The 67,456-nt window shown below is 45.4% G+C and overlaps 1 long non-coding RNA gene across 2 annotated transcripts; it reads right to left on the bottom strand.

The window, feature by feature from the left end:
• Positions 1-15,211: 15,211 nt before the first annotated feature.
• Positions 15,212-65,706, bottom strand: LOC114011842 (uncharacterized). 2 transcript variants are annotated; one of them, XR_003553949.2, is made up of 6 exons: positions 65,483-65,706; positions 50,478-50,720; positions 44,746-45,149; positions 43,361-43,475; positions 32,033-32,229; positions 15,212-18,005 (listed from the first exon to the last, which is right to left on the bottom strand). It is a non-coding gene; the product is annotated as an uncharacterized LOC114011842 (long non-coding RNA). The 2 variants fall into 2 exon arrangements; XR_003553959.2 differs by lacking the exon at positions 50,478-50,720.
• Between the last annotated feature and the right edge of the window lie 1,750 nt (positions 65,707-67,456).

Here is a 67,456-nt window from a genome sequence, read left to right as displayed (position 1 = left end):
TCCCCAAATTATTTTCCACTATTGCCCACAAGGTTGACTTTTCTCCTAATATGTTTCACTGTCAGTAAACCTTTCTGAGGCAGCAGGAACAAAAATAGACCAAAACAGGGGTAAGGTGGCAGGGATATCATAGGACACAGTGGTCTTTGTGCAAGCCATGACCCTGTCTCTATCACAAGGCGACTTCATAGCCAGGCAGATAAAGCAGCTGGATGCTCCTGGGCTGGGATCTCTTCATGTGCCTGTTTTTCCCCTCTCACCAAACATTGACTCACATTATTATTTTCCAGGCACCATTTTACCTCTTCTGTCTTTCCCAGCCCTTCTGACAAGGACTATTAATCCCATCCCCAATCCAATGGAGGTACCGTCAGGGCTGGTTTAGGGAGAGGTGGTCCTGCCTTGGGGTGCATTGGCCATTTTGCACATCCTTTTGTAATCCCTTCCAGGCTAGTTCCTGGTGTTTGATCCACACAGCCCAAAGGTGGCAGGCAGGACCTCCTGGCCAGCACAACACGTGTTTGTTTGCTGTCTGGGGAGAAATGAGCCTCCAAGAAACACCCTGAAGTCAACACACCTCTGAAGAGTTTTCTTCAACTTGTTCCTACTGTTCCACTTGGTCCCTGCTGCGACAAATAACACAACCCAGCCCTGAAACAAGCTGGTAACATCCCATTGCAACGAAGACCAATCAAGGATGCTTGTTTAGACATTTCAGATAGGGCAAGAGAGATGGTTCAGGGACACTGACTGTAAACAGCAAGCACAGAGCCGGGTCATAGCTCTTTGAGCAGAATAGGACAAGTTTTCTGCCCTTCACACTAGTGAGCCATGAAAACCAAATGCTTCCCGTTTCCAAGTTAGTCTGCCCTGTACAACTACTGTCATAGGGTGCAGGCAATTCACCTTTTAACTCATCCCCTCTTGTCATGTTTCCCAGGTGAGGATGTGCCCCTCCAGGCGAGAGGGACTAAACTCCCAGGGCCAGGGCACATTGGAAATATGAGCCAGAAACTGCCACCATGAGGCTGTCCTCCTTCAGGCACCAAGAACTGAGGTGTCCCTTCAGCTGTAGAAGCTAGCCTAGGAACAGATCTACAAGCATAAAACCCATGAAAGCTCTTAGGAGAAATTAAGATAAATGCTCTAAGAAAGAAGACTAGTTATTCATAAAGCCTCATACCCACAAGGAGGCCTTTTGCAGAAGGTCTCAGCTTTGCTGCTCATGCCCTCTCGTGGCTGTGTACAACAGACACCCTCCCCTTGCATTTCTGCAGAGTTCAGGCAGTTTTACTCTGCCTCCTACTCTGCAGTTCAGCTGATGCAGCTGGTACAGCCCTGGCCACCGCAAGTTCCAGGGCAGCAGCTTTGTCAGTGCAAACCTTTGTCACAGGAAGACATCCTGTAATTTTATGCAGTTCATATGAGCTCGCTAAGGGCTAAAACATGCCGCATTCTCAAGAAAGAGATGGGGATGGATCCCAAACTGGTCCAGCCAGGGATCCTGTCTTGTACCCATGCTGGAACACCTTTGTGCAGGTCAGCTGGGGTTACAACAGCTGTCTGTCAGCAAATCATCATGCTAAGGACCCTCACTGTCAGCTCACACTGATGACTGGGTATGCGCCTATCACGTGCCCCGTGCACCAGCTTTCCCAGCATAACATCTGCTGTAAGATGGAGGCACACATGCACACCCTTTGTCCCACAGGGAAAGGGCTCGGTACAGAGAAAATCTGCAAAATGGCAGGTTTGCGTGCATGCTTTGGGGTCAGATGAGCTGGGCCACTCTGCAGCAGCCTCAAGAGCAGACAACGCCTCATGCAGCAGAAGGGGTGGAGATAGAAGCTGCAGGTACACAGAAGAACGAACCAGCACCAAAGGGTGTGTGGTCCTCTCCACTGGGAAAGGCAAGGGGAAAGCCCAGGAGAGCTGCAAGCCAGGGTGAAAAAGGAGCTTTCGTTTTGGCTGCAATATTTTTCCTCATGCTTATGCCGAACAATAAAACTGTCTCCAGAAGGGCTTAGGCACAGCAACAAGTGTCTCCAGGGCTGGAGGAAGCAGCCTTTTCCAGCATTATCACCTTCTGAGCACCACAGAACCACAGCAGATCTTGTCCTTGCATCACCCCTGAAAGGTGGAGCTGCTGCTTTCTGTGCAGATAGTCGGGGCCCCAGGGAAAATAAGTGTATCACCTGAGCTCATGCATGAGACCTTTGGCAAACACCTGGTCTGGTGCTCTCTCAAACAGGACCAGGTGTCCTGGTATTGCTTGCCAAGGAACTAGACCCAGCTAGTGGTTCTGTAGTTGCTGAGGTTAAGAAAGATATTCTTGAATTGAGAGCGAAGTTAGAACAGAGCTTCTTCTCCATAGATGGAGATTTAAAATGGTCCCAGAACTTTTAATTCATGAGTGTAAGCCAGGATCCAGCTCTTCTTCTGCATGTTCACCTTGCCCAAGGGACAGAAACCAGGAACATAATGCATTTTGAAATCCCTGTTCTGCCAAGCAGCGAGGCAGCAGCAGTCCTCTGGAGACCAGAGAGAGGGGTTCTCAGTCAGCAGATCTGCGCAGTCTGAGGACTTTTCTGGGAGCTGTTCAAAAGCTCTTGCTGTGACCCAGCCCCACTGCACTGCTCAGGGAAATCCAATTTTCACGGAACAGCCTCCTGTGCAACTGCCAGCTCTCCCACTGCAGCTTGTTTTCAAATGGGAAACATTTCCAAGGCAAGCCAAATACTTTCCCATACATTAAAACAGTATCTGAAAAACTCCAGGAATACGATCATGAAATATATTATCTTGGATTAAATGGCAGCAGCATGTTCCCACATTCAGTCTGAGCTGCTCCCCATACATCACCCACATCTTTGCTGCCAGCTAGCAAACAGCATGCATTTCTGCACTTGAAACCAAGGGAATGCCATGAGGAATTATCTTTCCCTCAGAAAGAAGCTTTTCAGAAATTCAATTCCTTTCAGAGACAATAGGAGAAGCTGCACTTTGACCTGTCTTTGATTAGTATATGGGATTGTTTAGGGATCTTTTGAGGTCTCCTTCAATTAGTAGCCAGTTCATTTGGAGAGATTAGTTTTTTTTCTGGAAGCAGAGACACTACTCAAAGCAGTGGAACAGCTTGGCTAATGTAACATCATGTACCCAGTGGGGTATCTTTTTTACAGAAATTACTAAACAGGGGCCACACACATGCTATTTTCCACTCTGTCACACTTGGACATGTGCTTTCTCACCTGACTCATGACCAAAAGGTGCTGGATCCAGCTCAGAACTGGTTTAACAAACATAACTAATCACTTTCCAAAGGCCTATTCTCCATCCCTCATTATGGCACCCGAAGAAATAAAAAAATCAGATGTAGGTGTCAGCCAAGTTGCTTTGTACCATTCCAGCAGGATTCAAAGGGGCCTCGATGATTTCCTGTGAGGTTTTATACCAGCTTTCACACTGCAAGGGAAAGGGATCCCTGGGATCCCCGGCACGTGCGGCTGAGGATTGGCCTGGGGCAGCATTGCTGGTTTCATGCTAACAAAGTCAATATTTAGGCTAAAAAGTTAGGGGAAAGCAAAAATGCTGCCCTCTAGAGAACCATGTCCATGCTCTTCCATCCTTGCAGCTGGCCTCACCTCCACATCAGAACACGGACGCAAACAGCTCCAAATCTGCTTAGAAATTTCAGCATTTTCTGTCATGAGGAGTTCTGGGCTTGATTACGTTAATTCTCTACCAGAAGTTTGGAAAGGCTTATTCTGCTGAGTTAAAGTTAGGATATTTACTGAATCCATTTAATTACTGGTTCAACATGATTGAGGAGAAATGTCTCCTGAATAAAGACTTTCCAAATTTCTTTCAATTATTCTCACACATGTGGTTGGAAACCATAGCTGTACTTTTGTGGTGAGATGCCGAAGCATGAAATAATACATCCCCATAAAGACAGATATACTGATAAGCAGAACAATAATAAGCATGTATCATTGAAAAATTAAGGCAGGTACAACTTACAATTTAAGTTAATGGCTTCCTTGAGGAGCCAGAACGATGCTGATATTCTCAAAGAGCAAACGTGGCTTGAGGCGAATCCAGCTTCTCAAAGTAAAGGATCATAGCAAAGCATAGAAAAAATCATGCATCAAGACCAGAAAAGAGCATAAGTTAGATTTTCTGCTGCAAATTCCCCGGAAGTCACAGATGACTAAGTGCTTCAAAACCAAGCTGAAGGTCTTAAATTTAAAATGGCTTTAGACATTTACTAGAAACCAAGTGTGAAACCCAAGCAGAGATCTGTCTATTCTCAACTTCAAGAGTCCAGCCATTTATCTTAAAATATAACACACCCTTGCTCAGAATAAGAAAGATTCAAGAAGGTCAGTATAGGTACCTTTCAATTGTTAGACACCAGTTCTCCCTATTAGTCTGCCTCTTCCTAAAACATGCATAAGCTATTCAGCATCTCTATTGTGCAAGTCTGTTGGAACAGAAATGCTGGGCTCGGGGCATGTATATTGCCCAAAGTTAGATATAAATCAATTAGAGATTAAGCATCTTTGCGGAACCTTGGCCAGTTTCCCAATTGTCAGCATAAAATTCCAATAGATAGAAGTTTGTAATGGGAATTTTTTTTCCCCTTTCTTCCTTTCCTTCCTTGTTTCTTTCTTCCTTACAGCCCTCAAGTTGGTAATGGGATGAAGAATGGATGCAGCAGAGCTCACTATAGCCCCAGAAAAGCTTGGGCAACTCCTAGAGAAACACAGCCCAGCAGTAAGGTCTACAAAATGCTTAGAAGTTGAGTGCAATAGCAGCAGAAGTAGCACAATTGGTTGATGCCAAATAGCCAAAAGTTGCCAAGAGAAAACAAATAAGAGGAATTCCCAACTGTGGCTGGAAAAGTCCATTCCTTGCTTGCTGCAGGTCTCTGAGGAAAAGCTTGAATGCAAGCTGCCCAGGCCCTTTGCTGAAACATGGCTCATTTGTAGGGCTGGGTGGTTTGGTAACACTTCCAGTCATCACCCCGCAGCCCTCTGTGGGGACTCAGCCTCCCTTAGCAAACCAGCCAGTAAAGGTGGAAAACTGTCACAGCACTCTCCAAACTAGCCAGATGCAGCAAGGTCTTTTACCATCTCATACCAGCACACTCTTCACAACAGTCCCTCTGCTGCCTTCTCCTCAGTTCACCTCATCCAGAGCATGTGTTCTGTCTTCTCTTGCTTCTTCCTCTCTCTTCTCTTGCTTCTTCCTCTCTCTTCTCTTGCTTCTTCCTCTCTCTTCTCTTGCTTCTTCCTCTCTCTTCTCTTGCTTCTTCCTCTCTCCTCTTCTTCCTCTCTCTTCTCTTGCTTCTTCCTCTCTCCTCTTCTTCCTCGGCTGCTCCCTCTTCATTGGCTCTCAACCACTTAACAGCACCAACCACAGCTGCACCTTATCTACAACAGCCAACCCACCCCCCCTGAAGCCAGCCCACAGTTGTATATTATCAATGCTAATTAACCCAGCTTCATCCCTCTACAGAAAACATCCTCTTAGGATGCAAATGTTAAAGGAGAAGCACTGTTTCTGGTGCATGACAATTTGTATGCCGGTATTGATAGTAATAAACAGTAATAAACCATACCAAAGTGGGTAGGGCTTTTGTTTAGCAGCCAGGGTGCATTTCAGCTACGCTTCTGGGAAATTAAAAGCATGATTAGAAATTTCTCTATGGAGTCTTGCTTTGGCACACAGTTTTTTTCAGTTAATATGGTTCATGGGCAAAAGAAATGAATGACAACATCATGCTAAAAACCCCAAAGCTCTCACAGATGCCAAAAAGCAGGAGAGTTACAGAAATGTCACTCCACTTGTAGGGCCATCCATTATACATGGTGACAGCATGGCAAGGAGAGATGGCACAGAGAAGGACAGGCAGAGCACTCTTCCCTATGGAATTATGGATAGCAGCTCGGTTTGGGGGTCAGCAGTGTAAGACAGTCTGCATTGTAGGTGAATCCCCCTTATGAACATCAGTGATGCTCCAGCTGTCCATCAGCTGAGACAGTAAGTCCATTTTCCATCATCTGAAAGCCTAATTGAGTTCTCCATGACTTTTAAAATTGGTCAGATGAAAGTTTGTCTTGTATTGAGACCTACCTTATCCAAGTTTGGGCCCTTGTCTACTGCCCACGTCACGAGCAGATGTCATTAACAGAGGGAATGAGAGCAAACGTGCTAAATGCTACCCAGATCAGCAACAGGATTTCAGCAGATATATCCAGTTAGGCATGCCCCAGGGTCAAATCACCCTAACACAGCAGGATAGCCAAAAGGTGCTGTTTACAAAATACACTCATGAAGATAGTGAAAAGTAATGCAGAATTAACTGTGCACATACACTGCCACGGCATAGCCTCCAGATGTCAGCATCAACCCAAGCAAGAGAGAGACACAGCACTAGCGGTGCAGAAAAAAAGCACTTGCAGGCTTTAACTTCCAGGAACACCCTCCTGCAGTCCCTGCTCTCCTGCCTGAGACAGACGGGAGGGTTTCCAGTTCACCTGGAAAAAGCGCTCAGTTTGCAGACAAAACCAAGGATGTGGTTTGTAGTCATGCATGCAAGTGTTTGACGTGCCCATTATACTGATGTAGACCACATGTGCTTCTGTGTATGTTTGTGCTCATGACCTACATATACATATAAAACCTATATATATGCACACACATACACACATGTATATATAACTTTTGGTTTTAAGAATAACAGGCTCTTTGCAGATAACTTTACATGAAGGTAAAAGGCATGTCCTCCAGTAGCTCTCCTAACCATACGCATATTCATCTCTTCTGGTACACGTTCCTGTGTGCCGTGGAACTGATGAGCTGCGAAACACAGCAATCAACCCTGGAGAAAGGATCTAAGAGTATAAGCATGGGTCGGATCCCCCGGTGGTGTAAGGCAGCGTGCTTTCAGGTCTGTGTGGTAAGGTTGATGTTAACTGATTAAGAAATTGGTTGTGTCCTCTGTTCCCTTTGGCCTGTTAACTTTGTTTTATGCCTCTCTGTTAGCGATGTGAATTTGCCTATTACAAAAAAAAAGAAAAAAAAAAGGTTTACAAAAATCTCATCTCTTCCTCTTCCCCTTAACTCTGACCTCTCTTTACAGCCTCAAAAATTTATTGGGAAGAAAAAGGCCCCAAGTTCTTCTCAAAGCAGACATTTACATTGTCCCTGTCACAGTGTGGAGCTGTGATGCAGAATAAAGTCACAAGTACAGCAGTATGGCCCCTGATGCCAAGCATTGTGGCAGCAGAGGTGTGAGATGCAATGGAGACTGCTGATCACCCTTCCACAGGCTTCAGAGGGGTGCACAGAGTGGCAGAAAGCATCCTCCAGCCCAGCCTCGCACCTGCAGATAATAGGGGGGGAGATTCAGAGATTGTTTATTTAAACACATACTCCCTCTTAACACCAGGTCAAAAAAAAAAAATTGATGAAGGAGGTACCAGATTCCTCTTGTGGGGCAAAGAGTGTTGGCTTTACATGAAAAGACCCTCAAGGTCCTCCTGCACCAAAGCGTTCATCCTCAGAGCAGAGCTGCACATAACAAATTTTGATCAGGGCCGGGGGTACATGGAGGGATTGTGACACAGAAGATTAATGGATGTCTTCCAGCCATAGGTTGTCAGTTAAGTCAAGCACTGTTAATGCGGGATGTTGTCCCAAGACCTCTGTTAGCACAATGACGAAGCTTTTTTGTACTCCTCTGTGTAAAAGGCATAATCCTTGTATGCCAATGGATCATATCCTTGAGATCCCTAGAGAGCAGGGCAAATGTGGAAAGAAAGGGAAAGGAAATCCCTTATTTCATAATGGTGCAAACAGACATGTCAGGAGAATTACATCAACATGCAGCACATGTGAAATTTAATACTACTCCTAATGCATTTAGATGAGGCAAAATGCAAAGTCTATACTGCCTCTGGGAATAATTCTGGTAGGAAGCTTTCACCACTAGGAACCAAGGACTTTCTACTTAGTCTGGAATTTGAGCCTTTGTTTTCAAAGCCTTCCTGAGAGACTTCAAAATCAAGTTTGTAAAGTGTACATTGCTCTTTGAAAATCTGTCTTCCAGAATGAAACTCCAGTGTTCTTCCCAGAAATGCTGGGAAGCATTGTAGCTATCATTGTACCTATATTAAAGCTATCAAGACTAGCATGCTTGAAAATTTATAAACATTCGTGGGGCCACAGACAATCTGCAAAAGAGGAGAGCTTGATTCTTTGCATTGCAGAAAGCCAAGATATTCAAACACATGCAGCCCATATCCTTTGCCTAATGTCAGCTGGCATTGCTGCAAGGGTGCATCAGACTTGCATGGATTTCCACTGGCTTTGACTGTGGCCCATAAGACTCTCAAAGGCTTATAAAAGCAAGCAATATTTGCTTTGGTGTTCTTGCAGACAGGAGGAGCTTGAGATCTTCTGGCTGGTTTCCCTCCCCCCACTATATCAGACTGTAGATATAGGATTCAGCAAAGGATACAGCTCAGATGTGGCTTGAATTCAGACAAGTGACTTGAAGTGATGATTTCTCCCCCACCAGGCTGCAGATGATCGATGTATTATGCATGAAAATAGCACCAGGCACAGATGGGGTGGGAGTAGAAGGTGTGAGCTGATAATGACAGCAGCCAAGCACTGCTAGAAAAGACTCTACAACACACTTGCAATATTGGGCAGAAAAAGGATGCAACATGCATCAGAGGCTAGCCACGGTTTAAAGGGCCAAACAGTTTAATTACTGCCAAAACTGAGATTTATGCAAGGATTTAAGTGGCATGGATGCCAGAGGGAGCAGTGAGTTGGCCATGATGATTCAAGGAAGTGTCTTTCCATCTTGCATTCTTGAATAACCATAGGAAAATGAGTGAAATACTTATTCTGGGTTATAAAGCTGAAGACAGGGAATCCAAAGTGGTGACATAGTGCTGCATCAGATATTGCCTCCAGCAGGATCCTGGCTCATACTCAGCACAGTGCTGAGAACTTGGCACCAGGTCCAAAGCTGAAACAAACAGGAATTTCTCCATGGGCACTTCTAGAGTTTGGACCCAAGCCCCTGAAGACCAGCACACATGGCCTGATCCTGAAGAAACAGTGGCAGTTTGGATGGGCAACATGTCACTGACTTGGAGTCAGCTGGGTACAGACTTTAGTGGGAAGATGAGTCAAAAGACCTCCAACACCATCTGTAAAAGGACCTGGCACTGTGAGGAAGAACTTAGCAAGTGCCAATGAGGTGAGGTGTGCTGCTGGACCTTGTACTAACAAAGAAGGACCGGTTGGGGATGTAAATGTTGGGGGCAGACTTGGCTGCAGTGACCATGAGATGGTGAAGTTCAGGATCCTGCATGGAGGAAGCAGGGTGATAAGTAGGACTGCAACCCTGGACTTCAGGAGAGCTAACTTTGGCCTCTTCAAGGACCTACTTGGAGGAATGCTGTGGTTAGGGCTCTAGAAGGCGGTGGCATCCAAGAGAGCTGGTTAATATTCAAGCATCACTTCCTCCAAGCTTGAGACCGATGCATCCTTATGAGTAATAGATGAAGCAAAGGGGGCAGGAGGCCTGCATGGATGGGCAAGGGGCTTCTGGCAAAACTCAAACGGAAGAAGGAAGTTTACAGAATGTGGAAAAAGGGACAGGCCACTTGGGAGAAATATAGGAATGTTGTCAGAGCATGCAGGGATGTGATGAGGAAGGCTAAGGTCCGTTTGGAATTAAATCTGGCAAGGGATGTGACGTACAACAAGAAGGGCTTTTTAAGTGCATCCGTAGCTGTTTTTCCTGGCTAGGGAAAATGTGGTTGCCCTGCTGCTGAAGGATACACAAAAGGCTGAATTACTGAATGCCTTCTTTGCTTCAGTCTTTACTGCTAAGACCAGCCCTCAGGAATCCAAGGCCCCAGGCAAAAGAGGAAGTCTGTAGAAAGGCAGACCTTCCCTTGGTCTAGGAGGATCAGGTTAGAGATCATTTAGGCAAAACTGACACCCACAAATCTATGGGCCCCAATGGGATGCAACCCTGAGTGCTGAGGGAGCTGACAGATGTTATTGCTAAGCCCCTTTATCATCTCTGAAAGGTCATGGAGGACAGGAGAGGTGCCTGGGGACTGGAGGAAAGCCAATGTCACTCCAGTCTTCAAAAAAGGCAGGTAGGAGGAACCAGGAAACTACATGCTGGTCAGAGTCACCACCATCCCTGGAAAGGTGATGGAACAGCTCATCCTGGATGTCATCTCTAAGCATGTGGAGGAAAAGAAGGTTATCAGGGGTAGTCAACACGGATTCGCCAAGGGGAAGTCATGCCTTCTATGATGGAATGATTGGCTGGCTAGACGAGGGGAAAGCAGTGGATGTTGTCTACCTTGACTTCAGCAAGACTCTTGACACTGTCTCCCATAACATCCCCATAGAGCTGTTATCAGTGGTGCAGAGCCCAGCTGGAGGCCTGCAGCTCATGGTCAGTACTGGGTCCAGTCCTGTTCAACATCACCAACAACCTGGATGAAAGGACAGAGTGTACCCTCAGCAAGTCTGCTGATGATATGAAACTGGGAGCAGCTGATACCCCAGCGGGCTGCGCTGCCATTCAGCAAGACCTGGACAGGGTGGAGAGGAATCTAATGAAGTTTAACAAAAGCCAGTGTAGAGTCCTGCACCTAGGGAGGAATAATTCCATGCACCAGTGCAGGCTGGGGCTGACGTGCTAGGAGGCAGCTCTGTGGAGAAGGACTTGGGAGTCCTGGTGGAGAGTAGGTTGCCCATGAGCCCTTGGGGACAAGGAAGCCAATGGGATCGTGGGGTGCATTAGGAAGACCGTGGCCAGCAGGTCGAGGGAGGTTGTCCTCCCCCTCCGCTCTGACCTGGTGAAGCCACATCTGGAGTGCTGTGTTCAGTTCTGGGCTCCCCAGTTCAAGAGAGACAGAGAACTACTGGAGAGGTTCCAGCTGAGGGCTATGAAGATGATGAGGGCACTGGAGCATCTGCCTTCTGAGGAAAGGCTGAGAGAGCTGGGGCTGTTTGGCCTGGAGAAGAGATGACTGACAGGGGACCTTAGCAATGTATGCAAATATTTTAAGGATTCATGTCAAGAGGATGGGGCCAGACTCTTTCCAGCGGTGCCCAGCGACAGGACAAGGGGCAATGGGCACAAACTGCAACACAAGAAGTTCCATCTGAATATGAGGAAGAACTTCTTTACCTTGAGGGTGACCGAGCACTGGCACAGGCTGCCCAGAGAGGCTGTGGGGTCTCCTCTGGAGACATTCAAAACCTGATTGGATATGATCCTTTGCAACCTGATATAGGAGAACCTGCTTTAGCAGGGACGTTGGACTAGATGATCTCCAGACATCCCTTCCAACCCCAACCATTCTGTAATTCCGTGATTCCGCAATTCTGTGAAGTGTGCTATCCATAAAGACCCACAAGGAAGCAGTGGTGGTCCAAAGAAAAGCCCATGACTTCCCTGGTCAGCCTTGGAGCACTCTGGAGATCACTGCAAGACCAGATATTTAAAGTAAGCTGTTGCCCTTCTACAATCGAACTGTGAGAAGGGGATAATCTGTTCCTTACACATCTCTGAAGAAGCTCCAGCCTTGGAGTATGCATCTGACAGCTGGCAAGACATCATTGTTTTTGTCAAATCTGACCATAGCTGATCCCTGATGCAGTAAAAAGTTGACCTTGAAACACCAGAGGCTAAGAATGCACTTGCCTGGAGGATCATCAGGGAAAGGCAGTGAAGACTTGGTGGTAACTTGCAATTCTTTTGTCAGTTCAAGTCTCCGTGGAAGCCTGACCCTGCACAAAAAGATCCTTGCCTGAATCCACTCTTTGCTACCAGCCCTGCTCATGCTACCAGTGACGTAACAGCCAGAGGAAATTTGTGTCTGAGGGATCTAAGCTGTGCATTCAGAGCCATGCAATAATCCTTGCAATGCTGGGACATAACAATGTTCAGGTCAGCAGGCATTGCACAGAAATTAATACTTTACACCACCTAAGGGCTAGGGTCCTGTGAAATGTAGCTGTTTCACTGCTCAGAAAGAGATCTGGCCAATTTCCTCCAAACAGGGCTCAGATGCTCAAATTTGTCCATGGGAATAAGCATTTCTGATAACACTTCCCAACTTAAGCTTGCAAAGAAACCTCCCATGGATAGACCGCCACAAGGGATAAGGTTTCAACTCTCATATTTCCCATAGCCCAAGGGATTGCAACCCACTTATGGGTGTGGTAACTCAACTAAAACGAAGAGCAAATGTGTGATAGAAACGATGCATTAGGAGACTGGAGGAGTGAGGATTCCAGCACTCCTGGTGGTTCATGATGGGACATGTTGCATCATGCTCTGCTGTTGGTCTGCATTGTCTCTGCTTCCCCTCCATCTACCAGCTTGGCAAGCCATCTCCACAAGGCTTACTGCACACATCCTGAGAGACTTTCAGGCAGGCTTCCTGTTACTGCAGCCCAACACAGTCTCCTTAAACTGTAGGAGGACCTGAAGGGCCTGAGTAGGGCTGGTTTCATTAGCTTTATACCCAGCCAAGACTCACCACAGATTAGAATAAGCCCCTTCATTCCCACTCAGGTTGGCTTTAAGGTCACATTTTGTGGTGCTAGCACCATCAAGACCTGTGCATCAGTCTGGATCTGGCCCCAGTCTATCCTGAATGGCTGTCTTTATCTCATGCATTTTCAAGGAGCTCAGCAGCAATTTATGGTTCAAAGCTAATCAATAATACCAGAGCCCTTTCACCATATTGCTTTCACTAAATTACTGCATCCTTTAAAAAAAGAAATCTTAGCAGACCGCAGTACAATGCCAGACAGACTGTCACTACCAAATTATGTTTATTTATTCTCTCTCTGGCTCTTGGCTGGCCCCATTACCAGCATATCTTAGTGTCTCTCAGTCATCAGCATATTTGCCTTCTCTCCCTTCCCCCTACCTCGAGGTACGTGTCTCCTCTCAAGTACAAAGCAGACTGACACGGCAAGTTTTTGAGCCTATTTAACACCAGCTTTATCTGAGGAGAACTAGATTCAGTGACAGAGCCTCGGAATTAATTACATGAAGGTGAATCTCATCACAGAGCCTGGCACTGTGTCACCGCAAACATTTTAACAGCCAGACTCTGGCCCTTGGCTGTCTTTGTGCAGCATAAAGCAATTATTTGTACCTGCTTGCTGAAACGTGTCAGCCCCCTCAGAGGTGCTGCAATACAGCAAACACAGTTCACCCTTGTTATTCGCAAACAGGGCAAAAAAAGAGGGTGTGTGGTGGCTCTCGGCTGTGCACCCAGTCCCTGGTGCTGCTGTGCTCAAGCCCTCCAGGGCTGTGAATGCAGTTTTATTTGTGTACAACCCATGCATGCTCTCTTGCAGATGGGATGCAGCCAAGTGCAGTGATTTGGCCAACAGCAGAAATGGAACTCGAGGCCAAGGAAGCAAAGTTTCAAGCGCAGATCTCAAACTCCAGCCCTTCATTGCTGAGCCCCACCAACAGGGAGCAAATGGGAGACTGAGCCCCCTCTCCCATCTTGCTTTTGTCAAGTGTCCTCAGCCCTTTTCTCTCCCTCTGCACCTTCCCTGCATCCCAGGGTATTGCTGGTGGAAACTCATTTTATCCTTCACACCCCAGCTCCAACTGCTTTCTCTTCCCCTTGCTGCAGCTGTTGCAGCTGACACATTCCTACTAGTCTTTTTTTTTTTTTTTTTTTAACAAAATGAGGCATTTTTTAGAGTTTTCATTACATACCTGTTACAAGTTTACACAGAGCTGAGTTGACACTGGGGTTAACCTGTAAGGTTCAAGGGAGGTGATCATAGAGCAGAGGGTGGACGTGAGCATTTCAGCATGGAGCAAGGAAGGGAAACCATATTTATGCCTTCTGTTGCAACATGCAGTTTTCCCTCATCTTCCTCAACAGCCACCAGCTTCAGGGCAAGAAAAGAGACGAGTGGAGGTTGGGTACAATGGAAACCAAGGGGAATTGGCTGTATAAAGGGAGGATTAGGGCACAGGGCAGGGACCAAGCTGTAGAGGAGACATCTCTGACTTTCCTGGAGGAAAAGACCTGTCCACACATCCCAAACTCTCCCTCCACTGGGACTAGCTGAGGCTGTGAGGCATTTTTAAGAAATATTAGAGGCAGATCATATTTATCCAAGGGCTTTGGGGTTTAGTCAGAGCTCCTGGACCTCCCCAAACTGACTGGCAGCTGTGGAGGACCTTGGGGTCATCCGGGGAAGAAGTGCTGAAGAGACCAAGCCACTCCTGGGCAGAAAGTCCAATAGGCTGGTCTGTGGTGGGCTCCCTGCACACACAGTGGAACGGGATGAGCTGCCGGCCAGAGGACCCCACACAACCCCAAGAGAGGAAGTTTTCCAGCTGATAGGCAGGAAAATGGGGCTATTCGCGGTGAACTGAGCTGCGGCGCAAAAAAAAAAAGTTCTTCCTCATTAGGGAGGAATTCGATGGGCCTCTCTGGGAACCAGTGCTGCAGCACGCGAAAGGTCAGGTCTCATTCTAGAAGCCTTTCCTCTCCTTCTGCCAGCAGGAAAAATAATTTAAAATATCCCCTAAAGAACTCTGTCTGCCCCCATCCCCCCCTTCCAAAAACAAAAAGGAGGAAATCAACTCAATCGGGGGAACAGCCTGCAGTGGGGATGGCCAATCTCCCTGCCCAGCCCATGGGACCCAGATCCCTTTCCATCCCACAACCTCATTATTAAAAGGCCACATCTACTCAAGGGGGGAAGGAACAATAGGTACATTCTAGTCCTGCAGCATGGCACGTTGCAGAGATCACTGTGTCTGTGGAGACCCATATCACAATCTGGCTGGTTGCATATGAGACTTTCTCAACGGAAATTCAGTCTGTTTAGTTGTCCCAGTTACACCTTTGGTGCTGTGGGTCTTGCCTGCACCAGCCACTGTGGAAGTCTCCCAGTGCTCCACTAGCTTACAGAAATGTGCGTCACAGTCTCATCTTGGGGTAAAGACAAAAGGAGTCAACTCTGGCAATCAGACCCATGTCAACACAAAGGTTTCACACCTTCATGACCAGCTACCATTACCAGCTTTTGATTCATGCAGTTTCAAAAGAATCAGATTCATCCAAACCCATGGAGGACCATCTTCATGTCCCATAGCACATCCAAACCTTTATTGAACCCATCTTGTGTCCATGCTACATGGGAAAATTGATAACTCTCAGTTGTCTGTTGTCATCTTTCTGTACCAGTTCCATTTGATTCTCAAATTGTTTGCGAATATGAAATTCCACTTTTGCGACTGAGGCTAATTAATTTGCTTAGGATAGTTTATTGTTACTCTGAACTCAGCATCTTGACTTGCTAGTTATATGGATTTTCAAACAGACTTGTAGAGAATAGCAGTTACACATTGGCCAAACCCTGGAACCTGAACTGAAGAAGTTTTGTTTCAGCTCTCATCAGCTACAAAGGACACAGTTAAGTAAAATCAGCTTAAGCTGGGATTGGAAAACTGTGTCTGCCACATTAGCAGAGAGATCAGATGACAGATTTGGTCTGGCCTCATTATCTAGCCATAAAAATGTAAGGACTTGAAGTATTTGGGGAGTAGGAATGCAGAGAGCAGGAGAGATTTCTGGAGGATCTCTATGCAGTAATTTCTGTCTGAGAAAAAGAGACCAAAGGAACCCCCACCCAAGCTGTCTGATGTGAGCTCTTATCTCCTACGACAAACTGAATTCAGGAGAATCAGTCTCTTCCTTTTGCAAACAGTTGGGGGAACAGGGGCTCCTGTGTGTCTACAACATCTCACATATATTTTTAGCTTCATCTATTTGGTTAGTGAGGTCACTGGAGCCCAGGCTTAAACATGTTTTAAGCAAATGTTACCCTGACCTGCCAAAGCTCTGAATTGCCTGTAGCTATACATACCCCAGCGAAACAGAGGTAATGGTGAAAGAGAATGTTATGCTAGTATTTTATGATAGAGTTCAAATAACTATGTATCCTCATTTATTGCAGCACTTTTTCTTTGGATATGGAAAGTGTAAAATACAGAGTTTTGGTCCAAAAAACATTTGATGAAGCTATTTCCTGGCTGAAGTAGCCCCTGTGCCTTTTCCAGTAATTCTGCATTTAGGATTTTATTTACACAGTTTAAGGATTAAATCACAATTTCCAGTCCTCAGTATAAAAACAAAAAAATCCAGCCCTTCTTCCCTCAGGGTTGGGTAGCATTATCGAAACCACTGCAAGGAAACAAAAGTCACCAGCTCGCATCATTTCCAGCCTCATCCAAACTAGAAAACAAGTTTGTGGGAGAAAACCTTCTCATGGAGCTGCAGAGATATTAGCAGATAATGCTTTTTGTACTGATAGCTTGTTTGGCAAATGTAATAAGCTCCTGACAGAGTCCCCAAGCTGAGTGCTGGCAGCACGCCAGGACAGAGTTGCAGGGCAGCAGGCAATATTCATAACTGTTCCAGATGTGAGGTGAAGCTGAGGAGCCTGCAGGAAGCTCACTGGGTTACAGGTAAGGTAGCATGGCCCTGGATCTTGCAGGATAAATGCCTGTCCTAATAGTCATTTTGACTGCTCTTCTGGGAATCATGAGCACACTAGCATAAACCTGGCCTCTGCACATGCTATAGATGTCTCCCAAGAAGAAAAAACCAAAACACCTTCAGAAGTATGGCACCTATCCTTATATTTAGTCTTTAAGATGAGTCATTCTGGAAAAAGCCCTTTTTAAAATGCTGATATAACCACCTCTTTCCTAAGGGTATATTCATGTAGCTGCAGGTGACCAAATGAGTGAAGCTCAGCAAAAGTTACTACTAACAAAGTAAGCTAAGGTTACTACCCATGTGCAGACCTTTAGCCTCCTGCAAATGCCAAAAAGAAATGTCCCTGCAGGGTGACTGGAGCTAATACACTTTACATTTGCATTTGGCTCAGAGTTACACAAGGCATCTTGCTGGGGCAAAAGTAATAAAGAATTAAGCTCATGTAACCCAATTGGTTGCAAGTACCTGATATATCTCTGGTGGAAAAATGTTGCAGAAAAAGCACAGTTCTTGCTCCTGTGGAACCAGAAAACATTGAAGATTTGGTTCAGCTCTCCTCGTGGCTGGTCAGTGTGTCTGAAGTTCACACACCAAGACCAAATTCCTTTTTTTCTCTTACCAGAATACCAAACATTTCTGCAAGCAATGTTATTCATCTAGAGAAGCCGTGGTCACTGCAATAGCAGACTACATACATCAAGATACTTAAGTCTAGAAAGTTATCGTTTGTGGACATTCATTCAGGCCTTCTGTTGTTCTTTCATTATTTGTATGTCTCCTTTCCTAAATTGGTAAGAAAGATCCTCTCCTTCCCAGAATGCCAAGACAGTGGCTGCCTATGCCTTATTGGGGTGCAGATATGGATGTCCCCATGGATCTGCTACCTATTTGCTAATCACTGGCCAAAACTGCAAATAATTCATGATTTATTTGATTATTGACAAGTTTTGATAATCAAATTAGCCACTGGGTGACACCATAAATGGCACATACATGATGAGCAGTTAGTTGTTCAGGAAAGCTCACTGTAAACTGTTTAGAGACCTGTGCTATGGAAAAGGAGACATTTAAGCTGTCTAGATATACAGAGCTACCTACCAGGGCTCGTGCTGAGTAGTTTGAGAATGAGCAGAAAAATATAAAAGAAAATCCCCTGATAATTCATCGGTGGAGTGTAATTTACTGGATCTAATCAGAGCAAACATCTCTATGGCTGGAATGTTGAAATAAATTAAATATAAAGCCTTCAAGGTCACAGCCTACTAAGCTATTAATGCAGCATTGCTGAAGTCAGGTGGATACACTCCAGGCGAACGCACTGTGCTCCACTGTGAAAAATCTTGATCAATTTGATGTAATGGGAATATTTCAAGCAGTGATCAGGCCTGCCTGAAAGAAAACGGAGTAAACAGAAGATATAGAGGATGCAACCTTCAAATGAAGAAAATTTAGCAGAATAGTCAAAGAAGTTTAGATGCTCAGATTGGAAGCAAAATAGACATAAAAAGACATTTGTGTTTGCGGGGGGAGTGAGAAGAGTTTGGAGAGTGTTGCTAGCAAGATGTAAGCTGTGAGAAGCAAATCCTGCTGTCCTAACTGCCTCCGAAGCCCGATGCAGGAGCAATTAAATATTGCAGGAGTCACCACATTACATTTCCCAGCTCCTGTAGTGACCGTTCCTTCTGGTCAGAGGTGTAGAGCCCTCTCTTGGCCCCAGCTGCCCCATTCAGCTGGCCAGAGGTTACCATCCTACCAGCTGTGCAGCACAGCCATTCCTCTGCCTTTCAAATCCCAGTCCTGAGGAGATCTGGCTGCAGAAACAAATACCACCTCAGCATCGAGCAGGTCCCAGCTAAAGGGCAGCCCTGGACCAGGCAGGGGCAGATGCAAGCAGGAAGCAGTGGAGACCCCAGCCACGGGCACACAGCAGTGCAGAGCCAGCACAGGAGGGTCTCCTGGTCCAGCCAAATGGGTGGACACTCTGGAAGGACCTTGGTGCCTGGTAAGGTCCTAAGCCTTTGAGGACTGCCTTAGCAGCCCTGGTTATTGTCATACTGAGGTGCCTGGAGGTCTGCCCTGCACCGCAATGTGATGCCCTAAGATTTCATTGGTACCATGGGTTATTTTTTTCCTGCTCTGATGGCTTGCATGGCAGCAGAGGATCTTTCTATCACAGGATTAGAAAATTCCTTTATCTTATTTTACTTATTTATTTTTGATAAATTTTATAGTCACCTTCAGTTTCACACTCCTTCCTGTGAATCGCACCATTAAAAATGACTGCTTCACCCTAGCTGTTAATTTAAGATTAGATCCTGTATGCGCGTGCACACACATAATGCCATCCATTTTGTTTCAGTCCTCTCTGCATATGTTGTAATGTGATCTAGAAAGGCATGATTATATTCCTATTCCTCTGCCCTCCATCAGACCCTGCTTTGCTCTGTACATGACGATCCCCATCTCCAAAGGTGGCGGTGGTTGTGTGTTTCTCTCCCCATTCATCACACAGTCTCTCATCCTCGTTCACTTGCATATCTTTCATATCCTGGCCTGAGCTTTCCTATGAAGTGCTCTCTCTTTGAGACTGACAACCTCACTAGCAATAATGGAGGTATCTTCAGAGAGCCCTGTGCCACAAAATAATACTATTATCCCCATTTTGGGGGACAGGGAATGGAATTGTGGTGATAGGAAGGTCAACATTGTTAAAAGCATCTACTAATTTGAGAAAGCATAAGGCTTGATTTTTCAGAGTACATATTTCCACAGCATTTTGCTTGATCACAGTACAGGTCCCCTTTGACCGCATCTGCAATCATGAGAGTTTCACCCTTGTGTCTGGCAGAAGGGGGTCACAAACTGGGGCCTGAAGCAATTAGCAGCATGTAATTAGTGCCCAACTCTGAGGAGTCTGACCTGACCAGAGATACACAGCAAAATTCCCATCTGAAACAGGCTGGAAAAGCTCTAAAAAAATGAATGCTGGGTCATATGATGAAAAATATCACATCTAGCTATCAGCTGCAGTCTAATAGTTCTAAACCTGTGGCCTGTTTCTCTAAGGATTCAAGCCTATTAGGAAGGTGCTTAGATTGCTGTAAAGGCATTCATGCTTATACTAGAAAAAAATTGAGTGTGAAAATCAAAGCTGTGAAAAAAACCCAAATTTTGCACAGATGTCATGATGACAATAAATAAAGAGCACCCCAGAGGCTTTTTGATGAGCTGATAGTCTCATCAGCTGAGTTGTCAGCTGGAAAAGAGATAGTTACCTTCCCTTTTTTCCAAAATAGTTTTTTTGGCCAATATCTGTCTGGGTTGAGGTCCTACATGCTGGGGACACCGTTTCTTCCTCCTCTCTGCTCTTTATCCCAGCACTCAGCCAGGAAATCCATTAGTTTAAGCACAGTTGTGGTTATCTTCAGTATCTAGACACCCTGTCAGAAAAGCCTAAGTTGTCCTGTATGTTCAGAGAAAGAATTATAAACAAATTGATTGAAAATCCAGGAGATGGGAGAGGGACCTTCTTCCCCCTCTGCTTCCTGTGGTCCTGAAAATCCAAGACTTTTAAAAAAGGACATAATTCTACATTTCCTGCCAAACTTCCCATTGTTTCTTTAAGCCGAGGTAAGGTTCCAGCTTTTTTGGTGTGCTTTCCTTTTTTGTTTATACTCAGCAACAACTCTACTTGTACAGGTTTCAGCTGGTGCTAGCACAAACCACCATCTGATCAAAATTGTGATCCAGGTTTGTTAAAATAAAACTAGTCTCATCAGGCTCGGTACTAGATAAGGGCATGTGCCTGCACAAATCTGAAATGCTGTAGAAAAATTTAGTTTTCAGGCTTTCCAGCCTGTTATCGTCCTGCCTGAATTTGGTGGGAAAGGAACATAAAACACAGAAAGCAAACAAGTTTTAGTATTTCCTAAGATTCACAGTTTTCACTTAGAAAAGGTGGGGGGGTTCCCCACAGTCAAAACAATAATAAATTGCAATGAAACAGTCACGGAGTGCCTGTCTCTGGCCCTCATGCCTCCCTCAGTGGTTTCCCTTTGGGGCAGTGGTTTGTCCCTGTGCGATGCTGGGCCTTTGGGGACACGTTTCTGCACCTCAGACATTTTTGCAAGGTGTCAGCCTTGCATCTCACCTCTATTTGGCTGCACAATCATTTGGTTGGAGCCCCTGAGGCCTTCTTCAAAGCCCAGCAGAGCCAACAGGGGAATTTCGTATTAATCCAAGGAGCCTTAGGTGTGGATGCCAGTTTATAAAGCTGTGGTGGAGGGGAGAGGCACTAAGGGATGTGGGAGAGAGACCTGGTCTGGCTCTCCAGGGCAGCTCTCCGATACAAAGTAAAGTGCAGGAAACTGGGACGAGCGGCAGATTGGCTCCAAAAGCACCCGCTTAGGTTAAAGCAGACTGTTGATGCAGCTACACCCACTAGGAGCCATCCCCACTGCTGCAGACCTTCAAAACGCAGGCTCTGAGAGCTCCCCTAGGCAGAAAATCAAGCCGGTTTCAAAGAGAAACCTCTCCTTCAGGGACATGTGATCCCACCTGCATTTCATCACCACCGCCACCCCCAACAAAATCTAGCAAATGCAGCAGAAGGACCAGGTTTTGCCCAATGTGCTCATTCCAGCCACCAGCACTAGCCTGGTCCCAAAGATGGTGATCTGGTGAGGCTGTGAGGTTGAACCGGCAAAGAAAAACCTGTATTCAAGCAACTGATGAGAAAACCACCTCTTTGACTTTGGCTCACACGTTGTTGAAGCCACCAATAAAGAGTAAGGGCTTTGTTCCACCCTCATCATCAGTCGTATCTAGTAAGCTGGCAAGGAGTTAGGACGTTGCCAGTATTTTCACACATGCAAAAAAACTCTACCCCCCGCAAAAAACCCATAGCCCATTACTCACATCCCCAGAGAAATCATAATAAGAGACACAGTATACCACCTTCAAGCAGGAAATAGCTGCCTTTCTAATGCTTGCTAATTGCTTCACTTAAAACTAGTTTGATTACTTGGCACCGAGACAGTATTTTAAACCTGAATTATTGCTTGGAACTTTCCTTTCACCTACCAAGATCCCAGGCCATAAAAAATGTGTAGCAAAGGTCTCCCTGTGAGGTGCAGGATTGCCTGTTAACTCTTTTATGAATCATAAGAGACGTTTGGCTGCTGGGACAATGTCTTGCCATATTGGAGTATGTGCCATGAGAATGAAGGTGTTATTTATTAATACCACAGCAGGCAGAGACAAGTGTGCACGTGGAGAAACGTGGGTTGCTGAAGCAAGTCATGCTGTGGAGCTATCAGGCATATTCCTAAACGCTGTCACCTGAGGCGGGATCACATTTTCACTCTCTGAAACAAATAGGCCAAATCTATCACTCCAAGGTTCAGGTGAAAACGAATTATTTCTTAACTCGGCTTCACTTTTTCCAGTCAAATGGGAATTACAGGGCTGCTTTTAGGGGGTGAAAGACATCAGGGCAGCAGTTATGGGGGCATGAGCTGTACATACTGACCTGCAGGAGGAGACTGGTTTGGGACTTGGCTTTACCAAACACTGTCATTAAAAGTGCCTTTGTCACAGCACTGCTTTAGGATCAGAAATTAACTTGCATTTTGTACTTGACAGGAAGCTATTAAGAAATCTCCACAGCTACAATAAAACTGATGCTTAAATTGCAATCTTTCAAAAAGAATTTGAATCTCAATATGAAGCATCAATAAGGTAAGCAGCAGCTATGTAGTTGGCACATCCCTGAAGTGTCTGTTCCTGAAGGTCTCCCTTCAGGTAAGACTTGGCTCTAGGGAAAACACAGGCTTCATAGCCAGGGATGTGTGGGACAGCATCCAACAGCGATGCGCCTGTCCAAACAGCTTCAGGGGGGATTTTCAACCACCTCCCACACCAATCAGTTATGTTTCCCATCAAATTCACTATGAAGTTTCTTTATCCTCTTGTCAAATGAAGTTTTTTTTACAACTACACGGAAGCTATCCTGTAGGATGGGGGACAGTTGGGACTTTCTCCTTGTCCATGCCACTTGGGAGCAGACTCTGACCTCTAACTTACCTCCGAGGAGTTTGGCAGCTCACAATCTTGCTTCAGAAAGCCAGTCAAATAAAATGTACAAGAAAATGGTGATGATGTGGGTGTAAAACATAGCTTGAATCTAACACAGGATGTTTTGAGGCAATTAGTCAAAATATGTGGAAGAGGGTGGGTGTTGCTATCAAGCCATCGGGGGTTTTTTTAAGCAGCAGGCATCCAGAATAAAATTTACACATGAAGAAGTCTGAAGTGCAACTCAGCCACAGAGAAAAGGTTTCCGCTTTGGGGGGCTGCACATGGGTCTGTTCCCAGCAAAGATTTACTCAGAAGTAAGCATGGAGCTCTAGCCTGTGCATCTGCACTGCACAGGGCTGGCACCCACCGCCTATTTCTGCTCTTACTGGGCAATTGACAGAGTAAATCAGAGAATCTCTAGTGGCCGGGAGAACATTTTGGAAAGGGTCACTAGCTAAAATGTTGGCCTATTGGTCAGAAAGCAGGAAAACAGGTAAAAAGGAACAAAAGTATCTGGGTCTACACGCAACGGGAGGAAAATAACATTTTTTTTCATCTTAGGAAGCCACTTTTAAAGCTTTCCATGGGAAGAGGACAGACGACATATGCAGATCTAAGCACAGGAAATATTTGGTGCTACCAGCCGTGTGATGGCTCTGAAGGTGTCTTTGCAGCTGATGTTTTTAAGCCTCTGTGTCAGGAGAAAATGAAGCCATGGGCCAGTTTCTCAGCTGGTGCTGGTGCCTAAATATTAGTGATAAAAGAGACTCCCAGCTGGGTTCTTGTGCTTTACTGTCACTGAAATTGAGGGTAGGAATTGAAGATTAGCACCAAATAATCCCTTTTCTGAGGCGATGCCCCCACAAATCCCTGGAAAATGGTTGCGGCAAGACTGCCCTTGGTTCAGACCACGTGATGACAGAAAGAGGGATACCAGACACTGGCCACTGGTGTCCCATGAGCCCCTTCTCACTCTGACCTCAACAGTGGGGGTGGAGATGGAGGACCTGCCACAGTGCTACCCCAAATATGTCTTCTTGCATGCCCTGAACCCCAAGAAATGCAATTTGCTTCAGAAAGTTATACTGGGGCAGATCTGGGGAAAATCATCCTTTAGAAGGGTAATATTACAGAAAAAGAAGCAAGGTAACATTTAGGAAAACACTAAAGATGGACTGTTTTATTTGACCAAATGAAATCCAAGCAGAAAGCACACCCCCAAAGAAATCTCTGTCACCAGACGTGCCCCGAGCTGGGAGATGTCTCATCTAATCCCCAGAGTCAACACTAAGTTTTAGGGAGAAAAGACACTGCCAGGGCTGAAGATGAGGGAAGTGCTGCCTCTGACATGGAAAACACCAGTTCCAGCTTCCTCAACACTAATTTTGTCACCCAACATGACCATAATGGGTGCAGGATTGATTGAATACACCGTGCTATAAGGGGACCCCCTTAGCTTGCTATGTATAAAAAGCAACCCCATGCCTCCGGGATAAATATTTGTGCTTTTATGATTTTTTCTTCTCTTCAGCCCACTTCCTGCATCTTTTACCAGTCCCCTAAACATCTGATGAAAGACTTACAAAGATCATGGCAGGAACTGAAACTTAACATTTTTGTCTTCAAGCTTCAAAAATATTTCCCAAACATCTCTTATTCCTCTACAGGAAATCCCTTTAAAAACATTCTCCAGTGAGCAGTTAAGTAGTTGAACCAACACACATCCCATCTCAAGTTTCTGCTGGTAATTAATAAACCAACTGAATATCTTACAGAATGGTAACTTCTATCGTTTCTAGATAAGCATTAATGCATCTGGTTATTTCCAGACCTTTGTTGATGTGATCGGAAAAGCAAATTAGACAGTGTTGTAGCAGTCTGCTTAACATTCCTTCTTTTGTGCTATTACTGTTAATTTATTCCTGTAAGCCAATTTTTGCACTGTCACTGCTGTGAAGGTTTTCTCAGCAATTTAATTACAAAAAAGAACCATCCAACATCAAATTGCTGCAGGATAAAAATCAGTATTTAAGATGTCAGCTTAAAAGCAGCTCACATCTTGTCTGTGTATGCGGGGGAACACATGCACACACCCATCAGGCTCATTTGAATCTGTAAATTTATAAACTCTCCTTTTTTTGTAAGGAAAACATTTGCCTTGATGTTCTATCATCCTTGGAACTAAATGTTTCTTGGTTAATTGAATAAACATTTCTGCATTATAGAAAATAAAGAGAAGTTATTATCCCTTAAAAATCCTATGCATCTGAGGAGGTCCAAGACTTTCTGAGAACCCAACATTTTATTAAGATTTTTGAGCATGCATAATTTTTTGCCCATAAATGCCACCCACTCAGAAACAAAGGAACTACAGTAGGCTGTAATTACTTCCCTACACAATAGATTCCAATTGCTCCTATCAAGAAATATTACATAATTATTATAACTTAGGGCTGTGATTATATATTTGCTCAAAGGAGAATCACACATAATAGAAAGCAATGGGACTTACGGCTCTTCATCTATTGTGTCAACTCATACATTTAAATTATTTGATTAGAAAACTAAATAAAGACCTTGAGTCCTAAACAATACTTTCTCATCAGCTGTCAGGATTGAAGGAAGTGATAAATGATGGAACATTCACGTTTGTACAGAAAAATTGAAGAAGTGGGACAATAAAGAGGAGAGGATATGTTGTGTGTCTACTTGTGTCCATCCGTCTGTCCATCCATCCCTCAAAATATTGGGCATCCTCTGCATACACCTTGCAATAAATTTGCAAGGAGGTGATAAATAAGAGTATAATTCCATAGAAGATGAAGACAAAGATCAGCCTGTGGAAGACACCAAGAAAAATCAACGCCTCATTTTCTTCTTCATGTTCTTGCAGACTCACCCTCTCCCCTCCCTCACACAGGCTGAGTTCTGGGCTATTTATATGAGTTTCCAACAGAGGCAGGGCCTGCACGCACTGGGACGTGGGAGGATGAGGAGGAGGCAGAGCTTCACAGAGGCTTACCATGTTGCTCAACAGTTTTGCACACCTGATTTAAATCAACCATTTCTCATGCTCACAACTCATGCCTCAGATAACCCACGTCTTTGATGCTACCAACATTTAGGATAAGTTCTCCTGCTTTGTATCCTTGGATAACCTGCACAAAACAAGAGGCAGATGGCTATCAAAACCTGGACAAAGTACTACCTAGATAGAGCAGGCTCTGAAGATGATAAGCAGAACTGCTGCTGAAGAAGGTGCTAGAAGGTGACCTTCCCCTCATAGACACACAATATCCCTTGGTGCTGAACTGCAGCGCTCTCAATGCAGTCACCTGTTGCACTTAAGACCACAACAATTCGCATTTTCTGAAAAGCAAGAAATAGAAGTGAAACAAAACAAAACAAAAATCCTTTTGGGCCTGCAAAATGCCATTCCAATCACAACAGCATGTGAGACAGGAGGACATTGGTTCAAATTTTGGCATCAAGTCCAGCTGTCTCTGTTAGCAGACAGAGTCCGGCAATGTGGCAAGCATGTACGGCGGCTGCAGATCGGTCTGTGACCACTCGTTGGCATGGAGCCAGAGCAACTTCAAAGAGAAATGCCACAAGAAGCTGATTTTTGATGTGTATGTAGTCTTTTATTAGGAATTTTTATATTTCTGCCTATTAATAGCAGAAGTAACATCACAATCTCCCAAAGTTTAACAAATCTAATGTGTTGTACATATTGGATGGAAGCAATTTAATATGAGCTCTCTTTATTGTCATAGATCTCTATTGCAAACAGTTCCTGGTTAATGGTCAGGAGTTTGCTGTTTTATCTTTTTAAAGTAAAATCTTTTAAAGTCCAGATGGAGAGGTTTTTTTACAGCTGTGTGGGACATTGACACATGCTGAAGTCTGCGGGTGGTATTAGAATTCTACCATCTACTGTAAAAGGATTTTTGAAAGTAATTTTAAATGGACGTCATCAATTTGAAGATCACTTTGGATCTCATAATGTTACAAGAAGTATTTCAGACTACCACGCGAAGCCAGCTGTGGGGAGAGAAACTGATGCTCCATGCCAAATAAGCCTCTTTTCTTTGTATTTTCATGATATTTTATATTGGATTTTTAAATGCTTCTGGGGGAAGTTGCAACCCTGTGAAGAGCCATCGCTGCTACTGGATGTTCAGGTGAGCCCCAGCATCGGTCACAGGCTCTTATACTGGGCCCAGCACTCTCAGCAGCAACTGAGGGCTGGGACCCACCTCACTCTGGTGCTTACAGGGATATTCTTGACAGCAACCAGGAGGAGAGAAATGACAGTGTTGATTTCCAAAAAAAAGCACCATCTTTTGCATTAAGAGAGCATTTAGAGTTGCAAGGAAGCTTTCTGGTTCCAGCTGCTTTTGCTTCCACTGTGACCTCTTCTAGCTTTTATTAAATCTTGGTTAGGAGTGTTCATTGTTCTACACACAGACCTCAAATTTACAAGGGGCTGGAAGCGCGCTTAATCTGCAGAGAGGAAAAAGCTTCAGAAAGGGAAAGCTCTCCCCATCAGAGAAACTTCTGGAGTGGAAAAAATGACCAAATCACTTGGAAAGGAAAATCCCGGTGCAGGGAAACACGAGCCAGATTGTGGCCTAGAAAGTGGTTGAGGAAACTAAACACTTTGCAACTAAAAGTATATTTTAAAGCAGGGACAGGCAATGTATTTTAAACTCCTTTTCACAATCACCTCACCTGCTGGGCTTCATTTCAGTGCCCAGTAGTTTTATGAGATGAATCCATCTCATGCCGTTCTGTTTAACTTACACATTCAGCTTCCAGGAGTGAAGCACATCTCAGAAGGGACCAGGATAGTCTGGGACAGGGCTGGATCCATCCTCCCTTGGCATCTTCCCTGCAACCCAGCCCTCAAAGGTTTGCACCTTTTGATGTTTTCTCTTTACAATAAACACTCTGATTTATAAATGTACATATAACATATATCCTCCTTAAGAAGGGAGGATGGTCTCAAACTAATTCTGGCACAGTTCCCTGTTAAGGCCGATATTTGTCCAGCAGCAGGGACAGGTTCTAGAAGAGCCTGCTTTGGGAAGGTGTCACTATTTCAGGTTGGGGCAAATTTTGGTATGGTTTTTCCATCAACATAGTGCCAAACCAGCAAGGCCCTGAGCTCAAGAAGCACTGGTAGAAGAAATGAAACACAGTTGCCTACAAATGTTGGGCTGCTGAAGTTTCTCAAATCTCCTGTTGCAAATGAATGTCAGTAAAATCCCCAAAGTGCCTCATTTTCCTCTAACACAGATGCAGACAGAGATAAACATTGTCTCAGGGCTATGGTGTCCTCCTCAAACACTGGGAGTCAGATTTAAAGGGATCTAAGCCAAGGAAGAAGCTTCAAGCCTGAGACCAAAGTGGCATGTTGGGCTGTGTAGTGAAATGAAGCTGGGTTAATTAGCATTGATAATATACAACTGTGGGCTGGTGGGTTGGCTGATGTAGATAAGGTGCAGCTGTGGCTGGTTCTGTTAAGTGGTTGAGAGCCAATGAAGAGAGAGCAGCCGAGGAAGAAGAGGAGAGTGGAAGAAGCAAGAGAGACAGAACACATGCTCTGGATGAGGTGAGCTGAGGAGAAGGCAGCAGAGGGGCTAGCATGAAGAGTGTGCTGGTATGAGGTGGTAAAAGACCTTGTTGCAGCTTGATAGTTTGGAGAGTGCTGTGACAGGGCTGTGCCTTTGGTCCCCTTCAGAGCACCTGGCACCTCAGGACATCATGAAGCTAAATTAATTGGGAGGCTGGGAAGCTATCAGGTACTACAGGAATTACTATGATGGTGAAAATACCTATTCATCATTTTCTGCCCTGTTCTGGTCTGTCATGAGGATTGGTATCTATTGATTGATCAGCTGGATCCCAGCAACTGATAGCTAGCCCTCAGTATCTACTTTTCCTGTAGCATCCTTTTATGACATGCATTTTAAAAATATGCTTGTATGCATTGCAGTCTTTTTGCATTAATTTAAATAACTGGATTTCATTTATTTAGTCAAGCATTCTGTGAGACACACCTTGTTCAGCATTACAGATGCAAATGTTTAAAGCTTCCATCAGGAGCTACTGTTTATGAAAAGCTCCCCCAGTACACCATAAACACAGAGAGGGCTACAGGGACTGGTGGGTTGTGCTGTGACAGGGAAAGGAGCTACCTGCCAGGCACCAAACCTCCTGGGGAATGCCGAAAGTGCCATGGGGGAACCCCTGACTGGCTGGTCACAATGCAGTGATCTTTGCTGCAGGTATGTAGAGCAGCATGAGATGGGGATGGATGCTAATGCACAAGGCAATACAGACCCTTCGGGGGGGAACAGAAGATAGAAATGTGGGAGCAGGCGAGGCTTGCAGCTGGGCTGTGTGGTCAGAGCTTCCCCCTCCTGAGAGCTCAGCACCAGTCCTGCCGGACCTGACCTCCACTTTCACCCTCTCTGTGGGAATGGAAGCAGTGCCAGGGCTTTTGCCAGTGTCTTTCTGCTCTCTAGGAAGCACCCAACTTTACATCCAAACTGCTCTCTGGTCAAACAGCTAGGGAGAAAAAAAAAAAAAAAGGCAATTACATGTATCTTTAATTACATTCAAGGTAGCACTGGTGTTGCTTAACCTTCAGAAAACAGCCTAACATTGCTATTTCCCTGATAAGCTGGAATTTCCTCCCAGTCTGACAAGCTGAAACACTAGAGCCCTTTATTTGGGGAATGGTAGATTTTTCTTTTCCTTGCACTGGTGATCCCTGTGTAATTTCATTTAGCAATGCCACTGTGCTAGGCTGGCTGGGAGGGAAAATCCCTGTACTTAAAGAACTGATCTGGAGAATTAGTTCCTGAGGAACAGTCAAACATCTCTTGCAGCATCTTGGTGTATTAGGACTTTTAATTTGGCTTTACGTTTCCTAGAAGTTTTTGAACAAAATGTGTGTGTTGGTGGGGCTGCAGACCCAGAGGAAGCACCCAGCTTGTTACCATTTATTTTATCCTCTGATTTCGTTTGGATTTCAATTAGACTCATCATGGGAGTAGAGAAACAAACAAACAAAACCCCCCTGCTAAATAACAAAAGCCATAGATTCATTCTACAGCCATTGCATTTTGAAATGTAATTACTTTAACATGTAGGGATGGGGGAGGGGGTTATTACTCATAATACCGGAAAGCTTTCACGGAATAACACAGAATTATTAAACTTTTCAGAAAGAATCCAGTCTGCAGTTCCCACTGCACATTTACCTGTGATTCTTCCTTTTCCTGTGGCCGAGAATCGCTTTGTATTATGCTTTCCCACCTATAAAAGAAGTCCTTGTTCACAGCTGCCCTGAGGTGCTCATAATGTTATTGGTTCTGTGCTAAGAAGTTTGGGTTGCTGTGAATTCCTGCCTTATGGCTTTCTGGTTCACAAAAGTAAACACATTTGCTAAGTTAGCTAGGCTTCACGGTGCCCAAAATCCCGTGGGGAATGAAATGTCCTATCGGAGCAAGCTTTGAAACTCTAGTTGCTCTGCAACACTTTTCCCGGGCAGGAGAGCACACAAAGCATGCTTCTGTGTTGTATTTACTGCTTTTTTGTGGATCCAGTGCATAAGAGCTGCATTGAACCTTGGCAGAGGGGAAGAGGGCTCCCCTTGGAAACGTGCAGGATGCAATGGAAAAAAAAAAATAAAACCAGTGCTTTTTGCTCCTTACTGAGTCCCTTGTGCCCCGCACACAGGTGGCTGCCCCAGATGAAAAAAACACTCACGGGTGAAGGGAGAAGCAGCCAAAATGGTAACTTTCCTGGCTCGGATGTACTTACTGAAGAATAAATGGGTAAAGCCAAGGCTGGTTGGCACACAGGGTGCCTGCAGCACGCATGTCCCTGCTGCTGCCTCAGCTCAGCTGCTGAGTGCTATAGGAACCACCCACTGTGATGCTTAGAGTGGGGACAGGCTGCAGATAGGTCCCCTGACACACAGGCTGCTTCTTCATTGAACACCCATAGGCAGAAGAGCCTTTGAAAAATGCCTTTTGCTGACACAGCTTCTCAAATGTATTTTCTTCATTTTCTTCTGTCACTAATTAGATCCGGGTGAGACCTGGTGGACCCTAGTCTGGGTTTTGGGGCCGGGGAGTGTTCAGGCAGGATGAACCAGCAGAGCACCAGTTAATTTAGCTGAGAAGGTAGTGCCCAATTTAAAACTATCAGCAGTAGTTTGAGAATTTTTTTTTGGAGAGAGGGTGTCTTGTTGGGCCCAGCCTTCTCCAGCACAGATCCTGCAAGAGGTGAGGGCATCTGGGAGATGGTTCCTGGAGAAAATCCCTCTCTGGAAGGACATCCACCTTCCCTGAAGCCCTCTCCCCATGCAAAACACATGGGACAAACTCCTGGGGTGGACAGGACCAGAGAGCATGCTGATTGCTAGAGACATGGCCAAAAGTAACAGCAGCCTAAAGTGCAAGCTGGCATCCCAAAGGCTGGACTGTCCTTCCCTGCATGGCATGCTGTGGCAGTAGCTGTAGGCAGTGGTGTGAACATCTGGCAAGGGATTATCCTGGGAAGAAGGGCATTACCAATGCTGTTTCTGTGCCGTGTCTGCGGTGGGAAAGCAGCAACATGTCTGACAGCTCACCCTCACTCCAGGAGTCATGCATGTGCTCAGGACACGTCCCAGCTGCTCCTTTCCGGTCGTGGTGGATTGCCAGTTATGCTTGTGTGCTCACACACACAAAGCACATGAAAGCAAGCAGCATAACTGACACGCTATTTCCTCACTTGTAACGAAAAGTCCTTGCTGCCTTAGCCTCCTTAATCTGAAATTAAATTCTACATTGGCTGCAGCTGATCATAGAGCAGGGCATGGGTGGCTGCAGAGCAAATCACAGCTAAGCGCTCCAGACATTTGCACTCACTCCTAACACCCATGTCGTGTTGCCATCAGACACATTCCAGAAGTCCTCATTTTCTAGGCATGAAAACATTTTAACAATAACCAGAAATTCTTCCGATTACATGGTTATATTCGGCTGCTGAAAGCAGACTCTTATTAAGCTAGGCAGAGAGCAATTAATGTCATGTAGAGAGCAGTCTTCCACATGGCAAAAAGCTGGACTAATATATCTTTCCCACCCCCAGCAGCTGGGACCATGAGTTAAGGCTCCAAGTTTGAAAAAGCCTATTAAGACTCTTGCTGTAAGCATGTGAGCAGCTCTGCTAAAATCAGACCCTGGAGAAAATCTGGTTGTAATGAGATCCATAAAGGTTTTAGCACTGAATTTAGTGGGCACAGTGTTTTATCTGTAAATTTCCGAGGGTTTTACCTTCGTTTTGCTCCTTCGCACCACTAGCGATCTGGATGGATATTTCTTCATTGGTGTGCTGAATGTTGAAATGATACGTAACTGGATTTCAAACCTGATTAAGCTGGAAGATTTTCACCAACCAGAATCTTCAAAGTTCGTTATTTATAACCTTTTTCCAAAGGAGTCTGGAGGCTATTCTCATGTGTCTGCAGCTCCTAAAGAAAGAAAAAAACCAACATAATGAAACTAAGCCACAAATTGCTTCACAATTATTTTTACCACCTAATTTGGTGCACGAGGCTGGAGGCTTGCTCTTTGCATACTGTAATCCTGCCGCAAACTCAGGAACAGCCTGAAAGGCCACGGAACAGACGAGATATTCATTATCATCTCTTTCATGTTGCAGCTGTGACAGAGGCCCTGGAGAATTTGCCCAGCATGATATTTGCAAATGCCTGCTTGCCTCTGTATTACCTAAACTAGAGAACTGCTGCTGAGGATGACGTTCCTCCTACTGCCCTACTCCCTTCCAGCAAGCACAGCTGTATCACCCAGAAAATGCAATCTGGACCAACTTCCATGGGACTCTCAATCCTGGCTTGCTGTCTGCCTGATGATGGTACACTTGGGACGTGAAGCAATGATCCCACCACAGCTCAGGCTAGAGTCGCTCATGCTCAGCAAGTCAAAGACTCAGGATGTTCCAGGATTTATAGATTTTTGCAGTGAGTTATGGTGCTCATTGATGAGACAGGGAAGTTACAGTAAAACCACTAACTCTACAATGAAAGGGCTTTTATACGCTCCGCTGCAGTGGTGGTTATGGCTGCCAATTTTGCACAATTCACTTTCAAGGACAAGAGCAGCACAAACTGGTTTAAGACGATTTCTGAATGATGAATGCTGACTTGAAAGGTTTCCAGTACGACATAATTACTCTGCATTAATGTGCAATACACAATGGTCTATATGTATCTCAATGGGAATCTCAGTGGGGCTTCATGGGCACCGTTCCAAGTAACCTCCGCTGGGAGTCACGCTTATAGTCCTACAGGCTGACATACAAATAGATCCCATATTCATTCCTGAATTATTTCTGTGCAGAATCAGATGCGAGAGATCCAGGGCCATATTCACTGGTGTGTGGCAGCTCACAATTGTACGCAGCTGTAGTGAATACAGCCCGCTTTATTTTCTCTCCTTGGCCTGATGTGTTTTGCTTCGGCTAATGTATGCACACCTTAATCTTTAGTTGTCCAGAGACAGACAACTCTAATGAACTCCCTATAACTTTATTTAAAGATACATTTTCAGTAAGTGAGGTCGGGGAAGGGAGACTCAACCACTTGTCCCGAGCAAAGGCCAAACGGAATGAAGAATTCATTTAGTTATTCACAGCTAAACACCATGCACTTTGAGGTTTCACCTAGCCCTCCAAATGAACTGTTATCCTCTATATTGGTTGTCTTTCTGCAAAGACCGTCCCGGTACTGTTGTTGGGTAGATAATGAAATACTCAAGTTCAACATTCACATCATCCTGATCAGCTTTTGCATACCTCAACATCTGGCACGTATTGCTTGTTTTACCACTGCTAGAGGCCCAGGTGCCCTGGCAATGAGCTGATGATAAATGCATTCAGGAAAAAAAAAAAAAACCAAAAAACAAAAAACAAACCAAACCTCTTATTAATCAGTTTTTGGTCTGGAGTTAAAGCTCAGAGCTATTTGAAGCAGGGTTTTTTTTCCTGGGCTCATTTCCAATCAGCATGATAGCTGTACTGGTTTTGCACCACCATGCTGCAGTAAGCCCTCGGGTCACAGCTCTTTGCTGCAGTTTGCCTCATGGGGAAGAGGTGATGTGATGCTGGGCAAATGAAAGCAGCCCTCATCACAGCCAGCAAGTCCTTCTCCCAGAGCCAGTGTCTCCAGCCCATGGGATGGAGGGGGAATATCTTATTAACATTATAGGTGACTCCCCTTCCCTGTTTGGTTTTCAGCTGTCAAAGGCTTGGAGTGGAGGTAAAGACAGTTGTGAAGGGGCTGTTAAAAGGACTTGGAGGAGTAAAACCAAGGGTACAGAGAAGTGCAGTGTAAATAGGCAGCTTCAAAGTCAAGAATGTAACAATGGCTGGACACATCCCAGGTGGAGTGGGTTATTCTTCACGGAGCTAAGCCTTGGATCAAAGGAGACCTCAGACTTCCAAGACTGGAAGGCAGAGCAGGTTTGGGTGGGTGGTGGTGAGCGTGGGTGGTGGTGGCAAAAAGAGGTGGAGAGCAAAGGAGGATTCCCTTCAACATAGTCAGGGCAGGCCATGAACAGATGAGTTCATTACTCACTGCAAGCAATTAGCTGCCTGATGCACAGTAAGGTCAGGCTGAGTTTGTGCAGAAGGCATAGGACCCATTTTTACCTCAGGAAGCAAGGTTTACATGAGGATACAGCCTGTTGCTTCCTCTCCACCCTCAAACTTTTGAACCAGCTTGCCAGTTCTAACCACATTCAAAAGAGGGGTAGATGCCTCCAAGATAACACCCTACTGTTTTGTTTCTCACTGAACAGACAAAGAAAAATTCATCACCTGCACAAAAAGGAGGGAAACCCAACCAAGCACCTCTGAAGAGTGAAGGTAAGGAGGAATGTCTCTATCTGTTCCCATTAGCCTCTGGCTGGCTTGCAGATCAGCTTGCCCTTATCTCCTACCCAGCCAGGACACTGAGGGTAGCAGAATTATGAGCCATGGTGGTTTCTGAGTAACTTCTCATTAGTTGATGCCCTAGGCTTCAACACAAAACCTTTTCACCAACTCAAACCCCACCGAATTCACAGCAGAGGTAACACAAGGGGGTTATTACCCTGGGCTAGTGACTAGGTGAGGAATGGTGCCTGGGAGGGGAAAGGTCTGAACTGAAATCCCAGGGGACAGCACTTAGAGAGAACTCAAAGATGGTTCACCCCATAATGAGATAGCAAACCATGTAAAATAAATAAATAAAATGTAATAAGGAATTGATGAAGTTGAACATTTTGGCTCCTGCAGCAGCCCTAGTACAGAAGGAACAGGAACTCGAGACCTTGTCAGAGTGAAAGGATGTTCTAGCAATTAGGACATTCAATTGGAGTTGAGACATCCCTGAGCAGCCCCTCTGCCACAGATTACCTAGGTGGCCTTGTGCACGTTGCCTGCCCTCTGCCAACTTCCCATCTGTTAAGCCTCCCCATCTCAAAATCATCAATGAATCACTACAGCCCTTTCTGATCTGATCATATTTGATGTCTTTGGGTTGCTTCTGTTAAGGCAACAAAACTGGCGATGCAGGTATGTATAGTGATGCAATCGTACTTTTACCAGACGTGCAGCTGCAACGCCAGGACTGACACACATCTCTTTGCCCAGAGTACCAGCCTCTCCCAGCTGTCTTGCAGCCCACAGGCCTCCCCCCTCTGTGGTTTTTTTTCAGAGCTGTGAAGTCAATGCTCTTTCATCTGTTTCCCTGGCTTTCTGATGGGTCTCCATATCTGCTTTCAGATTTTTGTTTTAATTGCTCCTTCCTTATCAACCCCATCCCCAAAGGTCATACATAACCGTGCCGTCACCAGAAATCTATCTGAACAAACACCACCTGGTGAAAGCCCTTCTTACATGCACATTGCATGTGGGGAAATGTCAGAACCGTCTCAGATACTCGGCTCCCATGGGGAACAGTTACTCTTTCTAGGCCAGGTTTATAGGAAGCAACTGATATAATTTGGAAAAGCTCATTCTTTCAAAAGTTCATTTTTAAAAAGTTCATTTTTTTCAGGAACAAACCCTTCCTCAGGCTTGAAATATTAGCCTTGCAAACCACAACAGCTGAGCACTTCTTGATTTTCACACTGGCAGGGTAACTGGCCGGGAAGGGTAGAGGTCTTCTGTGGCTAACAGCCTGTCTTCCTATCATGCCTAATGTCAGAGTCAAATACCCTGGGGTTCAGCCCAGTTTCTGATTCCTGGGTGTGGTGCCAAGAGCTGCAGCCCCACTGAGGATTTGCAAAAAAAGCAGCCGGGGCTTGTGTAAACCCCTGTTTGCAGAGGTCAGGTCTCCTTTCTAGACCTGCTCATGAGCACAGCATGACCAGTGCCAAACCCACTTCTCCTCAGATGCCTGAGGACCCTGTTAGTGCAGCGGGGTTATTGCACAGAGCAGCAGGAAGTAGCCTTTGGCCAGTAAAAGGAATTATTACCATTCCCCAAGGACCTTTGCAGTGTGGTTTCTGGCCTGTCTCCACTCTGCTTTTTTTGTTTAAAGTGATCTCCATCGGCACTTGCTTTCCGTCCTCCCTCTGAGCACCGCAGCCAGCACTCACAGACGTGCTAACAGCCCCGTCAGCAGCTCAATGCCAGTCCCACTGACCCTGTCCCGTCCCACTGAATTCAAAGGAAAGCAGCAAAATGCCATGCACGCTTGCTTTAAAATGAAACCACTCAGGATAATACAAAACCGTTGGCAGCGCCACTTTTTACCAACTCCAAGGCTAGGAGAAAAAAGTGAATGTGGCTGTCCTCCACTCTGGAGAAGAACCAGTCTAAGTTTGACCCAGGTGAAGCCTGGCTTTTTTCCCAAGCCCCAAGTACCACCCATCACCTTTGTGTCTCTAAATGTTATGCCCTAGATCCTCTATAACATTCACCCTAGTACCAAAATAACACCCTCCAGAAGAGTCGTTTTGGTGTGATTATCAGGTATGTCTTTCTGGATGCGCCAAGATTCAATAGTTTGGCAGTGGATTTAAAGGTCCAGGTCCACCTGTGAACTTGCCCAGGGCAGCATGGTGAAGCGGGGCAGGCAAGCAGCAGATTTGGCCAGGGAGGGCTTGCTCATCCAGCACATGCTCTCCCAAATATATCTCTGCTGAAGCTGTTCTCAGGAGTTAAACACAGCAGAATCTCCACTTTAAATTCTGACAATACACCCAAACGCTGAGTTTTTGTTAGAACTCCAAAGACTTGTCTTCACAACTGAAAAACAGTTATATTTCTTTGTACTGGAAGGTAACTAATGGCCAGCAGCTCTCCTGAGGTAAACAACACAGCCAGGATGGAGGACTTAAGTTTTACTGTGGGTAAATTCACCAAGGTCAATGTTGTGTTCCCTCTTGAAGTTGACCTCTGCAAATTTATCTCACAGGGTGCTTTAGTTTTACTGCCTCACTTGTGTTTTTACCTCAGGATATTGGATGAGCACTGGATCCCCTGGGGTTGAAAAAAAGATTTAAAAAATTTATCAGTAAAGACAAGACCAAACAATCCTCTTCAAGGGGAAAATATCTCTACAGGGGCTAAACCAGCTGTTCTTTGTACAAGTTGACCGACACAGATGTATATACTTTTCCCCACTGGCAGAAAGCAGTGTAAACTAAAGAGACAAACCTGCAGTCTCTAGGAAATACCATCACCAGAAAAACCATATTACTAGGAAAGTATGTTCGGCTTAAATAAATCTACCAGATCTTTTGCAGCAAAACTATGGAGGAGAAAACTCTTATAATGCCAGCAAGTTAACGACATTTTTGGAGGAGATATTCTGCTCCTAGTAAAAGCCCAAATACAAAAACACAGCCCTGGATTTGGGGCCAGTAAAATTAATGTGAAACTGGAAAAAACCAAAGTGCTTGCTGCTTGCAAAATTACGTTATACTTTGTTATGATTAATTACGCAATGAAAATAATTTTTTTAAGAAGCATGTCTCCAACACATGACTGCTTAAAATCATTCAAGCACTAAATCTTAAAAGCATATGCAGAGTTGAAGAGCAACTAAATCACATTTTGCCCTCTGCCATGCGCATGTAAATACCAAATGATATAGCTGAAATCAGGGAGTTGTTGGTTTCTTTCTGAAGCAGTTGTGGAGACTTTGGCCTACTGATATTTTACGACTGACCCAGAAAGGTATGTAGATGTCCAGTCTGAGCCCTGGGTTTTTGAAACAAGCGGTTGTAGGGATTTTCTGTACCACCATCGACTACACCTCTCCTTCCAATGAAACAAACAAAAAGTTTAGACAATAGTGCCTTTAACCTACTGGCCCTTGAATTTTCCTTAAAAGATTTCCAACGTTAAATAATGTATTAATTTGACCTGAGCAAAAAATGTAAGAGTTAAGGAGAGCACAGAACTCCCAGCAAAGTTTTCCCTTTCCTTGCACTTTCTATATAATAAAAAAAACCTTTTTCCACAGAGATTTTTAGACCACAGAGTACTACAAACACAGCATGAATCTCTGATATAGGTGGAGCAGGAAGTTATATTATCTTCAGCTAGTACAAACAAGCATAAAATAACAGCAATCTTTGTGGATTTACATAGCTGCATATCTACCCTCTGACCATCCGTGCCCTCCCCTGTTTCTGGAAAATCCCCTTGGGTCCAGAATGTACATCATGAAGAAACAAAGACAGCACAAGCCCATTATTTTAGCTTGCGTGTCATTTAAGGAATGAGGATACTTTCTTTAATAGGGTGTTTGCTGGCTGTTTACTGAAGAAATTGTCTCTTGCTGGAGGTCATTTTCAACTGCTTTAAGGAGGCTGCTTAGTGCAATGATAGCAACATCAGGAAGGTCTGAAGAAATAGATTTTCTGAAAGTTTTTTTCCAGAGGAAGTTGCTTTAACCTAGATATCTACTCAGAAAATATATTTTCTGTTCCTAGGTTGTTTGACTTTAGGAGAACAATAAATTCCCAAGAGTTCTTACAAAGATCAGTCATGCCTCTTTGTTTTAATGGCATATTTTGAAGTTTTGCCTCCAGAATATTGATAAGAATCAAAGTAACTTTTGATATATGGCGTTAGATATGCTCCAGGAATAAGATCCCTCTCAAGTTAGACTGTCTGCAGACAACTCAGACCACCCACTTTCAGCTTAAACACAGCCTGTTCAAAGGCTGCAGTGATTCAGATCAGAGCAGTAGCTGTCTGCTCAAACTGTGAGATCTTGGCATTCATCAGACATGTCCAGCGCGCATCTGATAACACAGCTTAAAGTGCCCAAGGCCATTGGAAGGCAGGTGAGGGAGAGCTAGGAAATATCAAAGCTGGAAACAGCCTAATCTTCAACTCAGCACACTACACATTTTGAATTTCACACGCATTCCACAAAATTCCCCAAGTCCCAAAAGCTTTAATCCAGTCACTTTGCAACATATGTGTGTTTTATTAAAAAAAATAAATTATTCAGTATTACTTTTCCTTTCTTGTATCCAGCTGGCAGCATTTTCTCTTAGTTCTACAGGAGCCAACATAACCTCCTATTAGTTCTGGTATTGTCCATTTGTCTACATCTTTGACTCAATTTCTGCAAAACCTTTGGACAACGAATGCAGTTGATTTTTCAGGCAGTTAACCCAGTGCTCTAGGGACTTCACATTGACACTACCAAGATTTTGGCCATGCATCTCCTAGACCCTTTGCCAATGATATTTGAAGATGGGCACGTCAGCTAATCCGACCCAGTTGCCTACTCCAGCTAAGAGCGACCACTCAGCAGTTGATTTCAGGGAACTGACTTGGGGAAGGCTCTGCTGCAAAGATAAAGCATTAAACCCATGTGTAAGAGACACCACAAGGGGAAACAGCCAACTACAGCAGACTGCATGATGGAAACATCAGCACCGAGATTGGTAGTTGTCAGAAAATCCCTAGTGAGGAGAACAGAGAAATGTTTGATCAGGAATAGAGAATAAGCCAGAAATCCTCACTAGACAGCTATGTAAGACCATGACAGGCCTCCACCTTGACTATCAAATTTGCTTGCCTTTCATCATCTGAGCAAGGTGACAGTGAACCGGATGTGGCACAGAGGAGGGTGACCAACAGGTTTGGGGGTACAGAAGCTGCTCAGTACCAGGAGACAGAGACACAGCCCTGTTAACCCCAGAAAAGGAGAAAAGGGAGAAACCGAAGCTCATGAATGACCCAAGAAAAGTGAACGGGTAGGTTTTACTCATTTCTCCACATATTGCAAAAACTGAGATTCAGCCCATGAAATTATCAGTGGCAGACAAAAACAGCAGCCAAAAATGGCCAGCAAGAAAGTGTTGCCTCATCACGCATTATGAGTTAACCGTGGTGCTCCTCACCCTGGGGCACAGCAATGGCTGCAAGTTTCCTTTGCTTAAGCAACATTTGAGCCATATTCATAGGACAAAAGCCCCTCAAAGTCTATTAAAAACAGATACTAACTTTGACCTGTGAACTCTGCATTGCAGAGCAGTGGAAGAGTTACTGGAGGGTTATCACTATATGCAAGTTTTGTCCTGCTACTTTTCCCCAGGCATTTTCTCCTGGCTATGGTTGGAGGTAAATCAAGGTGTACTTGTTTACAGTTCTGTGTGCTTTTCACCCTACCCAGTACCGTTGCTACACCTGCCTTCAGTGAGGGTCCATACCTCCCCAGATAACAGATTGTTTCTGCACTTGCTGTGCTCGATAACTTTTACTTCTTCTGCTGATAAAGAAGAATTTCCTGTCCTGCAGAAGATCGTCAATGAGCTGGAAATAACTTTACCACGCAGGTTTGCCTTCTTGCCTGAGCAGGGAGTTTCTGCAGCGAAGTGCCATGGGAAGCTGGAGGTGGTTTTGCCACTTGCAAAATAATTTTGTATGCCTTTGAGAAAGGCAGGGAGAGATCTCAAAGGATTTAGGCATGACTGACATGACATGAGAGTTTGAATTGATGCAGGCATGTGCAGACAAGGCTAGTGGTATGTCAGCGAGAGGAGAGGGTCTCCTAGGGCACGCTGGAGGACTGAACAGATACAGTGATGTGTGTGACAGGGTACAGCAACAGGCGTTAGGCTTTGTATTGCCATTTCAGGAGTTGCCCAAAATCCTAATGAAGCCATGAGGAGTTATGTGTGGCCTTGGATAAGAGAGTTCCTCCTCCAAGGAAAAGACATCAGGTGCCTCCAGACCTGGACCTTGTGTCTCGAACCAAACAGGTCCAGAAAGGCCAATATGCCCACCTCATACTCCTGCTTCTGCCCATCCTCCAAGAGTTTAGGACATTGCTTGGGAATCTGGGGAAGAGTGGAGGTAAATGTCTATTGCCCTGGTCCCTACTCATGCTCCGCCACTTGTCCCTCTCCACTTTTCCAGGCAATGACTCTCCAGCTCTGTTGGCTCTCTCCTGATTGCCCTTGCTCTGTAGGATCAATAACCACCACAGGCCAATCTCATGGGAAGGACCCAGGACAACACATACTGTCATACAAAATTATTTTGCATTATCCAGCAGGAAACATCATTATTATGGGGAAAATGGCACCTTCACACAGCCAGAATTGTGATCCACCAGAAAGTTTGCCTTGCAATGCTTCAGATGGTGAAGTGCAGTCTGGCCAGCAGCCCAGTGCCTCTTCAGTGTCTGCCCTCTTCAAAGCCTCCCAAGCAGGGAGGACACAGACTGGAGGATTCACCACATCTTTGAAGGTCATCATGCATATCTGCAGCTTGCATGGTGGGAAGCTTTTGTGCCTATGGGCCAAGCTGAGCTGAGACATTGGCGGTGAACATATGGAAACCCTGCAGAGCATGAAATGAAAGTGAGGAGGGAAGCAGGCAGGAAAAAACTGCATTTCCTACCTCCTAATGGGGAAAGCAAAAAGTCTGAGGTGCTATTGTGGGGCCAAGTAGAGAAAAGTTGCTAAAGCTCAAGCTGCACAGAGCTGGAAGGGGAGAAGACACCACCTTCCCAAATCAGTGCAGAGAGCAGGGGACAAGTGGACAGACTGGATATTAGGAAAAGATTCTTCACTGAGAGGATCATCAATCACTGGAACAGGCTTCTCAGGGAAGTGGTCACAGTACCAACCCTGTCAAAGTTCCAGGAGCATCCGGACCGTGCTCTTAGTCACATCATTTAGTTTCAGGTAATCCTGTGAGGAGCAGGGTGTTAGACTTGGTGATCCTTATGAGTCCCTTCCAACTTCAGATATTCTATGATTCTTTGAAGTGGGCTACCACCAAGAGGAGAAAAACCTATCCCAAACCCACCACACAGTACGAAAAGCCTGGAAGAGAGAAAGTGTGTTAAGTAAAGACATTTCCCCTTTCTCAAAGGTTCCTTCTTGTGGCTCTCTCAGGAGGCAGCTGTGAGCTCCTGGGCACACAGAGAAGATGCTCAGCCTCAAAGCTGCTCTTCTGGAGCAGTAGTGGGCAGCACCAGGGCGACAGTGCTGAGACAGATTAAATTCAGCCAGTTAGGATAGGACTGCAGAGATATAGCACAGGGCTGTACAGAGGCACTTGTCCAAGCGTGGTGAAAACGAGTCTTTCCCCTTTCCTTCTTATTGTCCAGTTCTTCATCCATCTGTCTGGCAAGGCCAGCAAGCTGAGCAAGAACAGACTGATCGAAGTATTGGGATACATTTACACATTGCACGAGTACAGGGCTGCACTTATGCAGGGCACGCAGCCGTGCACAGATGGATGCCACAGAGCCCCACGTGAGTGGGGACAGGACTGTGGTGGGCACAGACTAGCTCTCCCTAGTGCCACAACCTGCGTAAACACCCTGCCCATGCCTGCAAGGCAAGTTTTATTTGAGAAATGATTTTTCCTCCCATTTCATGTATTCTACCTTCACTGCAAGCTGTCTGTTTCACATCCTGGCTGCCCAGGGCTTCTTTTTCACCCCAGCCGCTCCCTGTGCTCCATGAAAAGTGTGTACCGTGTATGTAAATGTAAGGAGACACACGGCAGTGTGCAGTGATGAAATGGCTGTTTCAAGAGGCCAGCAGCAGCACTGAGAGTTATTGCAGATCTAGCCCATTTATTTTCTACAGCTTTACATATTTTCAATAGCTGCTCAGCCACATCCTTACCTATAACACAGGGCTGCTTTGAGCAGCGCTCAGGGAAGGGAGGGGTTGCAAATCAAATGTTGTTTCTGAGGAAGCTGTCTTTGCTCCAGGGTAGCCTGGCTTTCACTTACTTTTAACAACTTTTCTAAGAGGGTTTCCAGCTGTGCACGGAGGGAGCTGCGGAGCATGGCTACGAGGGGTTAATGCCTCCAATGGCTGGCACATGCTGCCTGCACTGAAGACATCCACCCATCCATCCATCCATCCATCCATCCATCAACAAACGCAGTAAAGCATAACAAGACCCAGCCAGGGGACACTGGGAACTGATTTGGGCTGGAGGGCTCCAGGCTGCCATGAGGAGCTGAGGAAATGACCCAGAAAAGTACGGGATGCCGGACTATGATAGCACCTGGATACCTGGAGGGGAACGGCCTCTTCGGTGTCCTGCCCCCAAATTTCCTCAGTCTACGCCATAAGAACACCCAAGAGGCTCCTTACCTATTTTATTTCAGGTTTTATGGATGTTCATGAGCATGGGCAGGAGTCTCAACCACTGGAGCACAGTCAATGTCACGTTTTTCCAGGGGGGGAAATGTTTCTGGCCCTCTGCACTCTGGAGGAAAAAAAAGTACGAAGGTGCTAAAAACTAAACCTGTAGAAACAGAGTCTGGCTGCACCCGAAGTGTAGAGAAGGAGGCTATAAATAAATAAAAAAACCTTCTGTAATATATTACACTAAGCTTTTGACCATTTGACCCCCGCAAACCAAGTTTGGGGAGTTACTTTTCATATGCAGCAAGATTGCTAGCCTGAATGTTGGCTTGAATTAAAAGGTGAGAAGCAACAAGGTGGAGGGACTCCAGGGTAAGAGCAGGAGTCCCTCGAGCTGTCCCAGCTCCAGCAGTGACCCCCAGGGTGCGGACATTGCACAGAGGGGTTTGCTGATGGCATGTGGAGAGAAAACCCCTCCCTGGCCCAGAGGTACCTGTCATTTTGCAGATGTTCAAAGTCCACAAATGACTCAGACCCCATTGCATACCCCACCCCACGTCATGCCAGCATCTCCTTTGCTTTTCACCTTCTTGTTCTCACCAGTACAAAGCAACAGTGATCATTGCTGGAAGATGTAATTGCTGTTTTTTTCATAAGAAGCCTCTGCAGAAAATAACACTGCATTAGACTTGGGGGTCATGCTAGAATTGCAGAAAGATCCAGCACCAATATTAAGCAAATGATTAAATATGAAAATGGGATTTTCAAAATGCTATTATTGATCTTGCATAATGGAAATCAGTTTCCATGTTCTGGTTAAAAAGAAAGAAATCCAAATTAGACAGCCCCTTATTAAAAACCCTCCACTCTATTTCTTGGTCTAGTGAAATTCCCAAGTGCAATTTTTATTCTGCTGTCTTAAATGATTGTCTCCTTTTAATCATCAGTGAGAAAATTAACCTGCTGAACAAAGACACTTTCAGCATTTTTCTATTCAGTCACATAATAAAAGACAAACTTATGCTAAAACATCAAAATTGCTGCAAAACCAAAGAAGAGACAAAGGCATTCCGGGGGGCAGGGGCGGGGGGGAGTGGTGTGGGGGCTGGGGTGAGGGGTGTGAATGTTTCTCCAAAGTGCAGCAATGCACTAAACTTCTTCAAATCACCACCTGCATAGCCCTTCACTTGTTGTGTCACATCCCCACCTTAAACCAAAGAGTAATTTATCACCGCATCACTTCATTACTTTATTAGCCATAAACACAGAAAAGGCCCGTGCCTGTAAAAAGTATGTATAAGGGCGTAATTAAAGCAGAATAATTGACCAGCTTGAGGCTGCAGGAGAGAACAGGGTGCCAATCTGGTATTTTTATTAATACGAGAGCTCACCCAGCACGCTGTGACAATGAAGGCAACGGTGAGTTTCGAAGGCTGTTGCAGGGGAAGAGAGGGCTTGGTGCAAAATTACTGCCGAGTGTGAGCTGGATTCAGGTGCTTGATGGAAGCGTAAGCTCTTTAATCTTGCTGTGCTTGGCTGTGAAGGTCCCTGGAGAGGTGAGGTGGCTGTAGTTTAATCAGAGTCATCTATTTGTTCTCGAGTGCAAGGACTCCCTTCTCTCGCTCATTTGACCAAGGTCATTCTTCAGTGCCGGTAATGCATGAATGCGCAGCGGCTCCGTCAGATTGCTCATTAGTATTCTGTGCATTACATGGGCTAAATTTGTCATTTCATTTAGAAGGCTCCTGTTTGCATTTTTCTTCCATATCATAGGCCTCATCAGAAGAAACAGGTGCTACTGGGAAAGATCCAATAAGCATTTATACATATTTACAGCAAATACTGGACACAGCTTTTTGCTTAAAATTCTGAATATTCAATAAGCAGCTCATTCTATGCATTACAAAAGGCAGAAAGGCTAATTTGGAATTAATGCTGTAAATATTTGCAGAAAATGAGATGTAAAAATCACAGCAGAAAAAAATCCTGCTGTATACCAAGACTGGAGAGAACAGCCCAGAGATGTACCAGACCAGAGCCAGCCTGGATCTGGTGCATGGTCCAGTTCAGCTGGACACTGGGCTGCACCTTGAGATGCCAAGTACCACCATCCTGTGGTGACAGAGCTGCATTAGTCCCCCCAGTAAATTCAATGCCCGCTTCTTACCATTGTTTATTCCAAATGCCTGATGAATCAAGGCACTAATGCACTTATTTGTTGAGTCCAGTGCTGTCCAGAGCAGACTCTAAACAGGAATTTTCTTTCTGCCATGGATTCTGTGGGAGCACTTATGGCTCCCTGAGGCCCCACTTCCATAAAACACTGTTTGCAAGTAATTCAGTGTCAGTGCAAGAACATGCTCTAAAGGGTTGCTCAGTCCGAGCAGATCAGCCCTGGACTTGCTCTGGATTACCCCAAAACTGGCAGGTTGGCCCATTCTCCATCTTTTGTCTGCAACAACTTGCTTCCAGGACAATTAGTTGCCAGGCAGGAGGACTCATGCCCAGCCTGGCGCAAGCAAAGGGAAACTCACTGAAATCCCTCTGCTCCACAAACCCAAGGCACAGGCACAGCTACCACAGTGATTAGGAAAAAGCCACACTCATTTTTGCAATACACGTTTTAGCCGCAAGCTTATAATCATTTTTTTTAATCATTACGGAGCTCCTTTTTGGCAATATCTGTTTCTAGGACTAACTCATTACAAACCCTGTCCTGTGCCTTTGAGGGTGTCAGCCATTTTTGCTTTTAATTGCCTATTCCAAGTATTAATATGTGCCCATGTTCTTATGGAGGCTGTTAAAAGGCAAACTCTTAAAGTTCCCAGGCTCTCGTAATAACACAGAAAATATCATTCTTCACACTGGCTAGACTGGTGCCATAATTACACATTGACTGGCTTGGCTTTAACATTATATCACTTCCTGGTATTTGAAATATTCAGTTAAAAAATAAAAAAAAAAAAAGATGTAAATAAATAAAAAATCTGGTCTCACCAGGAAACAGAAGGAAAATCCCAGAGCCTCTGAGCACTCCTTACAAAGAACTCCCTTAAAATCCTTCCATGAAAATGAAGAAAATAAAGGAAACTCAGCTAATAACACTTTTCCACATAAATAATATAGATTGTAGCTGGACTTTTGAGAAGCCTGAGCGCAACAGAGGACACTTTGTAAGGCCAAGCATTGATTACATGCTGCTGAGCACTTTCATGATGATAGCTTCTCATACTATAGCATCTCAAGTGCACTTACAATTAATAAGCCAGGCTGCCTCCTCCTGAACTGCAGCATCCTGGCAGACATGCCCTGAGATGGATGTAAGCCCATCAGATGTCAAGTAAAAGGACTGTGGGTCTCTCCCAGTGACATTTTTGGGGCTGACAGGCTGCACAAGCTCAGGTCCCTGCTGATGTTCACCTCTGCCCTTATACAATAATAAAGGGATTGCACAGCACATCTACCTGCAATGGCAGGAGACAGGATTTGGTGACCCCTGTGATTGTCCCTGCTCCTATTCCTTAATGAAACAGTGAGATAAAGCCTAATGCATATATATCTTTGGGAGAGGAGATTCCTATTAAAGCCTCTTGTAAGGGCTTTAATCCCAAGGGTGGCTCTGCAGGGGCCATGAGCAGCCCTGTTGTACAGAGCTGCTGCCAGGCCAGCCCAGGCAGGATGCTTTGCCAGGCAGCAGACATGTTTTGACAAGATCTCCCTTCCAAAAAAATCACTATTCCCCTGTTCTCTCTCTCCCCCTATATTACACTTGCAAAAACAATGATTTTTTTTGTCCAGTTCCCAATGGGAAGGTGTGGATGCAAAGTGGCACCTCTCACTGCTGGTAGGAGCCAGGGTTGGGAGGAAAGCTGACCTGTGCAAACCTCTCCTGCTGCTCCATCTAGTTTCATCACCCTGTTTTTGAGGTGCTGAGGACTCCCTAGGCTGTTGTGTGAGTTAAACACAGCCAGCATTGCTTAGTGTTAAAAGTTCTGCACCTGCATCCTCTCCTAACAGAACCTGTTTTCCTGTTCTTTAAACCCATGATGCTCATTTCTAGGCATCACCCTTGCTGAGGGATCTTGGTCCTTTGGGGTGACTGCGCAACAAGGTGGCAAAAAACATTCCTTCTTTTAAGCACACAAGAATTCCCCAGGAAGACTAGACCCATATCCTAAATGGGATCAGAATGGGGGCTGAAAGGCACGCAAGGGTCCAGGCTCAAGAGCTTGGCTTATAGCTGCAATTAAAAAGGGAAAAAAATAAAACATTCTTTCTTAGCAATAAATCCTTGGCAGAAATCATTGTAGTTAGCAAGCAGAGACAGATCAGACCCTTAGATGTGCATTAAATTGGTAGGTTATTGCCATGAAGAAACTCCAAACCTAAAAGCTGAAAATAGCTCACTTTTAAATGTGAGCACGAACCTTGAAATTAAATACAATGCTGCTTCACCGAGAAAACCGCCACAAAAGAGCTCTATTTTCTGACAGCCAACGTCCCAAATTAAACAGCTTCCACGTGTGTCAATAGAAGACATTGGCTTCATTATTTGCAGTCCCCCAGTGACAATTTCTAGTCCCCTTTGGTAAATGTCATTACAGTTCCAGACAGACATCTGCACCATGGGCAAATTGACTGATAAATTCTCCTTGCTGGGAAAGTGAACCAGGACGGACAGGAGATCCCTGATGCTGCAGGCGGCTTTTCAAGAGCAGGAGGTCTGGGCAGCGTCTCCCAGAGCCACATCATCTGTGCAGCGTCTCCCAGAGCCACTGGATCTGCACAGGGTGCTGGGTGAAACTGAACTCTGTCTGATGTGGAAACACAACCTGGTCCAAAGTCCACCACACCAGCTGGGAGAGGCTCCCAGTTTCCTGGTTCCAGTTCTCCCTCCTGTTCACACTGGGTTTTCTACCGCTCTTCCCTAAGCGGTTTTTAGGTCTTTTCCTCACTCTGTCCACAGACTGCTCAGCTCTTTTTCTGTCCATCACCAAAGCGAAGGTTATCAATAGATAACTGTGGGAACTGCAGGTGAGGTGTTCCCAGTATGGTGCAGCTGTGAGCACGTGTGGGGAACTCTGTGTTGATCCCAAATGGATGTTCTTGAGGAAACCAAAGGTCTCACCTACAGGTTGTGGCTTTTCTGGTGGGGCCCAAGACAGGACCTGCAATTCTGCTGAGCACCAGCAACAAACCCAGACGATGAACAAAGGGACATGCTGGATTTACCTGTCTCAGAAATGAACATGTCCCTTTTTACTGCCAATCCCCTGGCACATGACCTTGGTCTTGCACAGCATTGTGCAGGATGTCCCAAGTAAAAGGTGCTGGATAGGAGAGAAGGAACATATAATTTTGGTCCAGGACAGCTGGCAAGCCTTTTGCATTACATGAACTCATACTGTGTTAAACAAACCCTTGCTTGCACTTCCCTCCCCTTCAAACCATCCTGCATTCAGTAAATCTACCTGAACAGTGAGCAAGAAAGATCATTTAGTTCATTCCCACCCACCCCTCCAATAAAAAAATATCTTAATTTAAAAAACCCTCACTGCTAAATAGTTGCTTGGGGTTGCTAATTGATCAGCAGAGCCATCATTAACCTGGGTATTTGGCAGTGACAGCAGACCACTCCTGCCCGACATGCACTGTTGCTGTGAGATGAGAAAAGGCATGAGAAAAGCAGCAAGGCTGACTCTGACTCTACTTTCTCCACTGGCCCAGCACTGCTTCCAGATTCCAGTTGCATAACTAACAGCAAAAGCAAGCCCAGCATTCTCTGTAGCAAAACCATCTTCGTGTTAAAAAATTACCCTCCAAACTCTGGTTTCAAGTAAATGCCAAACTGCTCATCATTCACTCTGCTACAGCTTTTCTTAGTTTATTATTTATGTGCCCTTTCAGAGTCTTCCACCTGCACCATCTCTATTGATGGACATGAAATAAAAATCAATAGCAGCTTCCCCGCCAGTCGAACGGCACGGCATCAGCGCTGGTGTTAGATCCCAGCCAGGAACTGGTGGACAATCCCACTGAGAAAGCAGGACCACTTTGTGAATGCTTGGTGGTTAACTCCAGCTTACTCTTCTGCAGACCAGGAGGTTTGGGGGGCTGGATGTGTGGGGAGGGGGGAGCAACTGATGTTTAGGGACATGGGGAGCTCGTCACACACCTGGGAGGCTGTGAAGAGCATCATAGTTGACTGGTACTGACTGTCCCTTCATCCCAGTGCATGTCTGGTTCACCCCTTCCCAGAAGAGATCTGTTTTTCCAGACTGTCCATGGAGATTGACTGCCCAAAGTGTTTAAGATAATTTGCACTGCTAAGGTATTTGCGTGGGGTTATGCAGCAGTGTTCATCCCTGCACGCCTCTGCGAGGCAGCTTTGAGGTGTCTACGCTGTTCTCCGGGGCACAGCAAAGCATGTGTACATGCTCCTGGCAGAGGTGCTTGGGTCTGTTCCCAAAGGCTGAGCAAGTTGCAGCATGCCCAGAAGTGGCCTGTGGGACTTACACAGGCTTCAAGATGCATCTCCCTGCTACCATCCACATGCTTTCCATGTGATGGTGTCTAGAAGGGGAAAACACAGCTCTCAGCAGAAGCCAAACGCAGGTGCTTTGGGTTCTACCACCTTGGCCACGTGGACATCACCCACTCATTTATCATCTCCTTCCAGGGACACAGGACACTGTCAGACCCACAGTCTGAGTATACCTAAGGGACACGGAACTCACAACAGTTTCAAGAGACCCCCAAATGACTCAAGAGCCACAGTCAATGCCAAGCACGAGGATAAAGTAATCACAACAAAACACAGAGGTGGCTGTGGGACCATTAAGGAGGCCCAAACCACAACCAACCCCTCTTTGCAGCTATGCTTTGCCCCTTTTCCACCAGTTTCATCTTCCTGTGTGCTGTTTGCCTCCATCCCTGTGGCACCAGCTTTAGGATTCAGCAGGAAGAAGCACAGATCAGCTCAGACAGGGAGCAGCTTGCTGAAATCTGGCACATCCTGTGTCAATTCTATTTATTGCTAAGCACTGTCGGGTTGCTCTGAAAACATAGTGGAAATAGTGTGATTTCTGGTGGCTGTCAGGTTTTCCCCATCTTCACACCTCACCTCTAGCTTCTGAGGACTTGCCCCCAGGAGATGGCAGCTCAGCCGTTTGTTGATACTTGGTGATGCATACGGACTTGAAGGGCACCAAACCTGGAAAGCCCCAGTGAAAGAGCTGTAGAGCTGGAACGAGCGGAGAGTGACAGCAACTGGAAGTGCTCCATGGTCAGCTGCAGGCAGGAGCCTTTACACCAGCCCAGTGGCACTGGGAGCCCTCGGGGACCATGTACAGGCTCTGCCCCAAACCTAGCACGGAAAAATGCAGGGGAGAACAGAGAGTGTAATACACAGAGGACCTGAAATCGCATTAAATTGTTATCTGAACCCAAATAACTCCTCTGTAACAGAAAGAATTATTGATAGCCAAGGTAGCCCAAGGCTCCTAAACTGCATCCTTCCCTCTGAAGGAGGCTGGATATATCCCGTCCCCTGCATAAGGAAATCTTTACATACCTTACTTCGAGTTATACGGCTGGAAGGAAATGGGGCAGCTCAGGGACTCTCTGCCAGGTCCAACCCCCAGGGCAGGAACTTACGCTGCAAGTGTTGGACCCAGGAGGGTTTCTATGTGCAAATTCAAGAGCTGTGCAAGCAGCCAAAGGGAAAACTTCCCCTCAGTCAACTGGGCTCAAGCAGGAGAGATGTAGCCCACAGACAGCTGATGCTGAAGGCACATCCTTCTCCTAGCAGTTTTTAGAGCACTAGTAATTGGTATACCAGATGTTATCCTCCTTTTCCTCCTCGCACTCATTCGCAGTGAAACATAAGAAAACCCGGACAAAACCTCAAATTCAAGCAGGATATATTGGCCTGAAAACCATCCACAAGAGTTTAAAGGCCTGACAGGCTGTATACCTGCTGGGGGGAAAATTCTGCATGGGAGGAAAAGAAACCAACATCCCTGAAAAGGGCAAGGAAAGTATCTGGAAGCTTCCAGAAAGACCCATGTGTGAAATGTGAGACAGCAGTAGAAGTTTTTAGGAGACACATCCATTGGCAGGGGATTTCACCCCCACGTGCTGGTGCTGACGGTGGGTGCGTGGGTCTCCTGGGATGCCTGCAAAATCAACATCCCCTCTCTGTCTCTAACTCAGGACCCATCTAGCAATGACAGGCTCAGGATTTTATAACTTGTAAGGCATAAACATCCCTCAAGAATTTTTAAAAATAATGTAAAAAGCCTCGTGTCTTATAAGGCAAATGAATAATACAGCTGGGATCTGTTTCTCATTCTTTGTACAACGTACTTTCGCACTTTGCTGTTCCAACCTTCAAAATAAACCTGTGCTATATTTGCAAGAATCCCTTTGCCATCACAAGGGAGGGAGAGAGGGAAGACTTACAACGAAACCTCACAATTTCCACAGAAATCACAGCTTCTTAAACACTAGAGCTCAGCGTGAGGTGTAGCAGCTCCGCAGTCTGCAGGAGCAGAGTCATAAGCAGAAAACACTGACAACCCGGCGTGCCTTCCTCTCTGCCAGTCCCCAGCAAAGCGCAGCCCATGTCCAGCTGTGACTGTGCTGGGAGCTGCACTCAGCAGCGCCTGCTCCTCTGGGTACAAAGCTCATGAATTACTCCAGGGCCTCACTTACATATAGGCTGAGGTCCTGCCTGTAAGGGAAAAGCCATGCTTTCCACTAGCAGTGCTTGGCTAGTGCCAGAGTGCTCCCAAGCTCCCCAAACCACACATCTGGAGTGGGGGTCCCACCTCCTCAGCAGTCCCCAGCGGCAGATTGCACCAGCCTGGCTCTGGGCACCAGCTCTTGTCCCCATCCCTGGGAGGCTGGGGCAGAGCCTGGCCAGGGATGGGAGGGATGCTGCTAAATGCTGGGATGAATGCGCAGAGCTCCTGCAGAGGCTCGCTGGTAACAGTAAAAGGAGTTTGACTTCAGGGCAAGTAGGACAGGGATTTCATCTCCCTGAGGAAATAATTCTGTTTAACTTCTGAACTCTGAGCTAAAGCAGCCCAGGCAGAGATCTGTGGCTCATGCTGGGATGGGAGAGTTTTGGGTGCAGACTCCAGCCAATCTGCAAAGCAAATTTCTGGAAAAACAGTTCATTACACTTTGTCTCAAATTTCCAGTTTGCTGCAATCCATTGGCCTCCTCACTGCTAGTAAGGCTATGAGTTTTGACATCTCCTTTGCCCAGCAGAAACCCAGTGATTTCATAAGCCAGAAGAGACAACCTTCTTTCTCCCTTTCATCCTACAAACTGAGACTCTGCAAGCTGACAGCAGCAGCTACCAGCACTGCTGGGACTCTTGGTCTGTCTCTGTCTTGTGCCGGTATTTCTGACCAGTGTACCTGCCAGAGACCCAAAATCTTGGACCAAGCATGGTCAGTCTGGTCTGGCAGGAGCTGAACATTAGCTCAGTCATTAAGTTGCTCATAGAAATACAGGAAAAACGGAAAAACCCACATGAAAACTAGGAAGCTGCAAGGATCTGCTTCTTCAGCTCAGTCTGCTCCTGCAGTCATGTCAAGCTATTCGCAGCAAGCGGAGAGCAGACAGCAGCACCGCTTAATCTAGGGATATATTTAAATGAGTGTTTCCTTGTCCCTCTGCAGGCCAGTCAGCTCTTGTTGTTTCTGTAAACATTACTTACACTGCAAAGAAGTGGCTGTGTCCTCAGCAGCTTTAACTACTTCCATGCCAGCTGCCCTGAGTGGAAACCACAGCCTGCACTCCACATCCAGTCCTCAGCAGGAGAGGGTGAAGGTAAGAAACCAGCATATGATGGACATTAGCTCTGCCAATAAGCTCTCAGTCCCACCGATGATGAAAGGAGGAGGAAAACATAGACTGAGGAGAACATCTATGTAGTCAGGACAATTTTGTCAAGTTTGAGGTGGGGGTTAGTGGCTGGGTTGTACAAGTTGGACTGCAGCTTGAAACAGCTTTCCCTTGATGGCTTTGGTTTTCTGGCTTCAGCTGCTGTTCCTGACCTCCCAGTCTGTTTCTAGCTTCTCAAGACCTGGGGTAAGGTTTGCAGGGGAAGTTCTTACTTTACTACATCACCCCAAATACTTATGCCTGGAGCATGGTCAAGAGCACCTCCCTGACTCTGGGGCAGCTGGAGGCCAATTTCAAGAGCAAGTCATCAGCCATGGTCTCAGGAGAGCCCTGGGAAGGCCGCAGGGTGGACAACAGTTAGGTGGGAAGTAACAGTGACATAGCAAGCTACATCACACAGCTGGTAAATACATTATGAATTGGGAGTAAAATACAAAGCACACATGAATGCAGACCCCACTGCCAATAATTTCCACTCTTGGCTCAATTACCATTGCTCTTCTTGCAGCTGCACACATGCATTCATTAGAGAGCATTTTGGCTAAACCCATTTTGTCTTGGTTTCATCTCTGCCAGCTGAATCAAAGGTTTCCATGCAAGTAGTGTGCACCATGACACAATCCATGACACTTTCCTAGGGAGCTCTGGATCCCATAAAGCTATAAATTGATTACAGCATGGAAAGGCATGCAAGATCCTCATCTTTCTTCAATGGAACAGGGACACAAGTGTTGTCCTCATGAAAGGCTACAGCTCTTTCTTTCAAAGGAAAAACACTGCCCCTGAGCAGAAAGAGTTATGGGTAATGTGATAAACTGGGATCATCAATAAAAACTACCTTTCCTCTGGGATAATTTTCTGGCAGTTATCTGAGCACACACTTCCTACCTTCTTTACTGATGAGAGATGTGGCATGCACAAGGTCATGCAACAGGGTTGCACGTTTCTGATCCCACACATCAGATGTGCCATGTCAGGGGTGGGGGGTGGGGGAGGGGGAAAAAGGGAGGGCACAACAAGGGGCTGTTTTCTGCCCTCAAAGACCAAATGTGGAAGGAAGGTTGTAGCACAACAAGCCATCAAAGTGGCTGTAACCATCAGAACGCAGATCAGCCTACCCCAAGAGGGGATAGCTAGCAAAAAGCCTAAGCTCAGGGAAGCGATTACTGCTATTTCTCCAGCTTCCAGCTGTTTTCAGCACAAGGATTTCCCAAGACAGATGTGGTTCCTGCGCAGTTAGCAACCCTGTGTGGATCTCTCTTGCATGAACTTGTTTAGTGTTCCTTGGAGCTCACGGCAATTTTTTAGTATCTGTATCCACAGCTTGTCAAGGGGCTGTGGTTGTTCCACAGGCAACAGTCTATCATGGGAAGGTGCACCTCGTTTTGTTTGCTCTGAGTTTTTCCTCGCTTCCTCAGATACCTCCTAGTCTTTGTAGTGGAAAAGACAGTGAAAAGCCTGTTCCAGTCCATCCTGGCAATGCCAATATGTTATAAACACTTAATCATAGAATCACAGAATAATTTGGGTTGCAAAAGACCTTTGAGATCATCAAGTCCATCCGTTAACCCAGCACTGCCAAATACATCACTAAAATATGTCACTAATCACCGCATCTACATCTTTTTTTAAATACCTCCAGGGATGCTGCCTCAACCACTTCTCCGGGCAGCCTGTTCTAATGCTTGGCCACCCTTTCAATTATTTTTTTTTTTCCTAATATCCAATTTAAATTTCCCCTGGTGTAACTTGAGGCTGTTTCCTTTTGACCTATTGCTTGTTACGTGGGACAAGAGACCTACCCCTACCTGCCTACGGCCTCCTTCAGGTAGTTGTAGAGAGTAATAAGGTCTCCCCTCAGCCTCCTTTTCTCCAGGCTCAACACCCCAGTTCCCTCAGCCGCTCCTCGTCAGACTTGAGCTCCAGAACCTTCACCAGCTCCGCTGCTCATCTTTGGACGCGCTCCAGCACCTCAGTATTTTTCTTGTAGTGAGGGGCCCAAAACTGATCGCGCTGCTCGAGGTGCGGCCTCAGCAGTGCCGAGCACAGGGGGACCATCATTCCCTAGCCCTGCTGGCCGCACTATTTCTGACACAGGCCAGGGCGCTCTTGGCCTTCCTGGCCACCTGGCCACACTGCTGGCTCATATGCAGCCGGCCGCTGACCAACACCCCCAGGTCCTTTTCCTCCAGGCAGCTTCCCAGCCACTCTGCCCCAGGCCTGTAGGGTGGCGTGGGGTTGCTGTGGCCCAAGTGCAGGGCCTGGCACTGAGCCTTGTTGAACCTCATGGAATTGGCTTTGGACATCAACCCAGCCTGTCCACACCCCCTGCAGAGCCTTTCTGTCTTCAAGCAGATGAACGCTCCTGCCCAGCTTGGTGTCGCCTGCAAACTTACTGAGGGAGCACTCAAGGCCCCCGTCCAGATCGTCGAGAAAGAGATTAAACAGAACTGGCCCCGGGACTGAGCCCTGGGGAACACCGCTTGTGGCTGGCCACCAGCGGGAGGTGAGTCCATTCATCACCACTCTTTGGCCTCAGCCACCCAGCCAGCATTTTACCCAGTGTAGAGTACACCCATCCAAGCCATGAGCATCCAGTTTCTCCAGGAGAGTTCTGTGGAAGACAGAGTCAAAGGCTTTACTAATGTTCAGGTAGACAACAACCACAGCCTTTCTGTCATCCACTGGGTGGGTCATCTTGTCACAGAAAGAGATCAGGTTCATCAAACAGGACCTGCCTTTCATAAACCCATGCTAGATGGGCCTGCCCCCAGGGGCAGCCTGCATGGCACACACGACACTTACGAGGTTTATGGTTCAAGCTCTTACTTCTCCCAGTAAGTCTTCCAAAGCAGACGTCTTACAATGCACATCTAACAGAGTTAGAAGACATAATTGTCCTGACACTGATAAACACATTTGTAACTCTAATCCTTCTTGCTCCGTGACCTGTATGGTATTTCATCATAGGAAGGCTTGCTGGTTTAGAGTTCCCTCAGGTAAAACCATGCCAAGCTTCTGGTGAATTACTGTCAGCTCATGTTATGTCCTTCCCAAAGGAACTTCTCCATTGCCAATAATAAATCTCAAATAATGGAAGAATTCAGTCAAAATCTTGGTACATGTACCCCTGAGAAACCAGGCTGTCTGCAACCATTCCAAACAGAAAATTCCAGAATTGCCCAGGCAGGTTTGTAGCAAACCTTGGCCTTGACACTCAGATATCAGGACTAGCTGGGACCCATGGATTTAGACACATAAAACCCCTCCAGGTTACAAACCAGAGCAAAGTGAGTCCCCATAGACAGCTGCAGCATTTGGTGCATGGTAAGTGACCCCCCAACACTATTTCCACACAAGCTGGCATGAGCTGCAGGACACCCCACAAGCAAGACTGACCTCACATGTACTTGGCTCTGTAACAGTTTATCTGTGGGTGTAGAAAACAAAAAGTGATGCAGGAAAAAGTCCATCCAGGATTCTTTCTATACACATCAGAAATCATATATAAACACATCTACAGAGTCTTTTTTGCAAGCAAGGCAAGAAATCTTCCAAAAGTCAGCTGCTGGAAACTGCAAGAACGTGCCAGAGAATGGTTCTTTTCCTAATTCAGACCCGGTCTTTTGGGTTCTTTAAGTGGCCACAGGGTCCACTGTTCTCATGATGCTGTCATGAGTCCTGCTTAGCAGGATTATCTTGATTCCCAGGATGGATGCTCACTTGGACCATTTTTTTCTGTACAAAATTCAGCTATAAAGGCAAGGTGTCCAGATGCAGACTTGGAGATGTTCTTGAAACCTTGGCTGTAAAAGTGTTCTGGAAAGTGAACTTACCAGAGGAAAAAAGGATGACCCTACAAAATCACTGAGCTTTAAATATTAAAGGATCATTATGCAATGCTATTAGCTTCCAGTGAATAAAATCATGTTACTTCTTAGGACAGATCCAAGCCCACAGTTTTATATTGTGTGTTCACAGCCACAGGAATTGTCCCAGCCACAATGGCAAAGATTTAAAATGTAAATTAATGTGTCTATCAAGCTTATCCGGCATTATCCTAATTAGCGATAAGCATTTTCAAGGAGACATTTTACACATAAGAGTTTCAACCAACCCTGGTTAGAGAACAGGAGGGAATTAAACACCAGGAAAGCATATTGGTAGATGAATGCTGAAATGGTCCTGCAAGGATGCCCATGCTAAGTGTTCACAGGTGTGTAAATCAGGGTTTGTTTCTTCTTGGCTTTCTGCCCCTTCCTAAAATGGTACATTTCATCTCTGGTCTTTCCTAGAAAATACTGTACTGCTCCCAGGGACTTTCACTGGCCAATATCCAAGTTACCTGTTGTTCTTCCTTTATCCCCTGCCTTCTCATCCATTTTCCAAGACTACAGACAGCCTATTGCAAGGAAATCTTATTCTTCCTGACTGTTTGGAGAGCAGCTACTCTCAAGGTCACTTTTGTATATAAATCACAGATACCATCACATTAGCACCACTATTCAGGCATTCAAAAGCAAATCTAAACAGGAGAGCTCATCAATTTAGCTGTCTTATGGCTAAACTTCAGCATTATGCATGGCTTCCTTTCCTTACTGATTACAGTACAGTAGATTCATTATTATTATTTTTAATTTGGTTATATACAACTGCATGGTGTCTTTTAATTGCCTTTTTTTTCCAATTGAGCCACCAAGGGATGTAAGCAAATTATATGGCTTAACAATTCCGCCTGCTGCAGACAGACTTGTGTGGCCAGTGTACCAAAGACACTGTGAAAACATTACCTTTTACTGGAAATGTAAACTCAATAAACCCCCAGGAGAGCAATAAAAATGCAGTAGCCAGCAGATTTAACAAGGACATGCTCAGTGCACAGTGTAATCTTATTATGTGCTTAATGCCCAGTGGAATTACAGGAATTTGATTTAGCAACATCAGATTTCAGTTTCTCAAATTATACTGACTGCTTATAAATTAAGACTGTGATTTGGGATAATTGCTTTTCATTTGCATTGGCAAAGCCCATATATTATATTTATTCTCACTACTCTGTTTATATTTTTGAAGTGTCACGGAGCATTGGCTTTGGGACTTAAACTGGGGAGCTTTCTTTTGCCTCGACATTCATGTTACTTCCCCATTAAATCTGGGTAAGTGCTGTACCCTAGTAATCTTTATATGCTTGAAAGGTCTATTTTATGATTTTCCAAATCTGACTGAACACTGAACAGTGAAAGATGAGTGAATTTCTGGCAGAGGACTCTGTCATCCTCTCCATCAATCTGTTCTGGGACAGCACCATTGGAAAACCAGTGATCTGTAGAGGTGCAACAAAGAAATAAGTGCAACAGTGGCCTCACAACCATACCAACATTATACTTGGGAGTGTTTTCCCTTCACATGACCCTCTTTTGGGCTCTGCCACTGCAGTGTATAAATGAACTGGAGAGAATGAGCCAGTGAGTGATTAATTACCTCTGGGGAGGGGAGCTGTGATGTCAGCAAGGCTACCACTGAACTAGCAGGTAGCGGTAATGCTTGCAGGGCTATGAAGCTGATCAATGAATGGCTATTGAACTGCATGTGGACATTATGAGCACTTGAGCTTTGGGGCAAACCATTTCATCTCAAGATAAATGAATGAAATAATTAAATCTAACATAATGAGCAAAGGGCACAGGGATACCTCTGAAAAAGACAGGAAATACCTCTGCTGCTGACTTTGGCTTCCATGTCCAAGACATCTGTATAATCTTAAATAACCATCTCTATGCAAACCACAGTGTACAGTAGCATTACTTGATTTACTGAGGATCATCCAGACTGGCTCATACAGCCGTAATTCCCCAGGATATTGGCATATCCTGGGCTGGAAAACCTTTACTGCTCCAAAGTCATTAATAGATCATAATGAGTTGATTAAAAAATTAACAAGGTAACAATTCAATTAAGTATTGTACCATTGAGCAATAAATGTAGCTGCAATTGGCAAGCACATCAACAGACTGCTGAGCAAGAAGCACTCCTGTTTACTTCCTGCACGACATGTGAATCCAATGGCTCTCATCCAAGGCTGAGGGGAAAAAAAGTTTCATTTAAACATTTTATGATGGCCATGGATATTTGCTGCAAAATGCAAATATCAGCCTTGTTTTGATGAAGCAGAACTGAAGCAGCAAGCCCTTTAGCCTGTGATCAAGGCATTAGGTGGCAGGTCAGCTGTAGATAACTGAGAGACAGCTACAGAATTTCCCTGACTCCAGACTCATTTGGAAATGTAACTCATTCCTGTGTGAAGTGACAATGAAGTCCTCTAACATTTTCCCAGGCTTCAATTCATACTTGCCAACAGAACAGCTAAAAAATTGAACACTATGCCAGTATCTGCTGGGGCGAGGCTGCTGCCCAGTCTTTCCTGCAGTGCTGGAAGCCTTTCTTTCAGATGAGTAAGAGGTTTGGACACCATTTCTGCAGCCCTGAGCTCCTCCAGGGGCACTGCAGGATATCTCTATTGGTGGTTAGCAATAGCCCCAGGGCCATCACAAAGGCCATGCTGGGATCAGCCCATGCCATCCTCACCAACCCCGAGGCCCTGCAGAGGCAGGACGACTGTCTGCTTGGCCACAAAAGGTTCGCCGTGGCTATGCAGAGCCCCAGTGTCCCCGTAAAGCCCTGGAGAGCCTAACAAGATGTGTTCAGAGAAATATCTGCTCTGCAGCTGGTCTTTCAGAGAGCACAGAAGCGTTCACCCAAGATCAGCAAGAGAGAAACCCAAAATGCCACGTTACTGCTCAGTGCTTCCTGGCAGCTGAAACCAGGGAGACCTGTTATAGCCCTTTTTCCATTTCTCCAGCTCTGATTCCCAGAAGGATTGTGTTCAGAGCTGTGTTTCTGGCACTATTTTGCATACAATTTTAATCTGTCCCATCTGCACTTTGGGAGATGCAGTTCCGTTGCCTTTCCCAACACAATGACAGATTTATGTGTGTCAGTTCTGCACAACTGTGCTGCACTGTGCTGTTAACCTTCATTAAGATGTTTTAATAATTGCATAAATGATGTACCAGACATGCGGTTTAATCTCAGATTGTGATGAAACAGAGGACAACGACATTAACTGCAGCCTTGGAATAAATACCACTAAGCAGGTATCACACAAAACCACCTGCCCTTGACATTAAAAAACATGCTCAGCCACACTGAGAGGGGAATACAATACATGATACATTACATCTTATCTGCATGTTAATACCATTAAATAAGCATGGTTAATGCTTTAATAATCTGCCAGGTAATACTGTGGGCTCTGCATCTGAGCCAACCCATGAAGGAGAAGGAAACTCTCTCATCTATTTCCCCAAACAAGATGAAATACCATGGGCCACCCTTGCCAAAGAGGGATATTTTTGTGCACTGACATAGAGAGGGTTCAGGAGGAGCCAGTTCTGTCATCAGCGATACTTCAAAGGGTGATATCGATTAGGGAAGGAGGACCAATGCACAGAGACGCTTGTTTGTCACTGTGGAGGGAGGATAAGGGATCCCAGGGGACGTGAAGATGTGTTGGGGAAGCATGTAAGAAATGAGGGATGGACAAAGGGTCCTTTCCCAGGGTCTCTGTGAATCTTATAGACCTACCTGCTGCTGAGTAGGTGGCCATCTCCCAAACCCCTGTTTGTACCTGAACCCCATGATGGCCACATGGTTCTGTCTCCCATAAATGTGTCTATCCAGTTTAAACCCATTTACAATCTTTGGCCTCTATAGTTTCAGGGTGCAGCAAGTGCCCCTCCTGATGCATCCTGTAAAGAAATACTTCCTTGTGGTTTTGCACCTCCCTGACGTCCTCCTGGACACCTGCTGACCTATCCTTCAGGAGCAATGGTGCATAGGTGAGAGCTGTACTCCACACCCTGCATGACTTCACAGATCGCCATCACATACCTTTCCCAAGCTTTCACTGTCTGGTAGTTTGTACCAGATCTTATACTTTTAATCAGTGAGACTGAATCAATCAAAAGCATTCAGAACCTCCTTGCTTACCCAGGTCCAAACCTAGGGAAAGCTGGGTAAAAAAGATACTTTGTACCAGGGTGGGTTTGTTTGGATTCACACAGTGACCAGCAGGACAAGGACATTCAGCTTGCCAGAACTCACAGGTTAGGCTGGAGATTAATTTCCCAGCTTTTAATTTATCCATCTCACTCAGTTCAATGTTTCCCATTCTTTAAATAAATATTTTTTTTTTCCTTGCTGTTATAATTTTTTTGTTGTAATAAACCAGCTTCAAAGATCAAAAGCTCTTGGGGGGTCTTTCGGCACCTTCAAGGAATTAAAAAAAGAGCTGGGTTAGAGCCCTGCTTCCAAGTAGAGTCGCATGCACACATGTTTCCAACTGATGCTTTCATTTTGAAAGCAAGCAAGGAAATCAATTTGAAAGTCAACAATTTTTTAATTTTCTTCTATGGGACAAAAAACTCTAATGAGGAATTTTTGTTGGAAGATTTGAGAAGGCAAAATCCAGAGCCGAAGTCCAGGTATCATGCTTTCCTCATTTGCATTTGCACCTGCTAGCAATCAAACTGGAATTTGCTGGTATCTAACGCTTCCTGATCCCAGTCAATTTACTGTAAAAGAAATTCCAGATGTAGGCACTAAACTGATGCTTTAACTGCTCTTGTTGGCAGCAAAGTTTGGGGACCATTTCTGTTTATTTGCCCACTGCTAGGACTACCAGTCCTGTGAAGGAAATCTGCAAAAGCCAGCAGAAACCAGTTGTAGGATTGAGTTGTAGAGAAAAAAAAAAATATCGGGAAGAAAATGCTGATACCATTGAAATCCACATCAAAACTTCCACTGAGTTTAATAAGGGCATGTTTAGGCCCCATGCCTAGTTCTGCTGGCACAGAAGCATTATCAGTAAAATGCTAAAGACCCTCAATGGGACCCGATTTCAGCAAGAAATGAATATGCAAGGATCCCCATTCTAGCTCTAATTTTGGGTACTGCAACATGTGATCTCAATCCAAACTGGGAAAGAGAAATCTAAAAGTACAAAAGCCATTTGGCTCCATGTTTAGAAAGATGCTGGCATGGCTGAAGCAGAGATTTAAACTGAGCTGTGCTTACCCAAAGGATTTTTCTTCATTTTACAAGCCCCAGCAGATTTTCTGCTGGGACAGAATTGCTTTCTGCATAGTTTTGGGGCAACATGGAAAGCCACAGCCCCACCAGTTTTTCTGTTACCAGCACAGAGAAGGGCCAGTCCCGGTTCAGCTTTAGCTCCCATAGGGTGCTTTTTAGTGCACTTAGGCTGCATTTTATGCCCTCCCATATCGTTCCTTCACCTCCTTATTTATCATTTAGGAACGTGACCCCCTGCTCTGCTGGCTTTCTCCTGCATCCAGGGCAGAGACAGCCAAGCTGGGCACATGTGGCATCACTGGTAGTGGATGAAGGCTGATGCAGGAGGTGAAGCGTGTGCTACAGGATGTTAGATGATGGAAGAGGACTGCTGTCTCCAGCCACATCTTGCCCCGCTCCTCTGGGAAAAGCCAGCAAGCCACTCCGGCAGGAAAGCAGCCTCTCCGCTATCTCTGAGAGGGTCTCCAGTGTCATGGTGGGGTGAAACAAGGAAAACAAACCACTAACTCACCCTGTCTCCAGGGGGGTTAAATGTGAAGTGTAGATTAAACAAACTATGTAACCAATGTCTTACATTCCCATTAGTGGAAATTTTAGATACAATCAGGAAGGACTAAGCACAGGCATCACATTTCCCCCTCTGGCACTGTCCCTTTCTCTCACACCCACCCTCATGCGCCACACACACTCACATGTACACAAACACTCAACCTCTCTCCTCCTGGCATGCTCCTCTGTGTATTTATAGGTGCGATGTGCTCACCAAATGGTGATCCACTGCACCACAACAATGGCAACGCAATGGTGAGATACAGGCAACAGTGAAGCAAAGTGGTCCAATTGGCCTGAGATTGTCAAGGCTTATAAAAATAATCCAGGGCTGAGCATTTTATAACAGATTTGAAGGTTAAAATCTAGGTGAGAACAGGTCCTCCACATTGGCATCTACTTCTGCAAGCTACTGCCTCCCTGAGCTTCCCCACTGCCCTCTATGAGCCCCTGCTGCACCCCCTTCACCCCATTCCTCTCTTGGACCAGCCTTTGTCTTCCAAAAAGCCTCTCCAAAAAGCTTTGCATTTCTAAGCCTAATTGTTTTATCGGAGCAAAGCTTGAACTACAATTTTAAAGTGGAGAAGGCTAGGCAGAAGAGAAGTTAAAACACAGGGGTCTGCAGACCTCCCACCACACCATACCCGATGGTTGAAGCCTTGCAGGGTGTCCTGGCTCCCGCTGTGCCTCACTCCACCTGGGCAGGAAAGAGCCACCCACACACATGCTGGTAACAAGCAGAATTAAACAAATACCATCTGCCACTGCTGCCATCAACCAGAGCACTGAAAAAGGTGCACTGCACTGCAAACACTGATAGAGCTGGCGGAATGTCAAGAGGGTTAGCAAGGCGACACCATGTTCATGAGCTCTAATCTCATTACGGTTATGGCAGGCAGTTGAAAAGCTTTTATTGGGGCAGACAAGCTGCAGTTCCCCATAAATAAGTCTTTCCAGACATGCAGATTTTCTGTATTTTAACTTTTGGAGCTGCAGTTCCCACTGAAGGTAATTTGCTTTAGCAACGGCATTTTTAGGGAGAAAATCTGAATGAAGCTGATTTAGTCAAGTCTGTGAATAAGCTGGGGGCCAAAATACTTTATTCAGCTCATGACAGAAATTAGCAAAATTGTACATTTCCACAGATGAGTGGGCAGGTTATAATGGCAACCTCATCTGTCATTTCCTAACTTCCAAGCATTTGGAGAAACTGCAACCTCTGTCTTGCTCAGTATTACAAATACAAGAGGTGCAGGACTTGGATGGAGGAGGTATGACATCAAGAGCAGCTCAGACATCTAGTAACTACCCAGCCCTAATGTCCTCAAGAAGAAAGGACCAGATCCTCCGAAGACAAAGGATGCCAGACAACTCATAGAAGAGCAGCAGCGGTTATTGCTGGTTGTTTATCTGGAGCCCCAGTTCCCAACCAGATTCCCAAAGCCAGGCTCAGGTAACTCACATCTGCTGAAAAACAAAATGTCCTTAAAAATCCAGAAGAATCCCTTTGTTTTACAGGAGGACAAACATACAAAGACCCACATTAGCAATGTCAAAGTGCAAACATTATTGAAATTAGCAGAAACATGGGAAGGGTGTCCTGGTCCCATGAATCCATGGACCCCTGGTAGTGCGACCTTCACAGCTGTTCCTAAACTTCTGCACACAGTCTCCAGCATGCCAAGGGTCTCCTTGGAACAGCTGGGAAGCACAAAATGTTCATTCCTCACCCACTGAGACTACACACAGGGCACCTAGTGACAAACATCATCCACTCTGCCCTCTGGCAGGCTGCTCCCATGGTCATGAAGTACATTGGGTAAAGCACTTCTATTTAGTTTTCAGCCCCGCCATTATGGTTGCTGCTCCCATTCACTTTAATTGACTTTTTTGCCCAGCTGAGAAGATGTGATATATGGCCTGCTATGTGCTCTGCTGATTTTGAATCAAAGCGTTTAGCAGGACCATCCTCCAGCTCAACTGGACTTCGCAGGTTTCCATTTTCACCACAAACACACCCAAGCACAAAAACATCATTCCCCATGCCTGCCTCTTTCTAGCTGCCAAAGCAGAGGGGAAGGCAAGATCCAATGTGGCCAGCAGCTCCTTTTAATCATCTGATACTGCATTTCCTAAGGCTTCAGTGGTGCTGTTACACGTCAGTAGCAGATCTGTTCAGCTGGGGTTACAGGAAGGTGGTTGTTTTCAGGATACAAGGGCCCTTCTGCTTTCCAGCCAAATAGCTACAACTAACAAAAACATTGCTGCTAAACCATGTGTTAGCAACACATTCCTGATAGAATCCAACCAGATTTATTGTTGGCAGAACGAAGATTTCAGCAAGGCACAATATGATTTTTTTCAAAAGACCACACCTAATTAGCTGCATTCAAAGTAACGTTCATTAGTCCTTTTTCCATGGCAGAAACTAAACAAACATGCACATTGAGCAAGCAGAATTGAGAATTTTTTTCCCTGATGGCCTTCTCTATCCCAGAGGCTGGGTTTTACCTTTTCTTATGAATGAGATGACTTTTCACAGACTGTAGCAATCCTTTTTGACTTCCCATCTTCACCGAAAGCTCTCCATGCAGAAACTCTTTACCATTTCCTAAGGGAGCATTTCCCTGTATCAACATGCAAATGCTGAGATCACAAACCCTGTATTCAATACACGTACTTCAATAAACAGAATACAGAAGAAAAGCATCCCCTGCATCCTACCTCTCTCAGTAGCTGTCCTGCTACATTGGGGTTAGTCCCTTGTAGGGAAGGGCTATTTAGTTAATTGACCTGCTTGTAATCTGCAGGGATAACCCTTTTCTTGCTGGGGGCCTGTATCTCACCCAAGCACAGCCTCTCTCCAGCAAATCCTATGTTGCAGCTTGGTAGGAAATGCTACATCTGGGTGCTTTTGTCACTTCACAAGAAGCATCAGCTTGCAGAGATGATTTATTTAGTCCCAGATAACAAACAGACACCCCATTGCTAACATCTCTAACAACATATTCACCCTCCAGTGAGTTACTGAGAAAACACTTGTAGATCATCACTTCTGTCTAAATTTCCTCATTTGGTAGCTCCATTGACCCTTCTCCTAAGAAGCCCCTGTGGCTCTTTAAAATGTTAATTAATCTGAGATGGCTTATTTTAAACATCAAACCACCATTTATTCTTTCTTCTTATTCACCTATGTATAGGAGAAAGGTATGCTCCCCACAGGTAAATGGAGAAGACTTCCTGAGCATGGCACCTGACAGACATGTGTCTCTCCCATCCCTTCACTCAGCTGTATTTTGTACCGAGGTGCTGGCACATGATCTGGATGCTCAGCTCCTGGACTGAGCAACCCCATGGCCAGGCAAGCCCTGAAGTTGGCTGCAGGGAAAGCTGAGGGGATCCAAGAGCCCTCATGGTACCGATTTCCATCGATGGAGGTCCTATGGGATGCAAACATAGCAATGTAATTGCTGTTATCCTGATGCAATGCAGATGTCTGTAACCATTTGGGATGCTGATTGCTGTGACTCAGTGCAAGGTCCTCAGCCAGCTGATAGCATCATAGCACAACGAGGATAATAATTTCTGATTGCTGCAAGGTACTGCAACAAAAGCTGTCTCAGGGCTCCTGTTCCATTTTAGCATCTGCTCCATGCAGCATTACTCATCATCTACAGAGACCTCTTAGTCTATTAAGTGAGGAAGTTGAAGACTTAGTCTTTTCTAATCACTGTACCACCAGTGTGGCTGGAGGAATGAATACTCAGCCCAGCTCCCCTGTCCCCACCCAGCCTGTTCTTCCCTCCTCATGCTGAATACATTAACTCTACCGGAAAATATTTGCATGCATCAAATTTGGTTGTGACTGGAATCCAAGCCCCTAAAAGAGAAAAAGACAAATATACATTAAACAATAGAGACAACTGACTGTTCTGCAGCTTGGAGGCATGTAGCATTACCTCATTAAAACTTAATCATCAAATAAATTAATTATATATGGTAACAATAGGAACTAAACCTGGTCTGTGTTTTTAAGGCATCCTAATTGAAACCAGACCTGGGCTTGCACTTCCTTTGTGGTCCAGGTGGACACTCGTTGTCCTATGAACATAACAATGGTGCTACAAAGGCTTTTCCTCAGCCCTGCAGCCCCTGTTCAAGATCACAAAAGCTCGCTCAGTTTGAGAGCTTTCTTCCTCTTGTTATACAGCGCAGGGAGAGGAAGCAGGGGTTGTTATTGCTGCAGTGAGCTTGGGCTTTTGATAATATTAAACTGTTTAGGTTGGATGTGAAACCTGACTTTGTTGAGAACCATATGGTACTTAAATGATGTTGCTGCCTTGCAGTCTGCAGAGTGGAAAACAGGGCCAGATTCCACAATATCTTCAAATTACCATAACTGTGAATTTAATGAAGAAGGAAGCAAGATTAAAGAAATTCTGTCTTTGGTGGCAAAGGTATAACTGAGCACAGCAATACCCAAAG

The sequence above is a fragment of the Falco peregrinus genome, chromosome 1 (genome assembly GCF_023634155.1).
Source record: "Falco peregrinus isolate bFalPer1 chromosome 1, bFalPer1.pri, whole genome shotgun sequence".
NCBI classification, from domain to species: domain Eukaryota; kingdom Metazoa; phylum Chordata; class Aves; order Falconiformes; family Falconidae; genus Falco; species Falco peregrinus.
Note: the sequence above shows the minus strand (reverse complement) of the source record. Positions and strands in the feature narration are given on the sequence as shown.